The 72089-nt window shown below is 36.4% G+C and overlaps 3 protein-coding genes across 3 annotated transcripts; 2 read left to right on the top strand and 1 right to left on the bottom strand.

The window, feature by feature from the left end:
- Positions 1 to 14879: 14879 nt before the first annotated feature.
- On the top strand, positions 14880 to 23435 carry LOC113062730 (uncharacterized). The gene is made up of 6 exons (XM_026232692.1): positions 14880 to 15355; positions 18021 to 19066; positions 19182 to 19251; positions 19319 to 19493; positions 20602 to 20767; positions 23244 to 23435. Exons 1-5 carry the CDS (start codon positions 15154 to 15156, stop codon positions 20765 to 20767), a joined length of 1659 nt encoding a protein of 552 aa, XP_026088477.1. The 5' UTR covers positions 14880 to 15153; the 3' UTR covers positions 23244 to 23435.
- A 16810-nt stretch (positions 23436 to 40245) lies between these two features.
- spats1 (spermatogenesis associated serine rich 1) lies at positions 40246 to 43358 on the bottom strand. Its single transcript, XM_026232691.1, has 7 exons — positions 43263 to 43358; positions 42606 to 42730; positions 42300 to 42424; positions 41918 to 42085; positions 41587 to 41698; positions 41136 to 41198; positions 40246 to 41027 (listed from the first exon to the last, which is right to left on the bottom strand). The coding sequence occupies exons 2-7, from the start codon at positions 42719 to 42721 to the stop codon at positions 40904 to 40906; spliced, it is 708 nt and encodes a 235-aa protein (XP_026088476.1). The 5' UTR covers positions 42722 to 42730; positions 43263 to 43358; the 3' UTR covers positions 40246 to 40903.
- A 1166-nt stretch (positions 43359 to 44524) lies between these two features.
- cnih3 (cornichon family AMPA receptor auxiliary protein 3) lies at positions 44525 to 64710 on the top strand. Its single transcript, XM_026232690.1, has 6 exons — positions 44525 to 45084; positions 49031 to 49099; positions 53369 to 53416; positions 60858 to 60970; positions 62078 to 62224; positions 64027 to 64710. The coding sequence occupies exons 1-6, from the start codon at positions 45007 to 45009 to the stop codon at positions 64052 to 64054; spliced, it is 483 nt and encodes a 160-aa protein (XP_026088475.1). The 5' UTR covers positions 44525 to 45006; the 3' UTR covers positions 64055 to 64710.
- The last annotated feature ends 7379 nt before the right edge of the window (positions 64711 to 72089 follow it).

Here is a 72089-nt window from a genome sequence, read left to right as displayed (position 1 = left end):
TATTCACAATAGAATATAGATAACATATCAAATGTTGAAAGTGAGACATTTTGAAATGTCATGCCAAATATTGACTCATTTTGGATTTCATGAGAGCTACACATTCCAAAAAAGTTGGGACAGGCAGCAATATTTACGTTTGCATTTATAATTTACATGCGATTTTGAAGTGGAAATGGTTTCTACACCAATTTATTTTGAGTAAATAGAACTTCGTGTTAGGATCAGTGTTCAAATGAACAAAAATTTTATTTTTTTTATTTAGTTTAAATAAACTTAAAAACTTAGAAATGTTTCCTAAATTCCCTGGTAATTAAAATAAAATGTTTAAAATTACTAATATATATATATATATATATATATATATATATATATATATATATATATATATATATATATATATATATATATATATATATATATAATTTTGAAAATAAGTACATGACAAAATTACCAAAACTACAAATTAAATCAAAAACTGAAATCAAAATATTCATAAATATTATAATACTATACAAATAATAACAAAAAAAACTGTAGTTAAGATCTGCTTACTATTATGTTTAACAGTGTTGTTAAAATATATTTGGTGTATTTTTTTAATAACACTACTAATCTTTAAATGTAAACATGCATGGAAATCAGCATGCGCAATATAACATACATCCATAAGTGTGTTTACACATTTACACACAATTTCAACAAATAAACAACAACAACAAGCATAATCAATAATATTAATAATAATAATAATAATAAAATCAACAATATCAAAATCTAACATTAAATATATATACTATGCATCCCTTATCTATGCACATGCTTTTATCTACATGAAGAAAATCCATTGTGATCACTGACTGTCAAGTTCAGCTGCAAGTTTGTTTGATTTGGTTTATGAAACAACAAACCCATTTCCCTTTTATTCTATCAAACAACCACCACTTAACTATACCATTTTAGATGATATAAGCAACTGCTAAATAGTTTTAAAAAAATGCTGTCTTGTTCCATTAGTCATGTCTCATCCCACCTCATCACACCACGTAAGCCAAGACTTCATTACTGCTCTCAAAAAAAAAAAAAAAAAAAAAAAGGTGAATAACACCTCTGAATACAAGAATAACTGTGCCGTATATGTGAATAACTGTGATCTCTGCATTCCATGCAAGGATGTGTGGCATGCATATTTGATATGTTCTCACTCAAACATCCTGTAAATGCAATTGAAGTGTCTGTACAGTTCCACTGGAAAGAAGATCTGGGAAGAAATGGATTTAAACGTCTGGTGAGTCATAGTGCTTAAGTGAATCATCTGAGTGTTTTGAAGCTTAATTTTAGCCTGAATAGTTTAACTTAAAATGATTGGCTGTCTTAGGGGTATTTTAGTGCTATGCTTGCTGTAATATCCTAATGCCTGCAGCTTTAATGATAAAACAGAATGCAGGTGTAAAAATATTAATTGCTATCCAAATGTTAGTGTACAAAAATCGATACATTTCAAAGAAGCTTTCATCTCTGGAAGAGAAAGCACATGAAGAGGATTTCATGTAAAGAGTTATTATGGTAGGCAAGCTTTGTGACCGTGACCAATGTAGATAAATATTGAGCACATTTGTCTCAAACACAAAACGCCCTTATGAATACTGATGATGCCGGCCAAATATGAATTAGTCTTAAACAGAGGGTTTTTCCTCTATTCCAGATAATACGCCTCCGCCACAAAGTCCTAGAGAAAGTGTTGAGTAGCACAATGATGGGCCACCATCTGTCGTTTTCTCATTAAAGTGAGGAATATGTTAATGCATCTTCCCAGTCTTGCAGAGCTGCTAAGTCAAGGACAAAATTAGATCGCATGCAACATTGTTATCCATATGTCAAGTATTTCTCTTTTTATTGGCTGATTGAAACTTTATCTCCTATTCCTTAGTTTGTAAAAAAGGTAAAATGGGGAGTTGGACAATAAAGAATAGCTAATTAGTTAAGTAAAACAGCATAAATTTTACAGAAATGTACATAGATCACACTCTATAAGAATAGCACATTTACTCTCTCACACCACTGATGATTGTTAAGCCTGTAGTGTTCCTGTGTTCTCCTTGTTCCTTGTTTTCTGACCCTGGACTAGTGATGCAAACTCTGATTAATTTCGGAGAACCGGTTCTTTTTTGACAGAAAATTTAAGTTACTTGATGATAGATGATGTCAGGAACCGATGAATCTGCTTTTTGAACCAGTTCAATAAGCCGATTCATCGGTTCCTGACATCAACTATCATCAAGTAACTTAAATTAATGATGTTTGTGGTCACAGTTTAATTTGCGGATCCTTTATATCAGATACAACTGACTGAGCAATATTGACTTGGATAAGATTCCTAAAAGTTTCACTCCAACAGCACACATTACAGACATACAGACGCATAAACGCGGATATGTTCTACATTACTACAGTAAAAAGAATTATTAGACCAGTCTTATGAACTCCTTGATTTTGCTTAAGCAACTTTAAATATAATATGCATGCACAATAAACTATTGTAAAGTTTAATCATCACATTTGACAGAAAGGCTTTTGCAGGTTTTAATAAAAATGTAAATTAATAACCTGGCTTATCATTGCATATATCAGGCTTACACAGTATCATCAACTCACTAATCAGAATCTTCGGTAATCCTCAGCAAACTTCAACACAGCTCAGTAATTTCTTGTTAAGTCCTCTGCAATCATCAGCAAACTTTCAACAGTTGGTTGAACCGGCTCAGTCGGTCCTTTTTAAGTAGGACATGATACTTCGGCTGTGCATCCTGCGTCATCAACCCAGAAATAAAGTTAGATTCAGTTCAATTTGTGAACTGACTCAATCGATTACTTCCTGAGAACATGCTCAAAGGAACAATTTGTTCAAGACACGAACATCACTACCCTGCCGGACTGTTTCCATGTTTTTGGATTGTTTGCTGCCTACCCTGACTATTGCCTGTGTGATTACCCTTCTGCCTGTGCCTTGGATATTACGATTTGCTAGTGTTTGGAGCCTGCCTGTCTGACCACGCTTTTAATAAAGCTTTGCTTTTGGATCCTCTACTCTGTTATATATATTGATTATACTGATTGGACTCGATTAGGAAAGCCACACACCTGTCTATATAAGACCTTACATCTCACAGTGCATGTCAGAGCAAATGAGAATCATGAGGTCAAAGGAACTGCCTGAAGAGCTCAGAGACAGAATTGTGGCAAGGCTTACAAAACTATTTCTGGTTAAGAAAATAGGTTCCTAAGAGCACAGTGGCCTCCATAATCCTTAAATGGAAAACATTTGGGACGACCATAACCCTTCCTAGAGCTGGCTGTCCGGCCAAACTGAGCTATCGGGGGAGAAGAGTCTTGGTGAGAGAGGTAAAGAAGAACCAAAAGATCACTGTGGCTGAGCTCCAGAGATGCTGTCTGGAGGTGGGAGAAAGTTGTAGAAAGACACCCATCACTGCAGCCCTCCACCAGTCAGGCTTTCGTGGCAGAGTGGCCCGATGGAAGCCTCTCCTCAATGCAAGACACATGAAAGCCCCCTTGGAGTTTGCTAAAAAACACCTGAAGGATTCTCTGGTCTGATGAGACCAAGATAGAACTTTTTGGCCTTAATTCTAAGCGGTACGTGTGGAGAAAACCAGGCACTGCTCATCACCTGTCCAATATAGTCCCAACAGTGAAGCATGGTGGTGGCAGCATCATGCTGTGGGGGTGTTTTTCAGCTGCAGGGACAGGACGACTGCTTGCAATTGAGGGAAAGATGAATGGCGCAAAGTACAGGGATATCCTGGATGAAAACCTTCTCCAGAGTGCTCAGGACCTCAGACTGAGCCGAAGGTTCACTTTCCAACAAGACAATGACCATAAGCACACAGCTAAAATAATGAAGGAGTGGCTTTGCAACAACTCTGTGACTGTTCTTGAATGGCCCAGCCAGAGCCCTGACTTAAACCCAATTGAGCAGCTCTGGAGAGACCTGAAAATGGCTGTCCACCAATGATTACCATCCAACCTGACAGAACTGGAGAGGATCTGCAAGGAGGAATGGCAGAGGATCCCCAAATCCAGGTGTGAAAAACTTGCTGCATCTTTCCCAAAAAGACTCATGGCTGTATTCGATCAAATGGGTGCTACTACTAAATATTGAGCAAAGGGTCTGAATACTTAAGACCATGTGATATTTCCGTTTTTCATTTTTTAATAAATGTGCAACAATTCTGTGTTTTTCTGTCAATATGGGGTGCTGTGTGTGCCTTAATGAGGAAAAAAATTAACTTGATGGCTGTAATATAACAAAGAGTGAAACATTTAAGGGGGTCTGAATACCTTCCGTACCCACTGTGTATATGTGTGTATATGTATGTCTTTGTTAATGTTAGTTAATAAAACTTACAACTGTTCAGTGTTAGTTCACGTCAACTGAGGTGCATTAAAGCTTTTTCATTAGAAATTTCTAAGCCATCAGAACCTTCTAGCTCTAAATCTTTGATGATGCTTTGAGAAAAATCTATTCTTCAAATCAGATAAAACAGATAAAAGATTCAAATGTTATTTATTTTATTTTTTAATTGTTACTTTTTTTGGCTAAGTGGCCTCAAATCAACAGCTCTTGAAATCACAGCTTTCCTGAGTGCATCAATAATACAGGACAACCCACTGTTTGGTCTAATATGAAGACATTTGACAACAGAACTATCCTATCAGTTGCTTTACGTCAGGAGTGATTTATTCATTTGGTACTTTGAACTTTACAGTCTATACTGTAGTTTTTTTTTTTTTTTTTTTTAGTTTCTTATTGAACAGGATTATCTGTTTTTCTTTTGCAGACTATTCTTCATAACTTCAGCATGACATTCAACTTATGACATTCAGACATTTTGTTATTTCACAAAGAAAACAGTTCACTGCTTTCATGGGGATCACAAAAATTGTAATTGTACTCATGCAACAGAAGTGCTTATCAGAAGCAGCGCAAGTAAGAAGTCATTTATTACAGCAAAATAAAAACACAGACTAGTGCATTAATTAAGATTATAAATAAACTTCTCTGAATGTCATGAACAAAGATGCTGAAAATGCCATATGTGGGGTTTCGATCATATTTGACTGGTTTTAGTAATAGTTCAATAACCAATCTCAAATGCATACATAATTTTGTCAAGCAAAACATTTGGTGACATGACATACAGCCAAGTATGGTGACACATACTCAGAATTTGTGCTCTGCATTTAACCCATCCAAAGTGCACACACACAGCAGTAAAACAACAGGGAAAGTATATGCAATTAAAATTCAGTATAGTGCCCTGGTATTAAATTTATGTGGCCAATAAAAGTTCATACATGGTATGTTTCTCTCATTTCATTTACTTTTGATTAAAAAAAAGCTTAACAATACCACAAAAATTAGTTAAACATGCATTTTTACTATTAGCAATTTTTAATTGTGTAGGAAAATGCTAAGCACATTAAAGACAGAATCCTTTGTTCTTGTTTAAGTGAAACTGGGCCTAATTGCATTGATGCCATTCTCTCTAAAGGGAAGGGATAAATCAACTGAAGAGTCACATGCTTGTATTTTACGAGACAATTCAGTCCTGCATTATTGCATGCATGGCACCATAAACAGGCCATTATCCCTGCACACATTATGCTCCCTATCGCCCTGTAAATCTAGGAATTAGTGTATGCAAGAAATAATGCATCTAATACCTCCTGCTGCATGCTCTTCATCTCTGGGGAAAATATGAATCTATTTGGGAAGGTGAATTCAAACAGGATGGTTGCTTGAGTACTTAGCAGCCATTTATAGATACACACGTCCATTGGCTCTGACTATAAAACACGTTATGTAAAACTACATTTCAGATGACGTCTCCCTCAAGAAGGAAATCCATGTGTTGGAGAAGATATTACAAAGAGGAAAATCTTGAGGCTGCGGCAAACCTAATCCAGTTTGTTCCACCAGTAAAAGAGAAGCTATTCTGTACCACAGCCATCAGCTAGGGAACTGCTAGATAAACACATGTGTGATGCTTCTCTTTTGCATTGTAAGTAGTGGTCCCATGAGTGTGGCTTTATGGGAAAACGTGGCCAAGTCCCACTTTGGTAACTCACGGTTTTGACAGCGGCTCATTTAAGCTAAATGCATACAGTTAAGATGTTTATGTGGAAATGGAGCTTGACTACAGAAGCTGTGTCTAAATTACCCAAGTGCCACCAAACTATATTTCACAAACGGTACAGTTAGAACAAGTGGCAACCAAATGTCACCATGAAGGTGATCCTACAGTATGTGAGTCGCAAGCTTATTTAATATCCATTTTCAGAAGCTCATATTGTAAACCAAAATCTCTCCTAAACATAATGACAATAATAACAGATCACAAACATTTTAAAATGCATTCAGCCATCGAAAACATATCTTTGCATTTAGAATATGAAAATCTAATTACTAACTACTAAGAATCAATTAACGATGCACAAGCCTGACAAATGTGTGTTTTATTACTGGTCAGGGCAAAATATTAATAAAAAAAGTGACAGCCTGAGCCCTAGCCTGACCTATTTTGGCCTAGTTTTAACAGAAGATGGATTATGTTCTCTGGATTTGTTGATACTGGATTCCCTTGGCCATTTGTTGTTTTGTTTGTCTTGCAGCTTGATGCTTAAAGCTGCGGTAGGGAACTTTTGACGCTCTAGCGGTTAATAAACAGAACTGCTTGCGTCTTGCGGAAGAACATCGTAGCCGGAACTACTTCTCTCTGTTTATGTCTATGAAGAATCACAAAGGTACTGGGTTACTCCGCCGCGGTACCCCCGAAGCAATCTAAAATAGTCCGAATATAAACACTTATTATAGGTGCACCCTAGTGATTCAGGACAAGCCATAAACACGGTTTGGAAAATGGATTCATGGTGTACTCGCTTATTATATACATTTTTCTACATTTTGAACACAAACAAAGCTACGGACCACAGCTCTGATTGGTTGTTTCTTAACGGGAGCGATCTATTTCTGCAAATGGCAATAGGACCACTGGGAGGAGCTTGATTTTTTTCACAGATTATCTATCTCATATTTTACTGTCAGGACATAATGACAGGTTAAACAAATATGTAAAAAATATATTTTTACAAAAGTTACTTACTGCAGCTTTAAGGGTAGTCTAGTACCTGTACTCGGGTGTGAGTTTTAATATGAACAGCAAGCTCATTTGTCCTCCACTGTCTTATCTTGTTGTATCAGACTTTCATACTGTAAAGTGCAATTTGTGCATCAGCCTGTGCAAGATTGAATGGAGACAAGGCATTTCAATACATTACAAAAGTATATATGTAAGACAAATTTTTTCTTTCAGGGGCCAGCTGCATAAACCTACACTGTTAGACTTTGCCGTAATTTTACAGTAACTTACCGCAAAAAAGCCCAGTAAAATACCATTTATATTATTTACGGTAAACTACTGTAATATGCACTGCATTGTGGGTATTTTTTATGAATTTTACAGTAAGTTACTGTATATGGTCATTTACAGTACTTTACTGTTTACGCAAAAGCAGTAGTGCTACTGTAAATGAAGAAGACAGATTTCTATACAATTAAGTTGTAATCATTGCCTTTGTCATTGTGTCCACAACTTGTATTACTCATAGGTATATGCATATTGTATTAATGTTTTAGGCCTATTAAAATGTCATATGATAATGTTTTATAGTTTTTTCCGTCTTGAAAATCATAAAATCATTCTCATTTCACACATTGGATGTTAATTTTAATAGTAGCATTTTCTCCAATAAAGAACAACAACAATACTACTACTACTACTACTACTACTAATAATAATAATAATAATTAAAGCTGCAAGCAGCATTTTACCGGGGCTCAAGCACATTAAGGCCTCTGAGGTGGTCTTGGCCAACCTGGATGCATGGATGACAGTTAAACACATCCAAAATGGAGAACAGGCTAACAGACAGACAGACACACACACTGAAAGTAAATGATTAGACTAATATATTAATACTCTATGAGCATATGCACACACACACACACACACACACAAAGACAAAGACACACATATACATGCACAAACATTTTGTTGCAGATATAGGTATTTGAAATAAGTGATAGGTGACAAACGTATTGCAAGTCTTCTCTTTTTAAGAGAATAGATGTCCTTTTCAGGTTAAACTGTAATCATAATGTGGCAAAATTATAAAAACTGATACATCTGTATAAACAAAATGGAAAACATCAATTCAATGAGATTTAAAATGTTATAACAGTTAATTTATTAATGTTTTGGCATGAATTCATGAAAACAGTACTGTTTAACTTATCTGAATGAGCCCATTAGTGGTCTTCCGCTGCCATCTAGTGGTTATAAATTGCATTTACTCAAACAACACTGTGTTTTTAAACATAACTGTTATAGTGTTATACTACTACCATCTGACCAAGTTTCCAGCTCTCTAGGCCTTATGGTTTGGGCTGCACGTTCAGTTTTAAGGCGGAATAATAATAATAATAATAATAATAATAATAATAATAATCCTAACAATTACAATAGGGTTTCAGCACTGCGTGCTTGAACCCCTAATAAACGGAGCAGAAACAATAGGGTCCTCTCACCATTGGTGCTAGGGCCCTAATAATAATAGTAATCGACAACTAGTTCCCATACAGGCAAATTAGGCATTTTTTGTTTTATTTTTATGCCAGGTAAAAGAACACAGGTGTGGTGATATTTAAATAATAATAATAATAATAATAATAATAATAATAATAATAATAATAATTTTGCTTAGACCTCACAAATTTTAAATTGTTGCTCACGTGCAAAGCCCGCGCAACAACCTGGCAGAATGTAAACTGTTGTTTGTGTGACGTGTCCAGTGCGCGCAAAACTGACGTCTCTCAGAGTGGATCGTTATCTCTTAGACACCAACTGCGAGTTTTTCTGAGGTAAGTACTTTTTACTTGACAAATGTATTTTATAAGTTACTTTTACAACGTAAACCATTACAAATATCAATTAAATATAGCTAAATTTATGAAGAAAGTAAATAATACAATATAATAGGCTATTATTAACAGGGCAGTCTGGAGGAATTTTTAGTTTTCCTCAAAAACTGCCGCTTTCATATCCCATTATGTCATACAGTTGACTGACATACTTTTCCAGATGGACCCAATGTAGTATTTACACAAACAATGGTTTTCCGTATTTTTTACGACCAGTTATGGTATATTTTACTCGTAATTTAAATGAATGCCGTTAAATGTGTGTGACGTTAGACTATTTAAAGTAACGTTGGCGCGAATTCTCAAACGCACTCTCTCGCAGTCTCTCTCCCCCAGTCCACCGCAAGCAAGAGCACACTCAATTGACATAATGTATTAGCGCAACAGATTTGGCAAACGCTCCAATGTAACGTTATATTAGTACTTATTTGTGTTCACTCTCTGGACAATGGCAAATTAATCTTACGACGCGTTTTGCAGCGGTGAGCATCAATGTAGCCATTCGCAGACATAAGGCTTTAGTTGTCTCGTCTCTTGAACGCAGTGATCTATCAAAGGTGTTCACGTTAGTCAGAATCTACTCACTGCTCATAACGCCATTTTCATTCAGTGCCGAATTATGCCGGCTTGCGAATGATCTCATCAACAAAGTCCAGTCACGATGTAAGAGGTTTATTGTACCGACAGCCAATTGAATGCTGCAAACTGTCTGGTTCACCATGCGATTCACTCTGCACGTGACAGAAATATGACATGTTAAAATAGTAACGCTTTTAAAGCAATGTAAAGGCAGACCAATAGATTAATTGAAAAATATTAATTGCAAAATATTTTAGATATTCTATGCTTATTATTGGTAAAACTGATTTTCTTCTCCCTTTTTTCAGTGTTGATTGTCATCTGATTGTGTAAGTGATCCCAGATCTGTGATTTAACATGTTCATATATTCATTAGCCAATAATCATTGACGAAAAATAATGTTTCTTCTTTTTCTCTTTTCCCTGTGTCAACAGGAGCTAACTACAGCCCAAAGGCTCTTTTAAGAGCCACAAGCTCTGAGGATCTTTGGCTTTGTAAGTATATGTTTTGACTATGAGATGCATTACGTGATTAACATATTGTAATGCATAACTTGCAGGGCTTTACACTTACATTTCTTTTTAGGAGCACTTAGGTAATTTTTTTATTTATTTAACCTTAACAAAAATTAAATAAAAAATAAAGTAAAACCCTGCCCTCTATTTAATATTCAGTTTCACATGGAAATACTTCACAACACTGGAGAAAAGTTGTTTGCAACTTTCTGTTCATTGGGACTTTAATGAGGCTCTGAAGGGGCAGTAATGCATTTAAATTCATGATAACAATATGTTATGAGATTAATGTTTTAAATAGAAGGTTTTGAATATAGAAATATTAAATGATTTAAATAACTGAAAGAATTAAACTAAAACTGCCAGTAGGGGATGGCAAGTCACTGTCTTTGTCACTGAATGATTCATTCAGTCAGTTCGTTCAAATGGCAGATTTATTCAGGAAGCAAGCGACTGTCTTTTTGAATGGGTCATTGACTGACTAGATTTGTTTGAAAATGTAGATTCATTCATAAACGAAAAACCGCTGTGTAGTAGTGGGAAGTTCGGATCATTTTACTGACTCGGATATTTGAGTTTCGTTCAGCAAAATTAAAGAATCTTTTTCGAGTCATTTCGTTCATTTCAGAATAATATAAATAAAATGGCATGTTAAATATCCCAACACATCTAGAACTTACGAAAATGTAAAATTTGTAAAAAGAATAAAAATAAACTATAGGGTAATGCAGCCAAAGCCAAATTATAAGAAACCAAAATGTTTTATTAATTGATTAGTTGTTGGGTCTTAAGTTCAGGCTATTGCAGTCTGACTCTGTTAGTTCATTTCACCTCCTGATCCGAGACGTTCTTTCCTTTGCAACTTCATATTTATCACGTTTGTTCTAGTTTGTTTAGTTGTCTGCTCGTCAATGTCTGACTCTGATCTGTCTGTTGGACTGTGCCGTGTGTGATACAGCAGGGCCAGAAACAGAAACGATTAGTTAATCTTTCGAGTCTCGGGTTCGGGTCAGAGTCTTTCGTTTTTCCTCAGTCCCATAGAAGATATGCTGTCAGTACCGGAAAGAGAAATGATTCATTCATCTCTCGAGACTTCGGGTCCGAGTCGTTCGTTCTTCAAGCCAGAAACTCATAGCACTCTGCAGAAACAGAAATGATTAGTAAATTTTTTTCGAGTCTTCGGGTTTGAGTCCTTCGTTCTTTTGTCAAGTGACCGCTTGTATCTCGCATCACAACATTAGATTTGTATTATTGACTGAGTCTGAATGTATATTGTTTTATATATAGGAATTAAAATACAAAATATGTGCAATAAACATTATCTGAAAAAATAAAAGTTCCATCTATATATATTATAGAAAATAATCTTCATGACAGAAATTCAAAAATACAGTGTATATACATTTGAGAACAGAAACGCATCATGTAACTACACACTTGTTTGTAAAAAGGTTGTGAATTAGTTTTCAATACAGTGACAAGTCAAGTGACAAAAGAACGAAGGACTCAAACCCGAAGACTCGAGAGATTAACTAATCATTTCTCTTTCTTACAGACAGCATAGCCTCTATGGAACTGACAGGAAGAACGAAAAACTCGGACCCAAATCCGAACTCGAGACTCGAAAGATGAACTAATCATTTCTGTTTCTGCTACTGACAGCATAGTTTCTATGGGACTGACAGGAAGAACGAGAGCTTCGACCCGAACCCGAAGACTCGATAGATGAACTAATCATTTCTGTTGTTTCCAGTACAGATTCAGAACCCATATGTTGCGTAATGCGCATGCGCGGTCAACACAAAATGTATCTATACTTTGTTATAATGAGAGGATTTGCGAGCTTGCATAACTCAGCACTGAACAAACCCCAGCGTTTTTAGCGGTGAGTGGATTTAAACTCAAACATCTCTGATTGGCCGTTGCGCTCAAGAAATCAACAGATTAATTAGATTTGCTACATTGCTCACCGCTGCAAAAACACGTTCCCTCTCTACAAAAATAAGCAATTTGGTGTGTTTGCAAAATCTGTTTGGCCAATATGCTGTTATTAGTTATACTAACTAGAACCAGGCCTGATTGGGTCAGCTGACTGGTGCTCCTAAATACTTTTTCACAGTCGCACACAGTAATTTTCAATCGCAGATGTTTTAAAAGTGAAACAATATAAGACTGAAATGGTTGCACTATAGAGCCCTGAGTTGGCATCTAATTTTTATCTTGTGATTGTTTTATAGTCTCATGTGGGATATGCCACTGCATAAAATGACAAAGTAATTATAAATGATTAATTGCATGCACTTAAAAATATGTATTCATTATTTTTTATACAGATCATATGCAGCCAGAAAGAGAGAGAGACCTGAACAAGTATGTACAAGTGCAAGGTTTGCAGTTTGTGTTTTTCACATTTAAGAACATTCTGCAGTCATGTAAAAATACACCAACACACATCAAACCATGGGTTTGCTTGTGGAGATGAGCAATGTCCTGCTTCCTTTAAAAAATTTGTGACATTTAGATCCCACATGCACAGGAAGCACAAGCGTTGTAAGCCATATAATAAAAAAACTCAGTTCAGAGGTACTCTTGATTGCAAAGTTGCTGGATGTCCATTTGTGGCAGAAAACTTCTCATCTTTGTGTACTCATTTGAGAATTCACATCAAAGATGGAAAGAAAGTGTACTGCCCCTACGATAACTGCTGCAAATATTTCAGAGTCAGATCATCCTTTTCTGCACATATTTCAAGGAAACATACACAGGTTGCCACTGCTCAGATGTCAAGTCCCTCAGAAGTGATCAGTGGTACTCCTGAGTTCAATCTTTTTCTTTCATCAATAGCTGATTATGAAGAGGAGGAATGTGTTGTGCATGAATCATTTTTACATCATTTGGCCCAGTTCTATCTGAAAATGCATGCAAAAATGCAGTTGCCAGCTAGCACTACACAGTGCATTATTGAAGGGTTTCAGCATATTCATACCTCTAGTTTTGCAAACTTCTTTGACAAGTTGAAAGAAAAACTTTTAGAACTGAATATTCCACAAACTAAGATAGATCAAATACTTCATAGTCTCAGTAAAGAGGATCTCTTCACTCTATACAATGAAGGACCACTGAGATCAGACAAAACAAGAAAAACATTCTACAAGCAGCATTTTGATTACACTGAGCCAATACCAATTTATCTGGGAACTGATACTGCTGGCAAGGAGCGCTTTTGCCAGTATGTGCCTATCAAGGAGACATTGCAAACCCTCTTCAGACAATCGAGTGTTAAAGTACAGTGCAGCCAAGCAAGATGCCAGAACAGAGATGACATGGTTTTGGAGGATGTATTTGATGGAAAACATGTAAAAGAAAATTCTCTTTTAAAAAGCACTTCTTCATTGTCTCTCATTCTTTACCAGGATGCATTTGAAGTTGCAAATCCACTCGGCTCAGGAAAAAAAAAACACAAGATCTTAGCAGTGTACATGAGCCTTGGTGAGTTAGAGCCACAAAACCGTACCCTAGTAGATCCGATGCAGTTGGTCCTGCTCTGCAGAGAGAATGACTTGAAGACTTTTGGAATTGAAAAGGTGTTTTCAAGTATTATCACAGACCTTAAAGATTTGGAAGATGCAGGAATTGATACAGAAGATGGCAATAGAAAAGCATCTGTAATTTCCATTTGTGGTGATAATCTTGGCTCCCACTGTATTGGAGGCTTCTGTGAAAATTTTAGTAGCAGTATACATTTTTGCAGATACTGCTCGATTAACAGAAGTGATTTTCAGAAGACCCCTCTGAAGTTAGGCCCCAAAAGAACAGTTGAAGGTCACAAAGAGAATGTGAAACAGCTTTCCACCACTGGTCAAGATGTAGTACAGGGAGTCAAGTTTAACTCGCCTTTCAATTCATTGAAGCATTTTCATGTTTGTACTGGGCTACCTCCATGTTTGGGCCATGATCTTTTTGAAGGAGTCGTTTCCTATGACTTGGCATTGTATATTGATCATCTGGTGAAACAAGAAAAGCAGTTCACATATGCTCAACTAAATAGATGCATCACACAATTTAAATACTTAGGAAGTGATGGTCTCAACAAACCTTGTGAGGTGAAGGCTGATGGCAAAAGGCTTTGTGGCTCTGCAGCACAGAACTGGTGTCTGTTACGAATGTTGCCATTGTTAGTTGGCAATAGGATACATAATCCAATGGATAGTCAAGTCTGGCAGTTGTGTCTTCAACTAAAGGAGATGGTTGAACTAATTTGTGCTCCCAAAATTCACCATAATCAGATTGCTTACCTGAAGACAATCACAGAAGATTATGTCCACTTGAGATGCAGCCTCTTTCCTAACCATCCACTGAAGCCAAAACATCACTTTTTACTCCATTACAGTGACCTTATTCTGCACTTTGGGCCTCTTATTCGTTTGTGGACCCTCAGATTTGAGAGTAAACATTCATATTTTAAGGAATGTGCTAGAAAACTCCACAACTTCGTTCATCTATGCAAAACTCTGGCAGAAAGGCATCAGTTGCTTCAAGCCTACCTTTGCAGTGGCTCAGTGTTTCCCCCTACAGTTCAAGCTGTTGGTGAAATCAATGAATATGATGAGCAGCTTTATTGTGGTCATATTCAAGAGGCTGTAAGGGCAGCTGGCTTTTCAAAAGAAACCATGTCTGAAGTTTCAGCAGTGGTGTACAAAGGCACAAAGTACAGAAAAGGGTTTGTTGTTGCATTGAACGCCAAAGATCAGGACTTCATTTTTGGAAAAATATCAATGATTTTTATCAGTCATACACAAGTGCACTTTGTGGTTGACATGCTTCAGTCAGTGCTTTTGATTGATCTTGGACTTCATTGCCTAGGAAATTCAGAAGAAAAATTCATGTGTGTCCATGCTGACAGTTTGTGCGATTACTATCCTCTTCCAATATATCAAGCTTCAGGACTAAATGTTGTCTCCCTGCATCATGCAATATGCTTTGTCTAAATCACTACAGATATGGATACTGAAAGCTTTCGATGTGAAATTAAAAAGACATTACCTGAACTGGAGGATGAGACGTTGAGGACACTTGTTGCACACCTGATAGATGTTATTGGTGTCAGAAAAAGAGAAGACCTTATATTTGTTGGATCCGATGACATTACACTTTTTCTGACTCCAATACAGAGCCGAAAACTCATCCAAGCTTTCAAAAATGGTAAGTGCATATTATCAATCCTATTCACAGCAGAATGTTTTTAAATAGATAGTAACCCCTGAAAAAAGTCTGTTATCATTTAACTCAAGTCACTTACTCACCCTGAAGTTGTTCCAAACATATATCAATGTATTTCTTTTTTTTTTCATATTCTGGAAGCCAACAATTCTTCAAAATCTAATAATTTTATGTTCGACAGAAGAAAAAAATCATACACATTTGGAACAACTTAAGGGCGATGGCTTTTTTTTTTTTGTGGGCGTACTACTGTCTTTTTAAATAGTTCATCCCAAAATTAAAAATTGTCTCCACACCATCAGCACCAGGACCTTCAGCTCCACCCACTCATACCCAGTCACCAGAATATTAATGCCCCTCACCTGTCACACCCTCAACAAGCATGGATGACATGGATGACCCACCTTCCTATGCCTACCTTCTTTGTCCTCTTCCAGAGATTAAATTCCTCGGACCAGTTATCTTGTGGGAAGTCATGGCCTAATGGTTAGAGAGTCAGACTCCCAATCGAAAGGTTGTGAGTTTGAGTCCTGGGCCAGCAGGAATTGTGGGTGGGGGGAGTGCATGTACAGTTCTCTCTCCACCTTCAATACCATGACTTAGGTGCCCTTGAGCAAGGCATCGAACCCCCAACTGCTCCCCGGGCGCCGCAGCATAAATGGCTGCCCACTGCTCCGGGTGTGTGCTCACAGTGTGTGTGTGTGTGTTCACTGCTCTGTGTGTGTGCACTTCGGATGGGTTAAATGCAGAGCACAAATTCTGAGTATGGGTCACTGTCACTTTCACTCACTTTCACTTTCTTCATTGTGCTTGTCCTCAACTGCTTATGCCTTTCACTCACCTGTCTGTAGATCTTCCAAATCACCTCCAACTTTTTAATAAAGAACTGTTAACTGTTCTGTGTCTCCTGAAAATTCTTCATCTGGCTTCTCACATGGACACAGACTACTTACCCACTATATTCACTGTTGTGGATATACTTTGTTTATGCGAAGATACCTTTGTTGAACTCCTGCAATCTCCTTCATTGAACATCCCTTTGATCTCCTTTGTTGAACATCCCACATCCCTTTGGTCTCCTTTGTTGAACTTCTGCAGTCTCCTTTGTTGAACTCCTGCAACCTCCATCATCGAATTCCTTCAACCTCCATCCCTAAACTTTCACTTTCACTTTCTTCATTGTGCTTGTCCTCAACTGCTTATGCCTTTCACTCACCTGTCTGTAGATCTTCCAAATCACCTCCAACTTTTTAATAAAGAACTGTTAAGTTTACCTCTGTGTCTCCTGAAAATTCTTCATCTGGCTTCTCACATGGACACAGACTACTTACCCACTATATTCACTGTTGTGGATATACTTTGTTTATGCGAAGATACCTTTGTTGAACTCCTGCAATCTCCTTCATTGAACATCCCTTTGATCTCCTTTGTTGAACATCCCACATCCCTTTGGTCTCCTTTGTTGAACTTCTGCAACCTCCATCATCGAATTCCTTCAACCTCCATCCCTAAACTTCTGAGTCCTCCATCATCAAACTCCTGAGTCCTCCATCTCCAAACTCCTGCGACCTCCATCGCCAAACTCCTGAGTCCTCCATCGCCAAACTCATGCGACCTCCATCGTCAAACCCCTGAGTCCTCCATCGCCAAACTCCTGAGTCCTCCATCGCCAAACTCCTGCGACCTCCATCGCCAAACTCCTGAGTCCTCATCGCCAAACTCCTGAGTCCTCCATCGCCACACTCCTGAGTCCTCATCGCCAAACTCCTGAGTCCTCCATCGCCAAACTCCTGAGTCCTCCATCGCCAAACTCCTGAGTCCTCCATCGCCAAACTCCTGCGACCTCCATCGCCAAACTCCTGAGTCCTCCATCGAAAAAACTCCTGCGACCTCCATCTCCAAACTCCTGCGACCTCCATCGCCAAACTCCTGAGTCCTCATCGCCAAACTCCTGAGTCCTCCATCGCCACACTCCTGAGTCCTCATCGCCAAACTCCTGAGTCCTCCATCGCCAAACTCCTGAGTCCTCCATCGCCAAACTCCTGAGTCCTCCATCGCCAAACTCCTGCGACCTCCATCGCCAAACTCCTGAGTCCTCCATCGAAAAAACTCCTGCGACCTCCATCTCCAAACTCCTGGGACCTCCATTGCCAAACACCTGAGTCCTCCATCGCCGAACTCCTGCGATCTCCTTTGTCGAACTCCGTCCCTCATGGTAACAAAACCCTATATACTTAACCTGAATATTACTGGTGTCCTCCAACATATATTCAGTGTGGAATTCTCCCATTCATCTTCAACAAAGAAAACCAGCCACATCATCTCATCACTTGAAGTATCAGTAATCTTTTAGTACTCAATACTCAATCTCTCAATACTACTTGCATAGAGTTTACATTTTGGGGTGAACTAATCCTTTAATTAAAGCCTATTTTAATTGTCTTCATTTAAAGGGGTATGATGGCCACAAGCATTGTGTACTTTATAAAGTAATCAAATAAGGACTGCATGATGCCAGTGGGAAAGACACTAGGTCCAGTTGATGGAACTGGCAATGTTAAAGTTGAGCCCTGCTGCAATTTATTATGTGTGAATATTGTATCTGTGTATGTGGAATTCATGTGGAACTCTTTCATTCTCTTTGTAGAAGCAAATGGGCAAGTGGCCTCAACTTCTTCAGAGGGTCAGGAACCTCGTGTTTCACTCCCCGTACTTATACTGCCAGATGGATTTTCACCCAGTGCCACACAAATTTCTCCACTCCCTTCTGAACGACAAACTTCCTCAAACCAAAACAAGTCCTGGATCAGCAGCTTCCAAGTTCCATGGGACAAAATGCCAGCACGACTGTTACAGGCAATGGAAAAAGGTTGCTTGGCTCACCCAGAGGACAGAAGGGTACTGATTAGAGTTGTTGTTGAAGCAATGCAAGCACACTGCAAAAACCCCAGTAAAGCAATTTGTACAGAAGTGGCCAGATTAATTGTATGCAAGTACCCTGGGACTTTTGCTGATAAGACTGGAGAAGGTGAGCAGCTGGGGTGTGGTTATTATTCACTGTTCAGACAGCTTAAAACCAGAGTTGAGCACATAAATAGAGACAATGTCAGTAATCGAATCCGACAGCCTAGGAAAAGGTCCAGTGATGACAGCAGTGGTAATGATGCTGCCATAAAAAGAAGCAGAACAGATGTGGATAGTTATGGGTGTACAAAATGGCAACCCACTAATCTTCCACAAGGAGAAACGGCAGAATCATTGGAAGACAAGAGAAAGATCTTGATAACCATCTTCAAGTCAGAAGGACCTACAGCTGTTGAGGCAATGGACGTAGAGAGGAATATGGAATTGACCTATATATATCAGAGGCACATGATAAATACATGGCCCCCTCCCAGTCTGTGTGAAGTTGAGGAGCAATGGCCATTTCTCTTCACTAAAAGAGGTCTCTGCAGTCATTTTCATATGCTCATTGATATTGATACACGCCTCCATGAAGCTTTCCTCACCAAGGGCAGGAGGATTATTAACTTTTTCCTAAATCAAAGACTAAAATGGAGCCAGGACATCCAGGCTTTGCTACGAGAGATGGAGCATGAAAGCATGAACAACCATCAGGTCCCTATCGCTGCCATTCTTCTTTTAATGAAATACTTTCAAGAGAAAGAGGACCACATCTTCATCTTGAGAGATGTAAAAGTTCTTTCTTTATATTTTTTATACCATCACTCTAAGTTGAAATCTTTTTTTTTCTTAAATAGAAATTATTTTCAATATCTGAGAATCTTTTCCTTTTTTTTTCTTTCAGCCAACCTCGACCAAGATGTCGGTTGAGCAGGAGATGACATTGCCTACCACACCACGGGTGATCATGCTAGGTATGAGAAGTAATTGTTGAGAATTCTATTACAAGAAACAATTTAGCTGAGGATGCCTTTGTTTTAGGGAGTAGTCTGCTGTTTGCAACCCACTGGATGGTCAGCATTGAGGGGAAGGTATTCTATGAAGCTAACCAACTTCATAACTTTGCCAGTGCTTTCGCTGTCTTTTTCGGCTCCTTTTATGTGTTCAATCTGGAGTATCAGGAGTCAGCATCCACTACGCTGGAGATGGTACAGAGGTGAGTAATTCACCACAAAATGTGTTACTTATGGATTAGTTAACCCAAAATTAAAATTCATGTATATCATGTATTCACACCCCATGTATATATATATATATATACACAAATAATAGAAGTAATTCTCTTTCATGACTCCCTGCACTTAAACAGAACAATTCACAGAAATTTATCTTAAAATGCAAAAAGGAGATTAAAATGTAAACATAGTCGGTTATGGCTTAAGTAAACAGTAGAGAAATAATGCATGTGTGTCATTATATTGGATCCATGCATCCGCACTCTTAAAGTGACACCAGCCTAATAGTCCTGCTGCTTTCTGTGTTAGTAATTGTCAATCAAACTACAAAAGACAAAAAAAAAAATCACTCACTGCTCTTCACTGAATAACATTTTTGTAACTTTAATAAGGATTAACCTTTATTTAGATAATTTGCAGTGTTATTTTATATTTGATTACTTTATTTAATTTCTGGACCTGAGAACTACTGATTGACCTACCTGAAAACCCTTAAAAGCGTTATTTAATTTGTATCTTCGTTCTATTGTATATATCTATTTGTGTTATTGATGAAAATACCGAACTTGTCCTTTAATGACTGTTAACTTGTTTTTAATTTATATTAGTTAGTAGTTTTAGTTGTGGTATCGAAATTGTAATTGAGAATTTCACTGGTATCTAAAATGTTGGTGTCATAACCTTGTTAATTACAATACAAATTTTTTTGTTATCAAAAACAATAACTATTCCATTAATTTATTACCTAAATAAAGTGTTACGCACTACTTTATCTCTGTGTATGATTTAAAGTGGGCAGAATGCTGGATCTAACGTAACTGTCGAAAGTAACCGTCATTTTGTCCCTTCCGGTCAAATATTGCAAACTTTCTGCAAACAGCAACAGTTTTAAGGTTTCAGTGCTGGCAAATGACCATGGTATAAGCGGGATTATCCATGGCTAGCTGTGCATTAAATGATTTAGGGTCATTTCGTTTTGGGTGGTTCTTTGCCTCCATGTCATTAAAATCGATAAATGCACAGGGCCGCTTTTAAAGATGACTACTGTATGTGTTAATATGAACATTTAAGACCTGTGTTTGTTTTTAGATTCTTTGTCAGGATCAATCCTGAAGAGGGCACAAAGTGCACTGCAAAATTTGGTACAAGCCGAAAGACGGGTGGAACTGTACAAAGAAAAGTTGCCGCCATCAACTCCCGGGTAGCAACATTCCTGCAGAGGCTTACGGAATTTGAATGGAAGACTGCAAATTAGGTAAGTTTCTAATGCAGGGCTGGACTGGGACAAAAATTTGGCCCAGACAGGCCACCACAATCAGTCAAACACCAAACACCAGTACACAATCTTTGCAGTTCCATTAAATATTTGTCCCTACTGTACTCAGGGTGTCCGTGGATCCTTTAAAAGTCTTATTGCCTAAAATTTGTTAATGAAAAGATAAGGCCTTAATCAGCGTTAAAATGTCTTAAATCCAGGTTTCAAAGTAAAATGCAACCACAGAGAAGATTAACATTTTATTTGCACTTGTTGCATGTTATGACTGCTTAAAGTTATTGATGCATTAGAGCGATAAAGAAATGTGGGTAAATGAGAAAAAGGCAAAATGCCAAAATGTGTGTAAGTTATTAAAATTGCAATAAACCATGCAAGATATCTGAATTTAGCACTCGCATACTGGCAGGCAGCACTTTGTGCACACTCATTCGAAGAGTGAGCACACAGTCTGTCAGCACTCGAGCACCTATTTCAGTTCTGTGCTTTTACCGATCAAATACACATATGTATGTGTCAAAATGCATGACTTGACTAGCATTCACGTAAGCCCAGAAATTGAATAGTGTACAATCATGTCTTAAGTGTACGTAAATAATAGGGAAAAAATTGGATGCATATCAGTAATTATTTTGGATATGTGCATTCGGTCTTAAAGTAACGGTAGCCTATATACTAGTGCTGCAACGACTCGTCGACGTCATCGATTACGTCGACTACAAAAATACGTCAACGTGTGTGAAATGCGTCGACGCGTCACACTGTTTGTTTATATCTTGCGTAATGGCATACTGGGAATGGAGAAAGTTGCATTCTATCACAAAAACAGAGACCACTGTTATCAAAAGTATGGGAATACTTTAAACAGAGGACAAATAAAATGGCCCTTTGTTCCCTTTGCATAACCGATATGGTGTACCACGGCAGCACAACTGCGATGAGTGAGCACCTCAGAGTAGAAAACATCTTGGCGCTCTCCGGTGTTACGGTTTAACTGGTTACCGTGTGATCTGGTGACCAACTGCCTGGTTCAGGTCTGATATTCTTGCGCTTGCGGCGTTCTGAAAAGTTTAGATGTTTTTAACTCGATGCGGTATGGACGCGCATGGAAAAAACGAGCGCGTCTCACCGCGTGCGCTTCGTGACAGCGTCGCTTCCATTATGAGCGCGCATACATTAGAAATAACGAACTTGGGCACGCAAAAGACGCGATATATATGTGAACGGCCCCTTAAAAGACCGCCCGCCGCAAGACAACAGTCACAAACCACCGAGTTACCCCGAATCAGCTCCAGATCTCTGCCTCTTTATTATTTTATACTGTAAAACTTAAACCACATAGGTTGAAATGATTAAAGGTTGAAATATTATATTAGAAGTTGTTCTTATATATTTTTTGTAAAGTTATCCAAAGGATTCATTAGCTAATTTAAAAAAAGAACATTAGATTAATTATTTATTGTAATAAAAAATAATCATTAGATTAGTCGACTAATCGAAAAAATAATCGTTAGATTAGTCGACAGAAAAAATAATTGTTAGTTGCAGCTCTACTATATACAGTATACTGATGCTGTTTGCCATTGCAGTCAAACAACAAAAGACAAAGAGAATCACTCACTGCTCTTGAGCCGATAGCTTTACTATCCCATTAAATCTCTACAAAGCTTAGTAGTAAGTCCTCTGGACAAGTGGACTTGTTGACTGGCACTCTTGGGATAATAGGTGGCAGTGGACTACTAAATCTCCATAAGTAGAAGTACAAGTAATATTTAAAGAAAAAGCTCTGTTAAGAAATAAAATCAAGGTAAAAAGATAACTGTGAACTACACACCAATAGAAAAGCAAATGATATAACCTTTTAAAGTGAAAGGTGGAGACAGATTGAGAAAGATGAGAATGATAATTAGGTGAAAGGATCACAGTTCTGCTATTTTTAATATAGGAAAATGTAAAGCGATAAATAAATATTGCATAGTGTACACTTACTTATTATCTATTATGCGCATTTAAAAAACTCGACAATATTTCCAAATTTTTATGAGAATCGTGTAATTCCTTTGCCAAAAAGAAGAGAAAGCTTTAAAGAAATAAAAATTCTGTAATTTACTCACTCTCATGTTGTTCCAAACCTGAATGAATTTATTTATTCTGTTGAACATAAAAGATTATATTTTGAACAATGTTGGTAACCAAATAGTCCTTTGAATTCTATGGTATGAAAAAAATAAATACTATGGAAGTCAATGGGGACCTGTGAATGTCTTAGAGACAAAGCATTTTATAAGATTTATATCACATGTGCGGTGCTACCAAATCTGGTGCTGGTGCTACAATCTGTAGAACTTGCTGTGTGAGTGTGTTACTCCAAGGATGTAATTGTTTTGTTTTGTTTTGTTTTCTTTATTTATTTATTTTCCCCTTTCTCCCTATTTCTCTCTCTACTTCTCATATGCAGAAAGGAATTGATGCCACCTGACCAGTGATCTGCCGTGATTGGTGGAGTGGAAGTTTGGAACTGTTTTGAAGTGCATTTTTATTGTGATTTTTATTTTATTTTATTTGTTTTGTAACTTAGTTTTGTTTTAATATTAGATGATTTGTTTAAAATAAAATATTTGTTTGACAAAGAAGCACAATAAACAATATGTTGATGTACATGGACTCAAGTCATTTTTTTTTGGAATTTGTTAAATTCAATAGCATTCATGTTAAATATAAATACTGAATCATACTGTAAAATTAAATCACGGTAAGGGCATCTTACTGTAAAAATAAATTGCGGTAAGGGTATCTTACTGTAAAATTAAATTGCGGTAAGAGCATCTTACTGTAAAATTAAATTGCGGTAAGAGCATCTTACTGTAAAATTAAATTAAAACACATTTACAGGTAAGCTACTGTAAAGGGGAAATTACAGTAACTTACTGGCAATAGTGCTGCCAGTAAGTTACCGCAAAAATACGATAAAAAGTCTAACAGTGTAGCCACTATGTTGAGACTGTGCCTTAAGAACTAGTTTGACCAATTAGCATTAGACAGGAGGTCACCAGTTTTACTTTTCCATTCAAATTAAACCAATCTACATTTTTGTAACTGATATAAAAAATTTAAGAGCAAACTAGAAGTAAAAAATTATATAACTATCTTTTAAAGACTAGTCTAAGCAGTTTATGTAACCAGCCCCAGTATTCACATTAAATGAGCATATAAATAGAGAGATTTTATTAATGACAGAATATTTATTTTTGGGTAAACCATGCATTTAAACCAAGATAATTTATTAAATGTAAAAATTTATGACATTAATTACTTATGCAAAAACATTTTTCTATTTATTAACAATCAGTTCATACAATCAATCTAATTTTCAGAATCTAAATGTAATATCTTAATGTAATATAAGTATTTGATAATTCATGTATGTATTTTATACTGTTTTGGTGAGTTTTTCTTTCCCGCCCGATGTGAGCTGCACATTGCAGTTTCATCCTTCAGACAGCGAGCATCATGGAGCCAGTGGAGGATGGCTGACTTATTAGCCTCAGTGTGGAATGGTCCTCCTAACAGCACATGGGCTTATCATTTTCCATTACATGGTACAGGATCTACCTGTTCTCCCTTCAATGAAGAGGTCATTAAAGTATTCCTATTAATCTGTTCCCCCATGAGGCCTTACCAATGTGCTCATATTTCATAAAGTCTCAGATGATACTGCTAAAGCATAATAATAAGCAGACCTAAGAGAAGAAACTAGGAGTTACAGTATGTAGCTACAGCAAGCAGCACGTGGACAACCAGGTTTATAATGATAGAGTCACAGTACAAAACTGCAACTGCATTTATAAAATCATGACCAGAATTTGGCTCAAGTCTAAAGTTGTTTTCAACATGTTATTTGAGCACCAAATCAGACTATTGGAATGACTTCTGAAGAATCGTGTGACACTGAAGACTGGAATAATAGCCGTTGAAAAAATAAATAACATTTTAACATATATTAAAACAGAAAACAGACTCTTTAATATTACTTTTTTGATCAAAATACATCCAGCCTCGGTGAGCATAAGAGACTTTCAAAAACATATAAAATAAAATCTTACCAACCCTACATTTTGGAATCTGTCAATGTTAGTAACTGTTTCACAGTTAAAAAGCTTAGTACAAAACCACACTCTTGATTTGTGTGTTATAGTAATTGCATTTTATAGCACATTTTACTAGAAACTATTAACAGAACATTGTGTTGTATACATACTCATACCCATGCTGGTGAATAACTGTGTGTAAAACAAATGAAGAATATGGTTGCATTAAAAAAAAGCATTTTATCTGACATTAGGCAATATATCTTTCTTTGCAATTCAATGCTAAACTCCCAGAAATGCACTGATGACTCTGTGGACTACCAGGGGGTAGTATCATGTAAGACACTGTACAACAGAAGAATATACAGTATATATCCAACAATCAAGCTCCAAAGCAAGTGTTCTTAAGCAAATGCCAGGGTCCTCTAGGAACGTTTCTTCACCTCAGTTTTTCTCTTTGTGTAACAGTGGAACTCGTATTCTCTTTTTTGCGCCACAATAGAATACATGTTCCAGCCGAGCAATTTATCAAGCCACAACATCAATTCAAGCTCCCTTTGTATAGTGAGTGCTTTTAGAGAGGTGGTTACGATAATGGGAAAACATTGTGAAGCAGTGTGAAGTCAAGTTTAGACGTTGTCAGAATGCATAATCACAATACTGAAAATAAGGAAACCCTCTGACACAAAACCTCTTTGGAACATCATTATATATTTCAAACAATATCAAATATATCGGTCTAGGGCATTTTCATTGAGGGCATATTTATAAATGCAGCGATATCCAATGTTCATTGACATACTCTGCAATTTATCTCAGCTTCATCATTTAAAGACACATCCATTAAATCTTCAGACTATCTATTGAAATGTTGTCTTTTTAATCCTTTATCTCAAACCTAAGAATTAAGAGCTTTCTTGAGGTATTAAAAATATAGACAACCTGACAGTAAAGGCCAAGGATGATCTCTGATTCTTTGACTTTTATTCTAGCAATATGTCACAGCATTTTAATGATTTATTGTCCTCTACGAATGCATGAAAGAATCTGTACATTTGTCTGCTCTTTATGTCAGTTCAAACACATCACAAAATGAGAATTAAAATTAACTGAGTATTATAACCATTAGATTAGAAAACGTTATTCTTTCTTAAATATTTATTATCCTAGCAAGCAATTTAATTTATTTTAGTCTAAATGGTATTTTAGTTTACTATCTATTTTTTACACATGCATGTAGTCATTGGTTTACTATGACAGCGTCAAGTGCAAATATTAATGCGCCTTTAAACATCCAAATAAATACATATCAAACTAGCTTTTGGATTTCTTGATGCTAAACTTCACACAGTCATGGGATGCTTCCAAAAAAAGAGACACATAGTATCTATGAAATATTTCAAAACTGTTGACAAACTGTCTGTCAAGACTAGAAAAAAAAAATGGTGGGATACCGAGTACAGTTTCTCACCGCTGTTCTCTTAAATTCTAGCGGGGATCAACCTTCTAGAACGTTCCCGTAGGCTAAGATTATATGAATAGAAAACAATCTTTCACTTGTGTCATATATACAGCAACAGAGTGTGACAGATGCCTGGAGCACAGGTCTGGCAGTGTCTGCGGTGACAGCTGCGCATCAAGGTCACATCAAATGATGCTGCTGCTTCATATTTCAAAGAAATGGAACTTTTGGCCCATAAAACTTAATAACACATTTGAATGGGTTCATTATCCTGATGCATTTGTAAATTGTGATTTTGTGAAAATTGTGACTGGGTTAAAAGCAAAACATGTCATATGGGGTACAAAAGCTGTTGAAGTGGAAATAAAGTCTCTCTCTCTCTCTCTCTCTCTCTCTCTCTCTCTCTGTCTGTGTGTGTGTGTGTGTGTGTTGCAAACTATTATTTTAATTCAAATTATAACAACTAATATTAAATTATAAGAAATCCCCCTAAACCTGGGACAAGAAACCCAAGTGTCAATAATGTAAAAAAAAAAAAAGAAATAATAATTAATTAATTAATTATTCTATTTAAAATTGTATTTTTATGATTTAGTGGAATCACTGAAGGACAATGACAGACAAAGTTAAATCTATTATACAAATTATATACAAGCGTATATTTACATATTTCATTGAAGTATTTATATTGTAATAATTGCAACATCATGAATACAAATTGAATTATTTCATTCAATAGAAGCCTTTAGGTTTTAATGGAAAACTAATATGTCCTAAATGTACATCTAATCCATGGAAATAGTGAATAATAACACCATTAATTACAATACGTGTTACATTTAACAGGCCTTCTGTGCCACAAATCCCTCGCAAATAGACCAAGAAAGAACATTCAAACCAACATTCATGATATTATGATATTCAACATAATATTTTCGGGAGAAACTAATTTTGATAAATCTTACCATGTGTGACAATACACTATCAATATTAATTATAATTGTAATAACAAAAAATGTAATTATTATAAAAAAAAAATGAAACCAAGAGAATAAAAGTACACACACACAGACAGATATACACATATGATAAAAAATTATTCCAGAAATTATAACAACAAAATATTATATTATAACAAATTGCAAATGAATGAATGAATGAAATATTCTTCTGTGGTCTCACTTTTTTTTTCTTTTTTTTCCCCACCTGAATAACTTTCAACACATTCAACATGAAATATCGCTTGTGACACTTCTTTGTTAGTATGTTCACTCGTGAGAGAGAAGACCTCTCTAAGCATGTATTTGCAAAGATTTGCTGACCTGGCTTAAGCCAGACTCCTGGGTTGTGTATTTTTAAAGGCTTTCAGCTGATGAAACAACAAAGAAAAGTGTTACAACTGCTCATCAGTGTTGCTGAGAGCAGGGAATGCCCACTGGAAGATTCCCAGGTTGCTCGGTATAGCACTGGATGAATACTCTGCATTTATATATATATATTATTGAGAGAACTCAAACTCAAAAACAATTCCCTGAGCTAATTTAGTTGATTGTCTGCTACATGAAGTGTGTCTTGTGCTATACATTAAAGAACACAAGTCCCATTTCAGTAGATTAACAAAAATATTTAAAACAGCACAAATCATCACATTAATATTTTTATTTAATATGTAAAATGCCGGTCTGAATCTGAATCATAAATGGACAAACTCATCTCAAATGACTCACAAAATTGTTATCAAAGCCACTGCTTTCAATTAAATATTAAATAGCACTTTCTGTATTATTGTCTGCTGGCAGGAAAATAAAGTGCTGCGTATTTAATGGAAATCAAGTGTAATATTGCCTTCACTCATCCTCAGATTATGGATCAAGACTGTGACTCCAAACACAAGAGACTCGGAAAGAGACAGATGCACGCATGAAGCGTTAAGGGACTGTGACAGGCCACTATTACATATTGAAATATTGCTCCATTCATCCACAGGCTTTATAAGCTCGATGGTTTTCTATTCTGCCTGTTCATACATCACTGTCAGCTGTAGTCTCGATCACAACCTCAATGACTGCTTTTGAAATCTCAACTGAATTGTCCCGCATTCTGCATTCTGCATTCTGTTGGGTGGTCATGCTACAGTACATGTTCTTATAAATGATCGAGCTTTTACAAGAAGGACAGCTCTAATTTTCAACCAGACGGCAAGTATGTCACAAAACATGAGTCTTTTTATGCTGTGGCCTTGGTAACAGTGCATTTGTGCAACAGAGTAAGATACATAAAATGATAGCTAGCCCTAGCTCTAGACAAAGGAGCCAGCCCTTTTATAATAATAAAAAAAAAATGTATACATGTTTGTAGCATAACTTACACCACTGAATTTATTATTGTTATTTTATTTATTTATTAAAAAGATATATGTATTTGTTCAGGCAAACATTTCAAAAGTGACAGAATAACCCTGTGATACTGTTACTAAACAGATTGAATAAACTAGTGAGAAAAAATCCATTATTGTTGTACACATCGTACTAGTGAGCATGTGATGTTTATTTTCAAGGAGTGTTCAAAAAGTCCACAGAATTAAAAGTGCTTATTGTTCAAAACTTCACGAATGAGAGCACTGCAGCTTTTGCAAGAGGAATTTAGCCTTCGATTCAGCAGAGCAAGAGGTTGCGCTGGAGAAAACGGCATGCTAAATAATTGATTATGTACATAAAAGAATGCAGGAGGAACCAAGGGCAGGAAAGAACCCCAGAAGCCTGTAAATAAATCCACAGCACCCGAGCAGCAGCACGACACTCTAGAATCTGTTTTGTTATCTAGTATAATCCGCAAAATGAGCCCACGAGTGACTGTGGCTTATATAAATCTATTGAGAAAACTGTCAGTCTTCCATGATTGTGGCTATTAAGAATTGTATTAGCTGTGGCACAGCATCTTCATGTGAGATCTCACACGGGTCTTTGGGGACTAAATACAAATACACCACAAACTGCACAGGGAGAGGGGAATTTTATTTTTGTATTATTCATAAAGGATGGCTTCAGAAATTACAGCACACTAAAGCATGCTGTGACAAGTATGTCCTTTGACACAGAGTGTACAAAAAAATATGCATTATGAACTAACTAAACTTAATTTTTCTGCAATTTGTTGCAACAGACAAAAGAGTAAAATATATATTCAAATATATTCAAATTAAGCAATTCATTTCTACGGCGGCCGAGAGAGCTCAACACGCTGCAACTTAAGAAAACACATGCAAATTGAAAAAAACTTCAGCAAATGAAGAAAACATCTTCATCAGTTTGACACCACAAGTGTTGCAAATCATCACAACACATGCATATAATGAAACGCGCTGCAAATCATCACTACACATGCATATAACGAAACACGCTGCAAATACTTCACAACACATGCATATAACGAAACACGCTGCAAATACTTCACAACACATGCATATAATGAAATGTGCTGCAAATCCTCACAGCACATGCACGTTAAGAAACAATTAATGAAGCATTGCAAATTTATTTTCATTAACCTTGAAATTATATTTAGCTGAGGATATTAAAGTTAGCCATCTTAAGTAACGCTTTACATTTAATCATGTCATTATTCAGCTTATTTAAGCTAATAATATCCAAAAAAAAAAAAAAAAACACCTTTCAGTTCACCAACAACTCCACTGACCACTAGCCACTGCATGATAAGCAGGATTTGCAGCACGCTTCGTTATATGCAAGTATTGTGAGATTTTGCAGAGCGTTTCGTTATATGCATGTGTTGTGAGGATTTGCAGCACGCTTCGTTATATGCATGTGTTGTGAAGGATTTGCAGCATGTTTTGTTATATGCATGTGTTGTGATGGATTTGCAGTGCGTTTCTTATAATGTTTTGTGAGATTTTGCAGCGTGTTTCGTTATATGCATGTTTTGTGATGATTTGCAGTGCGTTTCATTATATGCATGTGTTGTGAAGGATTTGCAGTGCGTTTCGTTATATGCATGTGTTGTGAAGGATTTGCAGTGCGTTTCGTTATATGCATGTGTTGTGAAGGATTTGCAGTGCGTTTCGTTATATGCATGTGTTGTGAAGGATTTGCAGTGCGTTTCATTATATGCATGTGTTGTGAAGGATTTGCAGTGCGTTTCGTTATATGCATGTGTTGTGAAGGATTTGCAGCGCGTTTCGTTATACAGTATGCATGTGTTGTGAAGAATTTGCAGCGCGTTTTGTTATATGCATGTGTTGTGAAGGATTTGCAGCATGTTTCGTTATATGCATGTGTTGTGAAGGATTTGCAGCACGTTTTGTTATATGCATGTGTTGTGAAGGATTTGCAGCATGTTTCGTTATATGCATGTGTTGTGAGATTTTGCAGCGCGTTTCGTTATATGCATGTTTTGTGGTGATTTGCAGTGCGTTTCATTATATGCATGTGTTGTGAAGGATTTGCAGTGCGTTTCATTATATGCATGTGTTGTGAAGGATTTGCAGTGCATTTCGTTATATGCATGTGTTGTGAAGGATTTGCAGCGCGTTTCGTTATACAGTATGCATGTGTTGTGAAGGATTTGCAGCGCGTTTTGTTATATGCATGTGTTGTCAAGGATTTGCGGCGCGTTTTGTTATATGCATGTGTTGTGAAGGATTTGCAGCACTTGTGTTGTCAAACTGATGAAGATGTTTTTTTTTATTTGCTTGTGTTTTTTCAATTTGCATGTATTTTCTTAAGTTGCAGCGTGTTGAGCTCTCTCGGCCACCGTACATTTCACATAAACATATAAAATGATCTGATTAATTTGTAAAACCGTAATATTGTACAGTAAAAAGAAAATGTGTAAAAGTCACCTAATAAATTCTGAAATGAATATTTATATTAAGAACACCTACATTTTGTGTTTTGTATATGAATAAGTTCAGAAGGCTATTTGAAATTTCATTTCATTGGCTGGAAATATTTAAAATTGCCCTTCCACAAGTCCCATCTACATCTTCTGAAATGTGAAGTGTCAAGACCAATCAAGTTAATAACGGTGAATTGTTTCCTTTCCTTTTCTTTAACATCATGTTGTCAGAAGAAATTGTATTTCAAAATACTGAGATATCAACAAAGTAGGAGATTTTTCCCCCCAGGAAAAATGTTAGACAGATCACAAAATTACCTCTTTCCACTGAGTGATATATAGTGGCTTGATTTCATTGCCTAAATTCCCAAAGCCAATGATGATGACAGTCATTACTCACAAGCATTGTAAAGGCTTTAATATTCCAAAGAGCGACTCAAACTATAGCTCCATGTTGCAGTGTTAACTCGACAGATGGTTGTGCCAGCATGAGTATAATAGTAAATAAATGTATCAGAGAAGGCATGAGCTGCTTCTTATCCATCCAGGTGGACATGGGTATGAAAGTGCACGATTGCATGGATGGGTTATGGGTAACAGACTAGCTTAAATTATGAAGTACAATTGGTGTCTGCAGCAATTAGCTGGCTGTTATCATTTGTAGAACTTCTATACATGGAATAACTTCAACTTAAAGTGTTTCACTTAAGGCTGGATTTTTCCTATTCAAGTTTAATGCGCAGAGATAATTACAAGTAATTATTCATAGGTTGACTTATAGATGAGGTTTATCACTGTGGTGCTTTCCCAGTATTGCTGCCATGAGGTGTAAAACTACCCGTTTGCAACAAGTATGTAACACTGGTTTGTTTTTCTCCAAAATTAATCTGATCACTTGAAAAATGATCAGCGAGCAGCATGTACTGTACTTTCTTCTGACACTCATGGGTACTTTCTTAAGCATTAAAACAAATCATGACATACAGCCATTGTACTGAATTTACCCAATTGGACATCAAATCAGTTATCTTATTTTACATTCTGTAGAAGCAAGAAAATACAAAAAATGTCCTTGGCACATGATGGTGAGTAAACACATCAGCTACGGTGTGATTGCAGCTCTCCAGCAGACATCCACTCCCACACTTGCCCCAGCCCAGAAATAGATCAAAGAGAATCCAGAAAGTCTTGATTTCCTCTGTGGATGTCCTTATTTACCAGAACAGCAATGAGGAATCAGACTGGAACACCCTGCAGCTCTGATGCATCAAAACTAAATTAACATTTGCTGAGAAACCGTTGAGTGAGGTTAAAGAAACAGAGGCAACTTTTCACTGTGTTCGCCAAAGCACTAAAAGTAAATTGTTGCTCTTCATGTTACTAAAATCATCTTTTCAGTTTTCAGTAATAAATCGCATTTGTTCTTCACAAGGTGGACTAATACTAATTTTTTTTTTAATCTATTAAGTTTGTACCCAATTCATATTTGTAGACAATAGCGGTCTCACCAGCTATATTTGTTTTCCCTCAGCAATCCTTCAAAGAAAAGACAGTCCATTTTTATCACTCAGGCATGTCATACATAATGAAGTATAGTAAGAGTGTGTGAAATAGGATTTCTGACACTCTGAGGAAGAATCGGTGCTGAGCAGATGTCCACAGAGCATGTCATCTGGGGATTAGCAACTCAACGGTGGAAATGAGAACAGATTCCTCAATCTTTCCCACTTAATTCCTCCCTACAACCATATATCATGGTGTCCTGACAGCGTGAGAGGACAAAAGACAACTAAACAGACATGGAATATAAAATCCCTGGGATGATCGAATACTGAAATGGGAATAAAATAAGAAACGTGAAGTATTAACACCTTATGCATCTAATGCTATACAGCAGTCAGATCATCTGGATCTTAGTCCCATACAGTTCGACCACAACAGCTGATACTTTGCCCTGTCTTCTGCTTTAACATGCAAGCCTGTCCCTATATCATTCAGCAAGGAAAGCCTACTGCGCATCTCAGACATCCGCTCTCAAAACCTATTACCAGAGGAGAGGAGAGCAGGTGCGCGAGCCAATAAGCGAGGAGACCCCACAGCAAGGCGGAGGCTCTGTAATTCACTTTTTCCATCTCCATGAACTTATGCGATTATGATAAACGTGGTATTTTTCTGCAAGGGGGCCGTTTGCAGAGAAGCATTTACAAAACAAAAACGGAGTAGGGCAATGAAAGCCAGACCCAAAGCCAGGCAGCCAGTGCCTTTCTCTTGATTTTCTCATTTGCTTTTATCACTGCTGTCACATCTCCATGGGCTATTCTTTATATCTGGGTAGAAAACAGGCCTGTTTTTAGATTAGCCTCGATTCCATTGCATTAGTGGGGCGTTTTGATTAAGACACCTAACCTGAGGGTGCTGCTGTCTGATAATGAGGTGAAGGGGAGACAAGTGAACTGGCTAGAACAATGCTAGTAACTAGTGATAGAAGAAGCCTTTCTTGACATTCTGCTTATTGTTTTCCAAGAGCTGTAAGCCAAATGTATTTTTTGGAGCTGAAAGATGAGGAGGATTTGAATAATGAAAGCGCAGTCATGACTACAAAAGAGAGCTTGTTATTTTTTGCCTCTTTGCTGGCGGTTGCTATTTGGCAAAACAAGAACTCTGGATGTAAACTCTATAGTGGAGACTCAAATACACCTCTCTTTGAAAATACACTTCAAAAAGAACAATCTTTCTCAACTCCGGATCTTGAAAATCTTTAGAGTTAATAGAATGAACATAAGAACAAATATAGAACAATTTATACAACTGTGAAATTCATACACACACACACACACACACACACACAATATGGTGCCTAACTGGGATGTCACACGTACATGTACCAACTGTTTTGGTTTTGTTTTGAAGTCTCTCTTTTCTCTGGATCTGGCACTTTAGAACTGCGGTCCAAGATTAAACGACTCCCTTGACATTTCTCTTATTCCCTTCGATGGATTAACAAAATAAGAAAAGGAGCTCTGTGAGAAACAATAACAGACTGAATTAGGATGCAATTTGTAGAGGGATTTTAAACTTGTCTTTTTACTTCGGGCCTTGTCATACAGAGTATTTCAGTAGATTTCAATGAATGCAGACTATCTTCACTTTCTTATTTATTGAAGTGTGTGTAAACCTAAAACATCTGTGGCCTGCTGCATGAAGCTAGCTGAACAAATTTTCAGAGTAGGTTTGGAGTTGACAAAACCAAAAACAATCCAACCTGGTTTAGATCAGGTTCAGGGGTCTCACAGAGCTTGGTCTAAACGTTCACTGTCAACTCAGAGTTAGATCCAGAGTTCGTGATTAACTCTAGATCATGTGCACCAGAAAGTGTGACACGTGCAGCAAAAAGTTTGTGAATATTTTAAATAAAAAAAGGAAAAACTAAATAAAAGCAATCCATCTGTACTACAGTGTTATTGGAGACGCGGTGTGTCACGTGACAAGCCTGACACGTCACCATGGAAACAGTAAGGGGAAAGTTCGAAAATAACGGTCGTATTAAAAAAAACTCACTCTGGGGGGACCGCTGAAGTATTTTAAACTCACCACTGAAAAGGTTAAATAGATGAGTTTTACCCTTTTTGAATCCATTCAGCCGATTTCAGGTGCGGCGGAAGCACTTTTAGCTTAGCATACAACATTGAATCTAATTAGACTGTTAATGAGAGTATAGTTCCTAGCCATATTGGCCTAGAAAATCACAACTTTTCATTGCCATGGTAAGTTACCATGGCAACAAACCCCACTCAAAACCAATCCACCTTCTTGAGTTTGCTCAAATTAAATGCAAACTTACCTTGGTAAAAAAAAAAAAATAGAACAGGCAACAGGCCTGCTGCTGAGGAAGATGTTTTGATCCGAAAATAGAAGCAGTAATATTGTGAAATATTATTACAATTTAATACAACTGTTTACTGAATATTTCAGCATTGAAGGATTTGCCCTATTTAAATCCATTGTAAAGTGCCCCATTGTAATTCTAATTTTGTATTTATTTTTTTAAAGAAAATAATGATCAATTGAATATTCCCATGACCTGCTAAGAGACATGCCCACCCACACTGAAGATGGAAAATTGGCTACTTGGGCTAGTTACATTTTTGTGTAATCTGCAAATGATTTTATCCAAAGTGGCACAAAGTGAAAGATAAAAAGACTGATACATTTTATCAGTTCATGCATTCTCTAGGAATCAAACCCATCACCTTGGCGTTGCTACCACCATGCTACACTGTTTCCAGATCAGGAACAGTATTGGACATACATGAAAGTGAAAGTGACGTGACATTCAGCCAAGTATGGTGACCCATACTCAGAATTCGTGCTCTGCATTTAACCCATCCAAAGTGCACACACACAGAGCAGTGAACACACACACAAACACTGTGAACACACACCCGGAGCAGTGGGCAGCCATTTATGCTGCGGCGCCCAGGGAGCAGTTGGGGGTTCGATGCCTTGCTCAAGGTGGAGAGAGAACTGTACATGCACTCCCCCCACCTGCAATTCCTGAGACTCGAACTCACAACCTTTCGATTGCCAGTCCGTCTCTCTAACCATTAGGCCACGACTTCCCATACATCATTGGTATGCAGCTGCTCATAAGCTTTAAGCATAGAGTATTAAGTTTAAAAGTGCTACGGAAAAGGGTTACACAGTCTAGAAGAGATAAACTGGTGTTTGGGAAGGAAAGTAGCTCCTCTGGGCATTTTCATTAGGCCTCCTCTCAGCTCAAGCCAGCCCAGACACGGGTTAGTACTTCTTCCATGTCCTCACACATCCAGTTGGGCTTGCGGAAACACAGTTAATGTGCTACCTTCGGGGAGTTCTGGAAGTGCAGTGAGTAAAAGATGAAGGTGGAAGCAGGAATGGCCTGATGCAACCAGCCACTGTACGCTGATGACAATGCAGCTCCCGATGTAGCACCAGCGATGCAGAGTGGTGATTCAAAATGTGCTAACAGCTTGATGGAGGCCCAGAGAGAAGTCAAATCTTGTTCTCACACTTGTGCACTCACACTGTGCTCATTATCACCCATAGCACAGGAGGAGGAGCAACTAAATGACAGAGGTTACACATGCACCTAATAAGCAGATTTGTAAATGTCCGTTTCATAAACACGAGTAAGAAGTCATGCAATCTGCAAAGTAATTTGTTCTTTATGCATGCAATGGCAATAATAAATCCAATGTAAAAGCTTTGGATAAAAGCTTCTGCCTAATGTATAAAATGCCTAATGCACAAAATATGCTCAAATGCCTGTTTAATATAATATAATTCAACACAAAAAAAAACACCTACTGTACATATTACATGAGAGGTTGAGTTAGTTAAAATATTTCCATGATTTACCAAACTCATAATCAGATCATTCAAACTGCTTTATCGTTATTATTTTATTTGTATTTCCTTTCTTTATGCACCCCTCTATGATGTGAGCATTGCACTCAAAGTGTAGAGTAAAAGTGTTTATAAATGCAAAAAAAAAAGAAATGTAATTGAAATGAGTATGAGTAGTATATACACATTCACAGCATTCATAAGACTTTAGGCAGACAAGAAGTCTGTTGTTTCATTGGAAGAGCAAGTTATTATATTTAGATTAAAGACTACAAGGTAATTATCATTTGTATTAAAACATATGCATATATGAATTGTTTGCTATAAGAAAATACCATGGATTGAGATAATAGAAAGATTAAAATTTCACTACTTTTGGATTGAAATAAAGTGCAGAAACAAGATTCCAGGAGAAATAATGCAGTGATGTAATTTCATAACTGTCTATAACAGCATATTATTGGTTGAATCAGGAAAAGAAAAAGCAAAGGATATCTCTACACTACAAGACCAGAGTAACATCAACCACCAGAGAAAGAATGACTCAAGCGATTTACTGTATATTATTTGCAGCATAACCTCATTGCTTATCTACACATAAGCATTAACCTTCATTAAATGTGGTCCTAGTCCTAGACCACCGTTAAATGTACAGTATTTTCAGTCATCCACGCATTATCACAATGCACTGTGTCAATGTGACCAAGTGCAACTGTGATTTACTCAAACATACTCGATTCAACTTCTTACTTCTGAAGAAATTACTGCATTTTATGGCTTCTTTGTAGTATTGATTATCAGTGCATTTCTATCAAGGTGAACTTGCAGCATGTCTAAGGACTCTATTTAATTGTCTACAGTAGCTGTATATTCAGAAGGCTGACTGCTGGCTTCACTTACCACTAAAGCTAAATTAAAAAGCACAGGCCATAAGTGAATGCAGGGGAATGGAGCGAAATAACAAAAGACACCAAGAGTGGATCGCCGGAGAAGAGGAGGCATGAGCTCTGCGAGCATTGCGGGCTGAAGATAAAGTGCTGATCCAGCAGACAGTGTCCTGCACAGATTGGCTCATGCGATGGACAAATTAAAGCAGTGCCCAGACACATGGTGCAGCTCCAGCTGGGTTTGACTTTCGCAAGGCCTGTGGCGCATTCAATTTAAACACTCAGTTAAATAAACTGAAATTAAGATTCTGATCTTCTGAAAGGCCTCTTGGGTTCGTGTGGAACACAAAAGGAGATTTAGCAGAATGTCTAATTCTAAAGTCAGAATTATTATAAACACAATTCTGAAAACAAAACAAAAAACATGATTACTATTTTTATTGCATGGCAGAGAGAGAGAGAGAGAAAAAAAAACAAGAGAAATTGCAGAGTTTATACAGTATACAGTATTCAGAATTGCGAGAAACAAAGTCCAAATTGTGAGTTAAAATGGCAGAATAACCTTTTTAATTAATTTATTTATTTATTTAAATCGTGGTGGGAAAAAACCTTCCATTTCTCAGACATTATGCAATTTCTAACAGTTCCACAAGAATCAATGCAAAAGGGGTTTAGATAATTATATGTATGAAGTAAATGATGAATGAATTTTCTTAATATCTTATTCAACTTTGCTTAAATGCATTTTGTTTTAAGGATGTTCCAATAGATTCTGATTCTCAAATGCAAACAGAAATTGAACACTGTCATCTAGTGGTTGCATCTATAAAAATAACTTTTCACTTGTTCATTGCCTCCACTGATCAAATCAATGTACAAATCAGAGAATAAAAACAGCTGTCAGGTTGATATGTTAATTTATGACCTTTTGCATTAAAGTGCATTAGAGTTTGCACTGACCTCACTAACATGTGAACAAATTAAGCTTAAGACTTTTGGTGACCCATGCTAATGACAATTAACCATCTAAATTAAATGTAAAATTATATTTACTGAACACAGGTCAGGAGACCACGATCATGCATTGGTACATTTCCTTGGCTTTATTTAATCCATACAATAGCCTTGTTTAGAAAGTGCTGATAGTTAATCAGGAGGCACTCTACTTTTGTCAGTATACAGCAGTACCACTGTCAGAAACAAATCCTTACAGAATGCTGTGTAGGCAGTTTTCTCTGATGGCAAAGGATCAATGAGTGATCATGAGTAAATCAATACACACTGAGGATGGTCCAATGAAAAAGTGTACTCTACGTCTGTGGTCTGGAATAGAAATCACCTAAATTCAACAAACAGCCAATCAGAAAATCTCTAAATTAGTCTTTAAAGATGTATTAAAAGAAATATATAAAGAAATACATGTATTGGTGGCATTACACCAACTGCAAATTAACATCTCCCACTGTATGCTCAACTGCTCCTCTCGTATTCTGAATGCTTTTACTCCAAAAAAGTATATCAAATTAGTATGCTATAAGTGATGCAAGATCTCTGATGCGCTCTGTGCACTTTTGTACCAGGGATTTGTCTTCCTCTTTTCAACATAAATGCGTTCAGAATCTGATCTGTAGAGTTTAGAAACTCTCAAAGGAGCTTGTCACCGGCTTTAAAGATTGTCACGTTAAAAGTGTTACTAGGCGAAAAGCCATTCTTGAAATGTCATGAGGCTCTAGCCCGTCAGAAAAAAATTTAATAATTTCTTCACATAATATCAAAAAGTCAGTTTGAACATGTGAAAAATGTTTCATGGGCTCCACCAATGGCATTCTTGATCTACCCTCAATTCAACTTAAAATCTACAATTCAAATCTTAAGACGAGACAAAATGGTAAACAAATATCTAGAGAAATGAACGTCATTGCCTTTAAATGGCCTACAAATGGACACAAATAGTCATTCTTGTTGTTTTTAACCACTGTGTTCTGTTGTCTTGTTACCAAAGAAATTGCATACTGACTCGTTCATGCATACTAAATTGGGTTACCCTGAAGGCCCAGGTCTGGTGCTCAAATGCTCAAATTTCCACAAAACAACACTTTACTTATCTTCACAGAACTGTTTTCCACTTTCTGAGTACAGGAACTAAAACTCTGGAAACGGCTCCCTCTGGTGACTGTGGTGTGAATACAGAGGGAAAACAATTCTAAGCAACACCCAAAGTATGCAAGACAAGGTAATACCTGCATGGTGTTATGCAAGGTTCAGGATGCCAAATTGCTTCAGGTGGTCCCCGAACCCCCAAATGTATATGCACAAGGCTGGAGTAAATATACACAGCATTCAACCTGTCTCACTTTCTCATTCATTACTTTCATTGTCCTTAATGCAAAAAAATGACATACACTAAAAAAAGGTTTTACTGAGGTTTCCAACACATTAATGAAATGATTTAACATCTTCCCTAATGGCCCCCAAATTTGTGGTCTATCTAAATATGAAAGACACTGTGGGCTGGTATAACCCTGTGGGTAGATTTAATGGACATTTTATAGCGTTATCAGAGAGAAAAAATAGAATCTATCTCTACTACAGAACCATGATACAAGTTAAGACTAATATATACAAATTATCAAAGTGTGCTGTGTGTGTTCAGAGAAAGTATGCAAACAAATGCTGACATACAGTCTGTACATTGTTGATAAGCTCATATTAATGTTTTATTCATCTGCCCTTTGAATGAATCATATGGACAATGAATATTCAGCAAACGACCCTAAATAAAAACACAACAGATGGTCCACCACAGAAATTCTTGCAAAAGCAAATAAGCCCAATATAAAATATTATTTAAAATGCTTTCAAGCAAGTTAAGCTTGATCCTCATTTTATGAAATAACAGTTTGTGAACAGTTATTTTGCTATTAGATTGCATGGTTCAGTGCAAGAACGAACTGACTATAATACAACTTGCTAATTATATTTTACTGGGTATGAATGATACAATACTGTGAATTCAGATTGTGATGAAACGAGAAGAGTGAAAGAGATTCTGTTCCTCTTTTATTAACAATTATAAACATCTTGCCCACACAATCATTTTAACTGTTTCCTATTCTGTCCAGCAATTACATTTTGGCACAGTGAAAAGACATGCATTTGTCTTTGTCAGGGAATTAAGGAAAATCTCCAACTAATAAGGCAAAAAAAAAAGAAAAGAAGTAATTGTTCTCTCTGTCTAAAGCCCAAAACAAATTTAACCTGATTCAACCCTTTCCAATATGAAGTTCTTGGGCTAGACCATAAAGATCTAAATATTGTAAGATATAATCAATGGAAAACCATGAGGTATAGTGTTGAAGGAAAGAAAAGACAAAAATATGTCTAATAAAATAGCAAAGAATAACAACAATAAATATGTAAGCATGGTTTGACACCTTCCAAATTAGGTGTCCAGCAAAACTGTCCTGTCATAGATGTCTGGTGCTGGTCTCCAGCTGCTCAACCTCTTGACTTCAAGAATGTCCTCCTCTCGAGCAAGACTTTCATGTTTCTCTGCATACGGTGGACTGAAAAAAAACATACAGTACATGCACCTTAAGAAACTCTGAAGATATTTCATATCAGCGATGAAGTTGTATGGTGCAGGCCACCATAATAATATTTCTTTTACCTACCTGATGTGTTTTGTGCTGGGTTTTAGGTCAGTAAATGGTTTAAATGTGGCAAAAGGCTTGGACCTGAAGTAATATACAAGTAAATATGTTAGAAAAAATATCTGTTTGTGCTCTTATTTTGAAGTTGTTTTCTCCTCGCTCTTGTCTTGCAGATGTTTCTAGTTAATTAGTCTTGTTAAATCATTTGTTTCTTGTGTATTTATAGCCTTTGTGTTTTTCTTTTCTTTGAACATTGCCCTACAGTGTGCTGTGAAAGTCTAAGTTGTTGGCTGTGTGTATACTCAGTTTCAGTGGGGAGTTTTTAAACATTCTAGGCCTACTTTGATATATCCCTTCACAGAAAGTGGAACAAAGGGTGTTTTTATGTTCATTAATTTGCAATAAAACATGGCTACAGTCCCATCCTTTTGGTCTATCTTACTGCATCTGCCGTAAGCATGTTGGTACTTACCCAAAAGTGGCTGTGCGCAGTGATGATTCATATTTATGAAAGTCAGAGCTGTACTCAGGGACTAGAAATGGTCTGACCTTTGTTGAAGGGTAGATGCTGCATTTGTCTGTGGCTGAAAAACAAGAAGATATGGTTTATTAAAGTTTAAAGTACCTCAGACTACAAATGTTTCGAACAATGTGCTGCACTGAAAAAAATGATAAATTACCCATGACCTAAAACAATAAGGGCTGCACTGACTACACATTACTAAATACAATTTATCTTTATGTGAGTGGTTAAGAACAATAGCAGCAAGTAACGTTATTAGCATTGATAAATTAGCTCTTACCCTGCTTTTTCCTCCCTATGAATGATTCCAGGGAATTTTCTGAAATGCATCCCGTGCTTCTTTTATGAATAATGCCATCCATAAAACATCTCTTTCCAGTGTGATAGGTCTTGGGCTGTCCAATGTTTGGATAAAAGCTCCACTCCGATAAAGTAACTCTATTAGCCTCTAAATGGACATGCCAATAAACATAAAAAATTCTGAAAAATTATCTCAGAATCTAGCAGCAAATTCCAGTAAAAATAGTTAAAAGTGTCTTAGATGTTACAGCCGTAGTGATTACTCTAATGAAGTCATAGGAAAGTTTTCATGTGCAGCTGCCACTAGAGATATTTTATTAATACTTGAACAGATAGACTTTGCTGATCAAAGCCTGACTCACGTGGGAAGGATCTCATCAGTTTCCTTTCATTGAGAAACTTTATGTCTTTGATGTGTGGAAATGGGGCATCACTGTATCGTGGTTCAGGTATCCAGCGCAAATGGGATTTCCAGTCAAGGTCACATCTAAAACCACTGATAACATATTAATATAGTGTATTGACTCAAGTTAAGCAATAAAAATTTGACACTTTGCTTCTACAGCTTCAAACACTGAAGGAAAAGTTGAAAAGCTGTCATTCAAGTAACTGCAGTTGAATCCGTTTTAATACTTTAGGGGATAGAAACTGATTCATGAAATAGTTACTCAGTGAGAACAGGCTCAATGTGTCTAATGTGAGGCTTGAAGTCCTGCTCTTTTCCAAAACTCCAGAATGAGCCACCGAAGTCTGTGTGTTTCTTCATATCTGTGTATGTGACCATCACATTTCACTATAAGTGATGAGAAAAGAAAAATAATTAATTAAATGTAATTTTTTTAACTTAAATGTAGGTCTAAGGCTTGTGTTGTAAATAAGTATTTCTATGAAAAGGACACACAAGATTTTCAGAAATAGTGCTAATTTAAAGCAAAAAATTAAAATAATTATAATATTCTGCTACCACTGCTTTCTTCTTCTCATAAAATAAATCGGATTTAGGCTAGCATCGACTATTGGATACGCAGTTTTGATATCGTGTAGCCTATATGATTTAAAAAATATTTTGTTTTTTATTCTCTAAAACAGAATTCACTTCGTAAGGCGTGAAACATTTTGAGTGAATAAATGACTGAATTCAGTTTAGACAGTTAAGGGTTATTTCATGCGATTGTAAGCAAGTGTTGCAATGAGACTCATTTTTAAAAGGTTTTCTCCTTATGCCCATCGCAACGCGAAGACTATACATATTTGTAGTAAATAAAAGATACATTTAGGCTGTATATCTGTATAACTGTATATCAAATACTTTCTGGAAACCTTACCTCTTGTCCCTTTTGTAGTACAGATGATCCGTTCATAGAGAGTGATGGTCTTTGTACAGAGAGTTAGGCTTTAAGACAAAACTATTGTAAAAATCCGTTGCCGGGAGAACATAAACACAACTGACAATAGCCTATAGCCAATAGACTAGAGTCTGATACAAATGCACTATAAATTGATCGTAGCCTATTAATTTGTTCAGTTATTCACTTAGGCTACTTACTTGCTGATATGCATTATTTATTTATATAGTAATGTTGTTGGTCTCTTTGTTTGTAACATTACAAAAATTAATGAAACATTTTAATTTGAACTGATTTTAGCGTGTCGAAACGCAAGATGGCGCAAGAATATTCTAATTATTAGAAGTTATAGGCCTATATATAAACGTCTTAATAATATAATATTAAGACATATGATATTTTACATAATAATGTGTGTTAAGCCTATATATATATATATATATATATATATATATATATATATATATATATATATATATATATACATAGCCTATATATATATATATATATATATATATATATATATATATATATATATATATATATATATATACGAGATATATAGGCCTAGATACAGTAGATAGATAGATAAATAGATGGATACTTTTATATATTTTGTAAATTAAATAGGCTACTGTTGGAACGGATACTCAAACTGATTATTGAGTATGCCACTGGAACATAACAGGCTAGAGGAAGTGGATTTAAAAATTGTAAATATATATTTAAAAAAAAGACTATAAAATTACTAGAACCAGAGTGAGGTTTCTGAACTCAATGCAGACGAAATATAGAAAGTGGCTTGTCACGATGAGGACTGACTTTGAAATTAAAACATTTTATAAATATCTGACTGAGTTATTTATAGTTGAGAAAACTTATAAAAGAGGAATATTTTTAAAATGAGCCTCTTCTTTCAGTCAGGGCATAGCTAGTTGTTATTGCTTAAAACATACATCATAGGCCATATATTTCTGTTTATAATGCAGTCTATAAGAAATACATGAGTTATGGTTTAAGAACAACTGGTTTTAGGGGTAGTGAGTGATTAACTACATGAAATGGTAGGCCTACCTTTGTATTTAATTTAATCTAATTTAATTTCAAAGCGTATATGTCGTTGTTTTTAAAAAGTAGTGGGAGGTAATGTTTAGGACATGCTTTGACCTAGTGTCTGATCTGAGAGAGAGAGAGAGAGAGAGAGAGAGAGAGAGAGAGAGCTCTTTAAATCCACCTGTTAGCCGGCACACATTCTTGCACCTTCTGTTTGAGAAGGTGAACTGATCGCCAGGACCGTGTGTTAGTGCATTAACTCAAAGTTCTGCATTTCCAAAGTCGTCACCGTTTACAGTCTCCATCTTTAATGGACTATCACTGCCGACGACACCATACGGGACGATGTTAATGCATCATTTGCTTAACCGTCCACAAATGGCTTGATCTCGCGGGGATTTCGCCACACAGTGCTGCAACTCGCTCAAAATCGACAAACCACTGGACTTTTTTTTAAATCTTTTTTTTTTATTGATTCGTGAATATGGCAAAGCGTCTGCACTGAACTAGACTCGAGGTTTGCAACACATTTGTTGCAAATATTTTGATGAAGAACACGATGCGCTCCCTCTCGCGTGCCCCGTAACTGCTTCCATTCATTCATTCAGTCCAGTTTGGCTCGAGCACCGTCTTCTCTCCTGGAGATTTTCCTTCCAGTTTCCTCTCAATTATGTTCACTTTCGCTGCCTTTTGCTATATGCTTTCCCTTGTCCTCTGTGCTTCTCTCATCTTCTTCGCAATCTGGCATGTAAGTGTTTGCATCTTTGGCGTGCTTTGTGAAAATATAGACTACTGCTGCAGAATGGCATATGCATGTGTTAGAGCAGAGATTGCTGCATCAGAACAAACTGTTCATCACCAGATCAAAGCCTTCTTGATATTATCAATGTCTCTTTCATGTCTTACATAACCAAACTAAATCACTGATTATCATTTGAGTGTAAATTGATTGTGAAATTAGACTTGGGTGACAGGCGTATATCCTGATTTGGTGGCACCAGCTTGTGTCAGGGAAGTCTTTTGCACACCTTTTTTGGTTTTCCCACAGCTCTAGTGGCCAAAACACCTTTTCTGGGTTGTTTCAGATTCTTTTTTTATCCACACATACCTGCATTAAACCCCATTTACAGTTCAACTGAATGAACAACGGTCAATGTTATTTTCCAGTAGCAGTTTGTGCCTGACCTGTTTTGATGTTATGCTGTCCTTTATGCCTGTGCACTTTATGCAAGGTGTAACACTGTTTTGTTTTTTTTCCTTGAGGACAGCTGCATTAAAAGCACTCGCTCACATTCACAGCACTGCAAGACTGCTCTAGATTTGGGTCAGCACAGTCGTTTGCCCTAGGCTTGCTTCTGCATAGCAACAGACATTAGCCTCAAGGGTTAAATAAGGGGTAATTATGAGGACATCACATTTGACCCAGACCTGTTAGTAAGACATCTTTCAACTCAATCTATTTCCAATATCCCTAAAACTGTCTTTCAGGTATTTTAAAAGAAGTTCCTTGTATTTGTCAGTTATTGTGTGAGGAAGGCAGAAATGCTGTCCTCAGCAGTTTCAGCTTTTTGAAGCTTTAGACTTAATTCGATCGGCTCACAATGGGAAAATCCTGACATGTCGACCCCCTTTTAGGTTAGCAAATTGAATACATTTTAGGATTTGAGTGTAGGTTCAGCATGGTGTTAAATATAGTGTACAGTACATTTTTATGTTTTTTGTTGTTGTTGTTATTGTTGTTGTTGTTTGCACTGAATATAGAGTGTGGATTATGAGACCGCTTCCACACTGTCATTTTAAGCCATTCTTGAAAACAGTATGTCACCCAGACATGTCAAAAAGAGCAGCACCTGTTTTAAAATGGATCTGTTTTATATAATTCTGAATATCAGCAGACTTTTAGTTGATTAGTGCCTTTCAGCCAACATCCTAAAGTGTTGGAAGTTAATTTGTTTTTAGTAACACACATAAATTCTTATTTATGTATTCAAGCTGACAGTACTTATTGGCTGATGGCACAACACAAATGTGCACGATCCCAAGGGATCTTGAGCTGTGGTGTGAAAAGCAGCAGACAGGGACAATGTCCTATGAAAGCACATTTCATGCTTTTAAAAGCCCTCCACAAAGATACTGGCAAAGCATCTACTATTATGCAATATTTGATTTATTATTGTTATATAAAAAATGGGGTTTGTAAATATATATATATATATATATATATATATATATATATATATATATATACATTGCAAGAACACACAATTGATTCCATTTGTCAAAGAGTCCTGAAAAATGTACCACAAAAATATTAGAATGTTTTAGGATAAGAAATGTTTCTTGAGCACTGGTTCAGTAACCAATTCCACAATGAAAACTGGAGTAATGGCTGGTGAAAAGTATTGTTCATGCTTAGTTTATGTTAACTAAAGTAGTTAACTAATGTTCACTAATGAACCTAATAGTAAAGTTTTACTGACCCCAAACCTTTGGAAAGGAATAGCGTAATATGTTGTGCTTTTTGCCCCAGAATGGGGTAATTACAATATCTACCTGCAAGTTTAGTAATGAAAGTTAGCTAAATCCTTGAGATCTTACAGATCTCTCTCAATGTTGAGATTTGAAAAAGTAACATGTTTTCAATGTTTTCCAGCACTGTCAAATGTATCTTTCTTTATCTCAGATTATGAGCACGGCAGAATCTATCTGCCATCCTTTTCAAAGGGATGCCTATCTGCATATTTCCCCTTGTGTGTCATTCTGCTTCTGAGGGGAAATTATCCCCACATTAGCGTAACGAAAACATTGAGAGTCAAAAGCTTCCTCAGCAGATGTTTCAAGTCCACTTTCACAGCCAGTGGAAACTAACACATTAGTGCAAAGATGCACGGTTTAGAACAGTATTTAACATATTATCTGTGAATGCAGTGGTGCGTTCATCTGTGGAAGTTTGAATGGATTATTGAGATGTGTAGCGGCTGTCCTTAATTGTGGCACGTTTAATTCAGGAATTCTACAAGCTACTGTATTTCTAAGAGCTCTTGTTAAACATCGGATGGCAACCTGATTAAGCTACAAGGGGTACTGTTTTAAAAAGGCTTGCACATTCTAGCATGACTTGAATAATGTCAGTATATGAACCACAGTCCTTTTCACTAGAATAAAACAGCTTTGCTATACAGATTAGATTTTCAGTTATGTCTATGTTCACAAAAACAGGTTAATGCTCTATTGCACCTAATGCACCACCTACATTAAACTCTACCTTAACCAAACCGATAGTGTAAACAAAAGCTTGCTTCTACAAGTTTTTTATCATGAGTCACGATTCACAGGATTCAGTTGTGCCTGAAGCACTCTGCCTCACACGTTCTTACTGTGGGTGCTACTGAGCAAGTTTACTACATAAGAAAAGCCATACATATGAAACTGGCTGTGGTGCAAACATCAAAATGTATTTGTTTACAAATGATACACTATGGTAAAGGTGTTTTGAGGTCATAACATAGTATTGTAACTGATATCTTAATTTGTGTGTAAAGAAATAAAAGTTGTTGGTGTTTTACTGCTACTGTGGGTTAGTTTAACTGGAATCTGAGTGAACTGTATGTATAGGTTGAATTTCCATTGAGCCTATGTTGGTTTTGTCATTTGCCTTACGCAAGCGAGTATTAGGAAGGTCTCTAATGCAAAATCAGGGGAAATACCACTAAAAGGATTAATATTAACAAAATTCTAGAAATAACAGGTACTGGGTCAATATATTATAGAATGATGAGATGGATGAGGTCAAGTATGATATAATTTGTAGACAGTACAGCAGGCAATCAAGCAGCAATCTATAATTTCTCACAGCCTGTTTCACTCTTTCTGAAAACACAATGAGTTATAATCATGGAAAATATGAGAATGTTTGAGGAAATCACTTGTAATCATTTTCCTAAGCAACAATTATTGTTCTGTGCATTAACAAGTATATTTCTCTAAAGTCCCGTTCTCCAGTCAGCTCAGCTTTTTCAATAAAACATAATCCTCAGATGGGTAAACTGATGTCACATGGGTTACAAAACAGCAATGTTTCCACATGGATGCAATGTGCACGTTTCATTGTTTGTTGATTGTCTTTCTAGAAGGCATATAACATATGCAAGAACAATTTCTTACAACTATTCATATGCTGCTGTCAGATTTAAACCTGGCCGTTTTAAATGAACCCTGGCAGCCAAGCAGAAAAGCAGTCAAAACCAAACATTTTTACTGCTTGTGTCGCCTACAGAATTGAGAGAGCATTGATATACTACAGGAGAGGTAGTGTAGGAAGAGAGTGCAGATTGGTCTGTAACAGGGGAAATAAGCTTGTCTAATTTGATCTAACTTTAATTTTGGCTTCTCTTGCCTTGTGCATGAGCTATAGCCATGAGGCACCATAAGACCCTATTTGCTCAAATGCACTTACTAAAGGGGATAATTTAATATGCCTTTACAATCTGAATAATTTTTGTCACATCAAGCAGTACATACACAAGTGGATATTCACAATATATTCAAGATTTCAAGATATTGTCAACTGAAGAAAGATCATGAATATGAAAGTTTATTGCATTTTAAGTGGTTTTTATGTATCCCATTAGATTAAATCCATGTGTCTATGTGATAATGATCATGTTATCTTTTTTTTTTCTCTGGGTTTTCAGATAACAGCCTTTGATGAGCTACAGGCAGACTTCAAGGTGCCGATCGATCAGGGCAATCCACTTCATGCGGTAAGTCATGCAAATAATGGACTTGAACGTCTGATTCATTGCCCTTTCCTGCACTTCCATGGAAATGAATGAGTTTGTATCTGTGTGTGTGTGTGTTTATTTGTTTATGGTGGGAATATATTTAAGCAAGCCCTGTGATCTTTTGCAGGCACCAGGTGTGTTGCCTATACCCCAAACTCTGAAACATTTCCTGTCATCCGCAGCATTGAATGAATAAACCATAGAGCAGCTGTCTATGTGTTGTATTTCCTCTGCTGGAGGTCCTGCCAGCTTTAATCTCACTAATTAATTCAAATTCAGGCAACTTTTCCAGCTTTTTGGATACACCAACTGTTATCCAAAAGTTTTGAACAACATTATCATTTTAGATGCCAGAATTGCAGAATAATTGACATGTGTGTGCTTGATATCTCGCAAGGCTACTTTGCAAACAAAGCAAGAGTCACAGGCTATATAAGTCTCACTCACAAAGTGACACTGACAAAATATAGCCACGTATCTGCTCCACACAAAACTTCTGTAACTGTAATTTATTACTGTCTTCCCAGCAAAGTGTCAAAGTAAGAGATACATGCTCTATATGTCACCCACCCCTCTGTGAGACTGGAGGGAACTATAGAGGATGTGGAAGGTGGGGGTGCTAAAAGATTGATGGCTTCCTAGCTGATCTCACCACCCAGTCAAGTCAATCTCACACCCTGCCTGGCTAATTGGTGTCTTCTGTCAGTCTTCAGCTGAGAGAAAGTCAGGACTTCATCCTGTGATTCTCATTGGAGCTCCGCTTATGACTCTAGTCTGCACAGCAGTGCTGCAGTCACTGTGTTCTTTCCCTCAGGCATGTTCATGCCACATGGCATTAACGTGTGTTCCATAAACAGACAGTAAATTCATTTTTTTGTCAGTAGTTTTTAGGCCTAATAATTAATTTATGCAATTAATATAGACACAATAATTTACACAGTTAATGCAGCATTGTTTTTCCATTTCTGAGGGTAATGCTAATGTTTTATTATGCTTATGTTTTTTGTGTCGAAACAGGGCCGACTGAATGTACTCAGTGATTGGCCATGTTTGCATGGATGTTAAAATTAAATTCTTCCTTTAAAAACAAAAATGGCAGTATTGGTATCACTAGTTGTATTTGGTATAAATTACTGTGTGAGACTGGCCTTGATATTACTTGATAGTAAACAGATATTAGCATAAGATAAGACAGAATAGAGAAGCTTGAATTACATTCATTTTTCACACCGCATTAGCAAATTGTTTTTCCCCTGGTTATAAGCATAAATTATCATACAGTATATATGTATAAAAGCAGTATTGATATCAATATTGGTACTGGTATTGGGTGAGACTGGCCTTAATAGTACTTGGTAGTGAAAAAGATGTCAGTGAACAAATGCCAGTGCAAACTATAATTTCTTTATGTTAAATATACATTGTAATTATTACTAATATAAAATAATTTAATATATTAATAATGCAATTGAGATGAATTGTGAACAGAAAACGGAAATTATTCACTTACAAACTATTACTCCGTTCGCAAACCTAGTTTTGTCTTGTTTTCCAGCAAATAATATCTAAATATTATTTATAATAAACATCATTGAAACAGGATATACTTTCTTGCAAAACAAAATTGCTAAAGATATTATCATTAGATAACACAGAATAAATACATCTTGAGTTTTTCTTACACCGTTTGGAAAACAGGGTTTATTTTGTTTTAAGCATAAATCCTACAAAATTTGGGAGGTTTAAACATTTTAAACTTTAATATGTCTGATAAATCAGAAAGCAAGAGCTAGCAGAACCTCACATTTAGCGGCCCTTGACTGCCACATGCCCGGCTAGTTCTGTGAAGCCATTCAAGACATAATTCTCCAGCAATTAAAGACTTCTGATGCTATTCTTTTACAGGATTCTCAAAACTAGTTGAAACTAGGCATCTTTCATGTTAACGTTATGAGCACATTAGATGGAATTAGTATCTGCTGCGCTGCCTGATGCGCGCACGTTTTTAATATTTTATTATGCTAATGTTCTAGACAGACATTACGATGCATGTGACTGATTTCAATGAAAAACAACATTAAATTAGAAGGATCATTATGTTGCTTGCATGACGGCAAGAGTTTTATGATCCAGATGTTTGTCAGCATGCGAAATATAAACAATCCAACACATTAATTTTGGCAGAGACGCAAGTAACATTCAGTGAATCAAACCCATAACTTTGTCTTTAACTGTGCCTATACCAGTTGAGTATAAGTTTTTATATATATATATATATATATATATATATATATATATATTTTTTTTTTTTTTTTTTTTTTTTTTTTACATTATATGCTTTGTTTATGATATGAGGGGATGCCAAAAAGCATAAATACAGGTAAATCACAGCTATTTTGACAAGTTTCTAAAGTGACCAAAATAGTAAGCTTGTTGAGAGGTTTAGCTTTGATCAGATCTGTTGATGCTCTTATTATGCCATCATTAGAAGTTATGCTGAATATCATTTGCTCTACAGAGATGATAGGCTCAGTTTAGCTAAATGTGTTTGCATTAATATTTCTGTCAAGGACTACCCATTTGTATGTTGCAGAATCCATAGCTCAAGAACATAATATTCTGGCTGCTGTATTGACTCTTTTTCCTGTATTAAATATATTGTTTACACTGAACGCCAGCACTTGTCAAGCAGAATTTGTGCTGATGAATATTTCAAAGGGAGCTGAGTCTAATCGCCTGCTAATTAAAAATGCTGATATGGCTGCAGTTATCTCCAGTCACTGTGGCTGCCAGTGGAATATTTTTGCATGCTGCTGTTGAGGAGGTTGGCAATTGTGAAAAAAAAATGTCTTCAGCAAATTTGGATGAACTAAAATGAAGTGTGCCCCAAGAAATAGTGCAGGAGTTGAGTGTAACTTTCATAGATGTTTGGTGTAATCTCTGAAATACAGCTGTGAGCTGGAACAAGAGTGGGAGGTTGTCAATCAAACCCTGGAAAAAACTGTTTAAAAAATACAGAAACTTTGGGAAATAGATGCATGTCAATTATATTTCACAAATTCAGAAAACAAGCATAATGCTCGTGGAATTATCTGTATCTTTGATATTGTAGTTAAAACTGTTTGTTTAAATTTATTAATCAAATGTATAATATATTATAATATATTAATATATAATATAATCAAATAATTATTATATTACAAAGGAAAATGTGTATTATATTATACAAACGTACTTAAATTCAATTAAACTGACCAACAAGGCCATTTCTGGTAAAGAGAGCATTCTTGCTGAACAGGAGTGTTGTAGATGTCACTATGGGTGGTTCTGTGGATTAGTGAATAACAGCACAAATTATTTAATTATTTACATGTGCAGGCTAGTAGTGTAAATAATGTATTGAGTTGAATGAAGTTAATGTGAATTTTAAAAATAGCAGTCAAATATGTATGTTTAGACTTATGCATGTTAGAAAACAGCATGACTCCTCCTGCCAAGTGGCATATGAACAGTGCTCTGTTAGGCCTCCATATAGTGCAGCCATATTTTTTTCTGTGTTACTCATGTAAGATTTATCTCTGCTTTAACATGTAACTATACATGCCCCCTATTAAGTTCTGCTGCTCTTTGTGCCTTGTATATGTAAAACGATTCCATAGTGCAAATATGACAAAAATTACATGCAAAAAAAATTAATTCAGGATGCAAAAAAAAAATCTCTGTTGAATTAGATTTAATCCACTGCACACGTGATTAAAACACAAAATATACTATATCTGGGATTGTATATAAAAAATACATTGTCCCCTGAGAGAACCGCTACATTTCCTGCCCCCCAAAAGATATATGTTTGGATGAAATTGCCATATGCCTTTTTTACATGCCATTCAACAACCTCCCTGCTGTTTTTTCCACCTCTTGGCAGTTGTCTCAATGCAAGTCTCTTGATGTTTTTGCCAGTGTATAGTGCTCTGATTCTGCAAGGGAACAGGGGCCAGGAGCTGGGGAAGACAAGAGCCTTAGGCAGCATTGCATGTCAAAACCATAACCTCTGTTCCACAAACACCTATGAATGCATATACACTTTTAATCCTAGTTTAAATCTACTCCCCCTGCTCCTGCTTACTTTGATGCATCATATCAACTTTTTAGCAGCTGAAGAATGTGGCCTTCATACTAGTTTTTTTCCTTGAGACTGGCATTTTAGGTGTTACGGGAAATGTAACATTATTTTATTTCTCTTAACAGCGTGAAAGACTGCGAAATATTGAGAGGATTTGCTGCCTGCTGAGAAAGGTATGTAATGTTTAAAGAAGTTTTTTTTTTTTTTTTTTTTTTTGGATGATCATCTGTTTTTACATAAACATATTGCAGCCAGTTTAAGTGTTTTTGCTAACATTATGCTGAAACTATTTGAGTTTGTGTTTATTATTTGGAGTTTTATTAATATAAGTAGAAGCATTTTCATTTGTGCTCTCAGTTCGCAAATGATGACTTACCAATCAAAGGTATTAGAAAGTATTTTCCACACCTTTATAATGTGAAACTATACATATTGTGGGTGTTTGAACATTTCAATCCAAGCACTGTTACAGGGGGCCAGAACCTGTTATGTTCCATATATATATTTTGCCAACATCAGCAGAACGCATTCATGAGTAATATGTCTGGTTGCATGAGGCTCTCTATTGTCCCAGCTGCTCTGTGTGCATGTGCACCTAGCAGAAAAGTTTTCTGCTGTCACTCAGTTACACATGAATGCAAATGTAAAAGAAAACACTGCCTGACAAAGAACATGTATCCAAACAGTGTTCACAAGAGCTTCATATGCACTTGAGCTGAATTGCCTGTAATTTTACAGATACACCATTTATTAAATGGTTTACAACTTTAAATTGTGATTGGACAAGCTTCGTTTAAAGCCACTGAATGGTTTTAAAGCCATCTCTGTTTTCCCCCTCCCTCTTTGTTTATCAGTGGGGGTCTTTATGTACAGAGGGCATGTGATTTGTAGTTTTTTATCATTATTAATTATCTTGGTTGTTATTATTAGCATAAGGCTCCTATCACATCCCAATGGGCGACAGTGTCTTTGCTTTGACTGACATGAGCACAGTGATAATTTGTGAGAATCAAGCCAGAGAGTAAATAAACAAAAGTGAATTTTCATTCTGAAAAGGTAGGCTTAACAGATGGTATGTCTTTACTCAGCAAAAAATGAGAGTTTAATACATTTATGCATGGGAGAATAAACATTTACCTACCAGAGTTTTCTGTTAGTGAGACAATTTTACTGCTGAGTGAATCTGTGGATTGTGCATCTTTCCAGAATGACTTCCAGTTATGCTCGCTGGTATTCAGCACTAGACTGAAAAAGTAAACATGAGATCACTTATTTCCCCACACTAGACAAACAAACATGAATGTATTCTCATTTTTGTTAGGCAGTTTTTGACATCTGTGTGTATTCACAAAAACGTCTGGAGCTAACAAGAAAGGAATGGTGGTTTGTTTGACTGACTTCGGCTCAGTCAGACTCAGACAAACTTATACTGAGTCACGCTGAGCTTCTTTGCAAAGTGCCAGCATATTTTTAGACAACTGCTAGCACATCCTCTCACTCTCAGGATCCATAATTCAGATACCTCACACTAGAAATGTATACATATTCATATCTAGTGTATTTGTTTGTCACACACACACACACACACACACAGTTAGGGGTCAGTAAGATTTTTTCTTGTAAGAGTTTTTTAAATAAGCCTCTTATTTTACCAAGGCTGCATTGTTTTTGAATGATAGTAAAACATTTAAAAAAAAAAATGTTTTATTAGGTTTATTTATTAAAAACATTATTTGTTAAACTGCTGAACATAGGTTGTTACTATAAGTAAAAAAAAAATCTTAAAAAAAAGATTTGTGCTCTCAAAAATATTGCTCTGAATACATTATAAATGAAATCATCACCACATAATTCAACAGTTCTGGTCTGTGATTTTGTTTCTATTTATAACAATAGTTTCATTTTGCTTTGAAGATCTGTGCCTGCAGTTTACAATCATTATTTTGACCCTGTCTTTCTCTTAAGCTAAGCTTTTTCCTCTAACTCTGAAGGTCAAGGTCAATATTCCATCAGCCAATCAGATGCGTCCGCTGGGGGAGTGCAGTGTAGTCCCCTATGGTTGCCAACGCTGTGTGTTTGTTCTTCAAACGAGAAGCTACTTTTTGATGTTGCAGTACAAACGTTTCTGTCCTCTCATCATTCCACTTCACACTTACATTCATCACCAAAGTCATTTGCGCAGAATTTGACATAAATGGAAATGACAAGGTGGAACTGAAAGGCAGAGGATCGTTCATAAAAGACCTGTATGATATGCATATCTCTTTGGAAAATTCTTAATGAAGCTTTGGGTACATGATGATGCATCTAATTCTGAACAATGTATTAGTGTTTTGTTTTTAAACTTGTTGCCTGAACGTTTTTATTAACCCTAACCCTAACCCTAATATATATATAAAATTTAGATTCATTTTTTTAATAGATTCTAGATATCTAATAGTGGGCAGAAGAAGAAAAAAACTGATACAGCTTAACACTAAATAAATATATTCCAGATATCAATGTAATCATTTGTTTTACCTTTAGTACAATGTCAATATAAAGGCCAAATATTTCATTTTGGAAACAAGTTTTTTCTTTTAATATAATGCTTACAGGGTTCATTCAAAAATGAAAGTTCTTTCATTATTTACTCACCCTCATATTTTTCTAAATCTGCTATGAAAATATGGTGACACTTTACTTGAAGCCTTTATGTATAATGCATCAGGGTATTCATATCATTGTAATGCATTATATCTTTTCAGAAATAATTTTAACCAAGTTAAAATAAGTTTTTATATTTGCATTTTCATTGTTTTTCATGTATTTAAGTGCATTATACTGAAAAAAAATAGATACATATTAGAATGCATTATCACTGCGGTTTCTTTACGTTACAAATGTCAGATAACCGATTTTAATTGATTACTTGCAAACAGTACTTATTTACAGCAGAGAAATATATAAATAAATAATACATCTATATATATGTATTTTTAAATAAACATAGATAGAAAAAATATATTTATATTATGGTGACAACACAGCCCTCATTAAGAGAATCAGATGCAACCCTCATTTCATATTTGTAGACTGCTGTGTTTCACCCACTGATCTATATATATCTATATTAAAGATCAGTGGTTTCACCCCAAACATATGTAGTCTTTTCCTCTTATGACTTTTCCAAGCAATCCTTATCTCATTAGAGCAGGGAATGTGATTTTTCTTTTTCACACCCTACACTGATATACTTGGGGGCGCAGTAAGAAATCCTGCCTCTGTCTGGAGAAAAGCTCCATTTGATTTCAAAGGGCTCAAGTCAGAGCACAGTGAGGGGGCATTGTTGTACTGTTCTGAGTCTCTTACCCAGCCAAAAGCATCAAACAGTTCAGTGCAGAGACTAAACTACCGCTGCCGAGGCGTAGCCCGCAAATGAATTTGCAAGAGCTGCCTAGACTGGTCGTGTACAATGAAAAATAGAAACTTGCTTGAGAAATTTATCAGCTTGTGATGTATATGCTAAACTCTTTCGGAAAGAAAACGACTGTTAAAAATAAACCTTTGTTATCAAGCCTCTTGTAGCCGGCCCCTCACTGTTGGAGAAAAGAGCAATCTCCTTTGTGGCTTTTAAAAATAGCAACATCTGGCTGGTAATCAGACAGTATCTTGTCTCTGTATGCATCTAGGTCTGAGCCATGGGTGTGCAGGGGGCAGCAGGGGCCTATTAGCCTGTCACCATCTTCCACCATAACTTTCAATTAGTGTAGCCCTTCCAGCTTGACGTCACTCTCTCCTACCAAATTATGACTTAGGTTTGCATGTTTATATATATTTATTTAGCATCTGATTGTTGTTAAGTTTGTTACATTTCCTACTGCACTGAATATTTGACCAATTAGATTATTCATTGAATTATATATTGCATGCAGAAAGGATCTTGATAATGTACTAAAATATATTTCAATAACTTTTTATGTTCAGTAAAAAATTAAAATTTCTGATTCATCACTGGAAATGTTTTATTTTTTTAGTTAAGGTTATTATTTATTATTTGATTCATTTATATTTTTTATGTATTGTTTTATTCTAACAGAAAGGATATTACAGGGTTGTAGAAACACAGCATAATGTTTTACTACAAAGTAGATATTATTTGTTGATAATAGATATTATTCATGTAAACTTTTGACTAACATTATATTTTAAGTAACCATTCTCTTTCGCATTCATTACTATGATAATTTGAATACGTTTCATAAGTTTACTATTTATTATTCAATACATTTATAGTATGTATTGTTTTATTCGGACAGAAATGGCAGATATTGCAGGTTTGTAGAAACAGCATTGTACTACACTGTGTAAATATATATACACATAAAACCTAAAAAAAAAAAAAAAAAACCGAAGTACATTTACTAGCAATTTGATAAATTTACTAGGAATTTGAGTGAAAGTGGTTTCTGCACAAATTTTCTAATATTTATGAAAAATGTATGTTTATTATTAATTGTTCTGCTATTTAATATATAACAAAGGATTTTTGTAAAGCCTGGAAGAGTGGATCTGCTGTGGCATACAAATACAAAATTCAAAATGGTGATAATCACAGTCTGAACAGTTAAATGGAGAGCCAGGTCATATGCTATCCATTGTCTTGGGGACAGGTGTTCTTTAAAGAGAAAATATGTATAATTCTTTGCTGCAGTTAATTATTGGCTGCTGTTGAAAGAGAAAAACAGTAATTGGAGACTAGCGGCTCTTCTGATCTGCTAAAGATGAACATTTTGCTGCTACTACTCTGAGAGGGCAGTCAGATTTGTCATTGTAATAAGTCAATTTGAAATGGATGGTTCCTGAACATGTATTCATTTATTTATAGTTACTGTATGTCAACCCTCTATATTTTTGTGGTCAGTTCTCTCCCTTTTAATCTCCATTCTTGTCCAGACACTCTGCCTCATTAAAGCGATATCTACAGGTCTGGTGCTCATTCTATTCTGCTCTAATGGTGGGACATGTAATTAGTAGTAAGTAAGTGTTAATTGGAGAGACCTGCAGTGGCAGGCTGGTGAGAGTTGATAGGAACATAGGGTTACAGAGTGAATGAGGAAGGGAGACTGTTAAAGATACTCCACAGTCAAAAGCACTCAGCCACAGTAGACCTCTCATTAGGTGGCATGACACTGAACAAGCTCTTGTGATTCCCATAGGAAGGCAACTTTAAAAGTTACACTTAAAGCTCTTGGACTTTTGGTTGAGTGGTCCTCGACCACAGCGTCATAATTAACATACAGCTACAGCAGCGATGTAGAAACTATGTGCATCAGTGGCTTCAAGTGTATGGAGTCAACAAAATGCAGGAAATGGTTGATATACAACATATTTCTAATCTTAACAGGACATCTGCAATATTACAGACAGCAATTCCTTTACTTTCATTTCAAATTGATCACAGAATATGGCTTTATTTATGCAGTTTTATATTTAATGCTGGCTTACGTGTTGCAGCCGACCTGCTGATTAAAAGTTATTGTCACATAAATTTTCTAACATAAAATCCCTCAAAAATTGGATGTTTTTGTTTATGTGTGCCATTGGGAATGAAGGACAAATATTGTGCCTAAAGTTGTTCAGATATTCAGAAGCCCTGAAGCCTAACAGATAAAGACTGATCTTCCAGATGAGCCCATACTAACCCAGCTGCCAGTCCATATTTACTTGATTATGCAGCATTCATCACTGCCCTCAGTTGCTCTGCTCCAAAATCTGTACTGTGGCAGAATTTGAAAGCATCATAGGAGCAAAAAAGCTGTTTCAAAAGGTGGGCAACTTTATTATGCTGCCTTATAAGATAAATAGCCAAATTTGAAGCCAAATTTGAAGCAGATTTACAAATATAACTAATGCAGAATAATAATCCCTGAATGCACTGCAGCAAATTCAGTGGGAAAGAAATAAAACTATAATGAAAAGGTGAGAGAATTGTTCAAGACTGAAACTGATTTACACTAATTAGAATACTGATTAGCATAGCAACATGCTACTGTAACAACAAACTCTCTGATGTTTGAGTAATAGCTAGAATCTATGCTAAAGTCTTTCATTTCTGTACAGGTTTTTTTTTTATAATTATGATTCATTATTAACATTTCTCTTGTTATGAAAATAAGAATGTGGCACACACATAGGAATTACTCTGGACAAGACATTTTTGTCTAAAGCATTTAAAAATTTCCTTTTGTATCCAGGGTATTTTTGTATTGGTGATGGAATATTTTGCGCTATGTTGCGCCAATATGGTTAAATAGCTAGGACAGGTCAAACTTTAATGAGCCCTCTTTTGTAAAGGTTGGACTGAACCACATTTCCTTTAGCCTGCTGTGAAAGGACTCCACATTAAAGTTTTGTGCCTTAGGATGCTGTGTCTTAAATGATGAACGATTCACTAAAGCCAGCCCTCAGTCTGTGTCAGGTATAAACTGGAGTTAATGGCTACAATATTACAGGCCTAGATACTGCAAATATATATACAGTGTACTGTACTTGGTGATCGATTGCTATACAGTCTGAGGTTTATTTGATGTTAACTGAGGCTATTGTTTTTTTATTCATTTTTCAGTGCTGGGATTTTGTTACAATGAAATCCCACTGGGAATTTGAAACACATCTGAAGTAGTTTGAGTATCAGACATACTTTGTAAAAAGAAAAAGAAAAAAAAAAGTACTGCCCAAAGTAACTGCCCTAAGAGTCCCCTTTCTTGTCCATTTACAGCAAACTGGCACAGCAGTGCTGCCAAAAATTGTCCTGTTCTTCCTCAGCTGAAGGTGAACTAACATAACCTAGAAACCATGTCCTAAAATTCGCAAAGATTATTCTAGAGATCACATAATATTTTCTATTGTTTTATTTTATTTCATCAAGTACTTTTTCCATGAAAAAACTGTTGTATAACTCTTTCTTATATAAAATCCAATGCATATTTTACAATTTTTCCAGAGCAACAGATGTGAATAAAATACAGTTCTTTCTTAAAGAGATAGTTTACCCAAAATGACAACAAACCTTTATTTAGATTGGATGCCATATTGAAATTAACAGGTTGTGAGGGACAGACTTGTCTTTACAATGGCACTAGATCACAATTTTTACTAACTCAAAATTACAATATACTAACAATTTTCAAAACTGTTTTTGTCTACTGAAATGTTTTTCTAAAATACATTTCATTAACTGGATCATTGGTATGTTGTTAACAGTACAATTCCTTGAACGCACTGTACTTGCATCCCTCACATCTTCGTTTTCATTTCTGTCAAAAATTTAAATATGGAGCTACCATGATTTAAGGGCTTTTCAGGATATTCTGCCTTTCCACTATAATTTAATCATGGCACAATATCCTAGTCACTCTTAAAAACAGAGTGGAAGGATGAACAAGAACAAATAAGTTAGTTTGGAGTGACATGAGAGTGAGTAAATAATGACAGAATTTCATTTTTGGGCAAGCTGTCCCTTTAAGACTGAATCATAGACGAATCCACAGATCTACCTGCAATAATCAGACCTATCAGAGCATTGTCTTCTGCCCAGTTGTACCCATAGTTATTTATCTGTGTTCTCTTTAGTTGGTCCTTCCAGAGTACTCTATCCATGGGCTCTTCTGTATCATGTTCCTGTGTGCTCAGGAGTGGCTTACTGTCGGCCTGAATATCCCTCTGCTCTTCTACAACACATGGAGGTGAGCACCTGAACCGGTCTTTACTCCTCTTAAACAAGTCGTGCCTGCTATCTGTCAGATTTCACTAAAATATGTGTCCTGAGAAATCAAGCCTGTCCCTGCTATAGCCCTTGACTGTATATTAAGTGGAAACTTAATATTAATTTTCATTCAAAATAAATAATTAAAAATTAATAATTATTCATTTATTATTTAAATGTGAATCTTTTGAGGATTGATCTTCTTGATACAGTTTCACTATTATCAATGTTCAGATCAATCCCATTCCTAATTTCCTTATATTAAAGATCCTTGCCACGGTGTCTTTTTAATCGTGTCACTGCGCATTGGTCTGAGACATTTTTCTAGATGATTTATAGCAGACTGAATGTTTCATCACACAATGAAGCAACTAGGGAAATCCTAACTGGGATAAAATGAGTTCCAGTCATTTTCCAGTGGAGCTCTAAATCTTTCTTCGGGGTTTGTTGAATGTTCAGAGCTGTTGTCAATTACTGCCATCATCTTCAGAATATGAGAGATAGATGTGCTGTGCCTTTTTTTTTTTTTTTTTTTTTTTTTGCAGAATGATGAAAACTTAATCAGTACAATAGTAATGGCTGATTTGGATTATTATGAAGTAATGTTTGATTAGCTGCTTGAACTCACTATAAATATTTTTTTTACCAGATTTATTGCTTTTCTTGCAATAAATCTACTTTTTTCCACAGATCCAGTGATGCTGCTTTAATGCACTGTCACTCTGTTCTTCCCTCTGTTTTGCTCCAATTCTTTCACGTTTTTCCTCCTAATGCGCTTAAAGCCCCCACTCCTTGTTTTCGATTTCCCTAATAGAATTATTGCACCAGGGATGAGGTTTTTCCATGTCTTACAATTACAGACTATATTTAAGTCATCCATCTCCAAGGACTGCCTAGATTGACAGAAATATTTAGTATAAAGGGGCTTAGACTAGCTACACTTTTCATTAGATCAAATTAAATTGTTGAAATTAAATCAATAATAAAAATAAATGAATTGAAATGACAGCCAAACAAAAATCTAAAACAAAGGTGCACATAATCATTCAAGAAATGCTACCCGGCTCATGTTTTTTCACATTTTCAGCAGGTACTTTCATAGCCCCACAGACACTAAGGAGCTTCTCTACGATCCAGCGTCGGTCATGAATGGAGACACACTCAAATTCTGCCAAAAAGAGGCCTGGTGTAAGATGTCCTTCTTCGTCCTCTCATTCTTCTACTATCTCTACTGGTGAGTAGAGATTGAGAGAGTAACTCAATTGCCTACTAATGGGATTCTGGGTAACACGTTCACTGTTTTTTATATCTTTATAGCCAAATATGCTGTTTAAAGTGTCCCCTGGCTATAGTATAAGCTGCCTGAAGCCTATAGCATAGCAGAGATGTATTCTTAAACAAGCATTTGAACTGACAAGGACTCTGTGCACTTGGATGGCGCCAACAACTCGGCCTTTGGGTAGAATTCCTGAGTTTCCTTTTTAGCTCTACACTATATAACGTCACATTAAATGTTAATATACATATATTAAAAACGCACATATTCTGTAAAGGTTCACCCTTCGAGCGAAAAGGCCTTATGACATTACATCATATCAAAGGCGATTGTTGTGCATCAGTCATGTTGTGTTATTAAAGGCTATTTGCTTCTGGAATTGAAATTTAAGGACAAATACAGACTTTTTTCAGCATCTTTTGACCACTACCACTTTTTGAGAAGAATGTGGATAACCAAACAGTTGATATAGCCATATAGCCATTATTTTTTTATACATCTGTCATAGTTTTTATTTTTATTTAACCAATGGACAAGTTTTAATTATTTTCTGTAGTGATCAACATTATGTTTAACTTGAGCTTAACTTGGACCATTCAGTAAAACTCAGCTTCTTAATAAAGGTTAGGCTGAGCCTTCTTATAAATTCTTATATAATGTCTGATTTGATGAATGCTTTTATTTGCCTGCCTTGCCTAGTTTAACTCCTGTGGCTTGATCTTCAAACGTAGTTTGTACTCTAACCCTTCGTAATAACCACAATGTTGTTCTCCCTCTTACTAATCAGTCTTACAAATCAATTGCAAATCCAATATCAGCGCACCAGGCCATCACGCATCCAATTACAATAGTAGGTTTGCCGTTCCTTTTTTCTAAACACCATTCAAACCTAATGACTCAAGAAAGGAGTGTGCCACTCTGATAGAAGTGGAAGAGAGATTTGGGAAAACATCACACTAGTTCTCACAAAGATTGCAAATGCATGAGGAACATTTTTCGCCTCAGGCTCCATCAGGATCATATCTAGGATCATAGCTGAAATACATCTTCCACTTTCAACACGAACACTAAAAACATGTTTTTAGGACACAGATAAGCCACAGTCCTTAATAATACAGCAGTTCCCCATTAAAACATCTTTAGATTTGAGACCAGCCTTAGCTGTGTGCATGGAATACAATCATGATACTTAACATTCAACAACATTTTCTGATTAAGTTAAATATATATGCTTCATATGCCGCAGTGATATAATTTCAAAGAGCATAAATAGTTCTGCTTTCTTTTTTGAAAAGATTAGGAATATAAAAGGATCCACGCCGCTACTTTTCCGACCTCCACATACTGAAGATAATAAGACAGAGCGAGCCAAGAAATGCTTATGCAGTTTTTATCAGGGCAACCCCTTATTATGTATTAATGCCTGTGGACAGCATTCTGGCATGGCATCCATGGCCCCTAGTGTGAAGTCAGCACAGAAATTCAACACACATCAACATATGGCAGTACATTCTAAATAAATACAATCCATATCATCCACAACCTGCCCGGAGTGATCCTCGAGCTGGTGAAGCTGTCATTTTCCATAGCGTCAGCTGCTCTGTATTTCCATGCCTCCTCTAGCTGAGGATGAATACTGTGGTTTCAGATGGATAATTTGGGGACAAAATGCATCTTTGTGTTTGTTGTTAGCTAAGAAATAAACTAATTAATGGGAGGGATGTTTGGTGTTAGTAATGCCTGTTTGTTCTGTCTTCCAGTATGATCTACTCCTTGGTGACCTCATAACAGAGTTCTCAACACTGCTCATAAGACACTGTTTTCCAAAAGCTCTAAACTAGATTTGGATGAAACAAGAGCACCGCTAGACACAAGTGCAACACACTGCAGTGTCTGAACCTACAGAGAAGACTTGACCCCATCTTCCCAGAGTATCAGAAGAAGCCAGTGTCGTTTACAGATCTGACTCAACGCCCTAGATGTCTCATGGACCTGGTGTGATGCGCTTTTCACAAGCTCACAGTAACATTTGCACAGATTGTCTCAGGCATAGCACAACATGTCCTTTACCACTTTGAGGCACAAAACCTGCCAACCTTTACACTCACTATATGTAGCTTATTAGGTTAAAACAAATGAAAGGAATCTATGGCTAACTTGATCAGAGAATGTTTCATTTTTACCAGTCACACACTAGGCCACTGAGTTTGATTACATGTGAGAAGCTTTTGTGATATATTTTATGTGTATCTGTGCACTCCTAAAATAAGCATTTTTTTATATGGGATACATATCTGTTGCATTACTTGTGTACATAGAGTACTTTGTGTAATGCTTTTATGTGTTAGTGTCAGTTGGTTGAGATGTTTTGGGACTTTATATTTACAGTTGCTGATATTGAGGATTTATTTGAGAAAACAAGAGCCACTTTTCCACAATTTTGCACAGAGTTGTTATGAGTTGCACAGTAGATACAGTTATTGGTTGTGGTGGGAAAAAAAGTCATATTTATATACCCAGTACGAGTCTTCCAATATATTACAGTGCATCAAACAAGATTTGAATTTTAGGGAAGAAATCAAAACCACAGCTCATGATCTATGAATTTCACTTTCTCATTTTGTATTATTATTATTATATTAACTGTATTATTGTTATACGACAAGGTCAGCTGAAACAATACTGAAACAAGATATTTAAGGAACCATCGACAGTTTCTTCAATCTTTTTCTCTTACTCTATCATGTATCCGATTTCTTTTTTCTTCTTAATAAGTGTTTCTGACTACTTTCTACAGCTATTACTCTAACAATGTTGTTGGATCAGTCAGGTTTTAACTGCCGGAGTAACTACACAATGCATATAAGCGTAAACCCCTCAAGACTGCGTGATGCTTTGGATGAGCACTATATATAATGCCAGAGTACTGAAAATAGCAGTAGACACACTACATAATTTTCATTGCCGTGTAGGGGATAATAATACCAGTCCCCAGCAGTTCTATATTCTGCTGCTGTCATGTAGCCTGCTGTCTTTTGTATGCCTTACGTAGGTACACATATGATGACCAAACATTTTCTATATCCTTATTGTGGACGTGTTCACCCATCCAAATATCAGTAAAGAAATTTGTATATGAAATAAAACAGACTATTTTTAAAACTGTTAAAGGTGCTTTCTTATGCATGCATCACATGTATGCTTTTGTTCTCTTCATAATCATTAGTTTCATCGGTCATGATCCATATGTGGTTATTTCACACAATTACCCACAGAGCATTTCTCACATCTCCTCATTTGAATCCTCACCCCAGAGTGACTCTCTGAAAAACATTCACCTCAGACTGATGCCATGCCCCCATCTCTCAAATGTCTCCTCTTCAGGGAATGTTGCCTCCTGCTCGTAAGTCAACTATTATCTGCGTTTTCCAGAGCCAAGCCCTGTGTGGCAGTGACTGGACGACAGATCGGTGACAGGCTGTCCTCCTGCTCCACCTGCTATCTGTCCAAATCACTGCCACATGCTCTCTAATTACAATTTGTAAAGGATGCAGCTCCCTTTGCCAATGATCTAACGCTTTGCCACTTAATAGCTGTGAAATGAACGTCATCAGATGTTTGCAAAACTGCAGGTTTTGGCGCTCAAAGAGCTTTCTGCCACCCTTTCGAAGCCCATCTCTGACCCCGGTCAGCATGTTGTGGCATCAGATAAGTGATGTTTTTTGGCTCTGGTTTCAAGAGACTCATGGGACTTGAGATGTATCATTCAAACTACAGTACAGCGTATTTTCTGTTATGAAAAAAGTTTTGTGAGTTCCTCTCTCAGAAAATATCCCTGCCCTCAAGCGAAGAGCTTTGCACATTATATGCTTTTGATGAGTGTGTTTGTTCCCCACACAGTGCTGGATGGGCAACCTGTCAGCTTGGCAGGTTTTCTCAGATGCCCAGCCTGTCAGCACAGATTACCCAGAAGACCAGTTGAGCATGGATTTGACCTGACTTGTCTTTCTAGTATTGGATGACTTTTTCACCTTGTTTCCTGGCCACACAAACAAGCGGTTAGAATACGACTTGAATACGTTTTTTTTATTCAAAACTTTTTACAAACTACTTTTGCTGTCACATTTAGCCAGCATTCTGGCAACAAATCTTAAACCCTAACAGTTACCCAAGAGAAGACAGTCACCAAGGTACTGGTGTTTTTAATCTAGCAGCTATTCACAAAGATTTTGTTTTTGATTTACTAATACATAGTACTCTTAATTACCAGTTAATCCTTAAAAATATGATAAAGAATCCAATAAAGCTTATTGCTGTCCCATGTTCTGTTTAATAATAGCAAGTAACAATAACATCTGTAAAGTTTAATAATATTCTTTCTGTTTTTTTGACACTCTTTTGAACGATTTAGTTTTGTATGGAAGTCCTTGACAACTTCCACAACTTTATTTTCTTGTTATCTTTACATATCAAAAGTTTGTTTTCTAGATGCATGACTCATCACAGTTTCACTACTGCAATAATATGTCATGTGATAAACTAACTGCTTGTTAAAACCAAGGTTGAGCCACTGTATAGTATTCTGTTCTCACCTATCTTTATTCGTGCATATGTATATAGACATGGGCAACATGGACACCGCCTAGGAGTGCATTTCCCAAAAGCATAGCTAACTTTGGTTGTTTGTTCCATCGAACTCTATAGGTAACGATGGAACTTACAACCATTGTTGCTTTTGGGAAATGCACCCCAGGGTGGTATCTTGTGAGCTCATTTTGCATGACACATCAATATCTTGTCACCATGTGACATATGAAGGGTGAACCACACATACTCACCAAAAAGTCAGTTCTGAATAAAAAGAGGACTTTGGACCACTGGGCAACAGTCCAGTTCTTCTTCTCCTTAGCCCAGGTAAGATGCCTCTGATGTTGTCTGTAGTTCAGGAGTGGCTTAACAAGAGGAATACGACAACTGTGGCCAAATTAATTGACATTTCTGTGTGTGGTGGCTCTTAATGCCTTGACCCCAGGCTCAGTTTCTTGTAGAGTGCAATCTAATTCTTGAATCGATTTTGCTTGAAAATCTTCATAATATTTTTCCTTCCACTCAACTTTCTGTTAACATGCTTGGATACAGCACTCTGTGAACAGCCAACTTTGGCAATGAATGTTTGTGGCTTACCCTCCTTGTGAAGGGTGTCAATGATTGTCTTCTGGACAGCTGTCAGATCAGCAGTCTTCCCCATGATTGTGTTGCCTAGTGAACCAAACTGAGAGACCTTTTTTAAGGATCAGGAAACCTTTGCAGGTGTTTTGAGTTGATTAGCTGATTGGCATGTCACCATATTCTAATTTGTTGAGAATTGGTGGGTTTTTGTTAAATGTTTGTTAAATGTTGGTGGGTTTTTGGTAAATGTTTGTTCCAGGAATTGTGTACAGATCCATGCAACATGGAGCTGTGCATTATCATGCTGCAACATGAGGTGATGGTCATGGATGGTAATGCATTCAAAATGCCATCAATAAAATGTACCTGTGTTCGTTGTACATAACATATGCCTGCCCATACCATAACCCTACCACCACCATGGGACACTCAATCCACAACGTTGACACACAACACCATACACGCTGTCAGCCATCTGCCCTGTACAGTGAAAACCAGGATTCATCCGTGAAGAGAACACCTCTCCAAAGTGCCAGACGCCATCGAATGTGAGCATTTTCTCACTTAAGTCGGTTATGACGACGAACTGCAGTCAGGTCGAGACCCCGATAAGGATGACAAGCATGCACATGAGCTTCCCTGAGACAGTTTCTGACAGTTTGTGCAGAAATTATTTAGTTAGGCACAACGATCGTTGCAGCAGCTGTCTGGGTGGCTGGTCTTAGATGATCTTGGAGGTGAAGATGTCTGTGGAGGTCCTGAGCTGCTGTGGTTACACGTGGTCTGTGGTTGTGAGACTGAAACGCCTTTGGAGACGTAGGTAGAGAAATGAACATTCAATTCACAGCTTACAGCTCTGGTGGACATTCCTGCAGTCAGCATGCCAAGTGCACGCTCCCTCAAACTTGCAACATCTGTGGCATTGAGCTGTGTGATAAAACTGCACATTTTAGAGTGGCCTTTTATTGTGGCCAGCCTAAGGCACACCAGGCAATAATCATGCTGTCTAGTCAGCATCTTGATATGCCACACTTGTGAGGTGGATGGATTATCTCTGCAAAGGAGAAGTGCTCACTAAAACAGATTTAGACAGATTTGTGAACAATATTTGAGAGAAATAGGCCTTTTGTGTACATAGATAAAGTATTAGATCTTTGAGTTCAGCTCATGAAAAATGGGGGCAAAAACAAAAGTGTTGCATTTATAATTTTGTTCAGTGTATATGCAGATTTGTTGTTTTTTGCTTCTTGGGAAATTAAAAAGGTTCTAACTGATCTCGCATTTCCTTTTTAACTGAAACTTTTTTTTAAAGTCAATTATAAAAATCCATAGGGTTCTTCTTGTGTTATCATTGGGTATATTTTCATATCAACTAACAGTGCTGACTGTCAACAATCTTCAGCTACGGCTGTCTGTGAATCATGCAGGTTAAAGACAGATGAGCATCATTTGAGAGGAATGCAAGAAAATAAAAGCTGATCCTTGCAAATGAGACCTAACTCTCATCCTTTCTAGTTAGATAACTCCCATGCCTGTAAATGATGCATAAATTGGTCCACTGGGTAAACTAAAAAAGATGCTGAGAGTGCTGAGCAGACATCAGAGGATGTTGTCCTCTGCGATGATTCCCAAGCTCTCAGTGTCTGAATCTAAATCCATTTCAAAACATGCCAGTAGGGATGTAGAAATGCCAGCAGGTGAAAAGCGCAGTGTTAGCCTCTCTATTGTTTGCACAGAACATTTATTTCCTCCCACAACTAAAACCAAGATGCCAACCCTGAGATCTCAAAAATCTAACCCATTTAGCACAGTACAATGGCACTCACTCCTGTATATCTGCTAACCTGACAGAAGATAAAACAACTCTCTCTGCACTTTGTGTTCATATACCCCCCAGTATTGTCCTTTGGCTGAATAGTTTTTAAAAGATATATATATATATACATACATTTATTAATGTAATTCTTATTGCAATAAAATGTTATTCATTGTTTACAGACTGTGATGCCTCCGATTTTCTTACATGATATACAGTATACCCTAATTCATATGCCCACATATTGTTCCAGTGGAATGCGAAAGGGCAGAGTAGGCCATCTGACTTTATTAAATGCATGTGGGTGCATGGGATTATTCAGTGACCTAAAGCAAAAAACTAGTGACGTCTGACTCATGAGGAGGTGCATATTAAAATATAGGAAAAGTCAGTGCATTAAGTCAAAAAAGCAAATACATCCACAAAAAAGAAATAGTGATAAATGTTTAAAATTACTTTTCAAGTAAAACACAGGCAAACATGGAGCTCTGCATATATTTATGTTTGTTTATTAAATTAAATAGTTTGTCTTTTGACTAATTTGTAGTACTCTGGACTTTGTTGTTGTTATTGTTGTTATTAATATGACATATTAAAAAAGAATCCAGCTTACAAACTGTGTCTTTAATTTGGATACATGATAAACCTATAATAAAGATTTATAGCCAAACTGCTGAACTGCCAAAAGTTACATAGTCTGCTCTTCACTGTAAAAACTTGTAATTTTAACTGTAAAATTCTCCAGTAAAAACCTGTTATTGAGTTAACTGTAAATCCCTTCTTTATATATTTTGGAAAAACTGCAATAAATGTAACAAAAATCTTAAATGTACTGTTCATGGAAGTGAAATAATAACAAGTCAACATGTCATTATAATTTACAGTTGATTAAACTGATATTCCCTGATTTATATATTATTTATTTGTTTGTAAATTAAAATATTAAACTGTGAAAAGGCTGTTTAATAAATGTTTATTTAAAACTGTCATTTTGCATTTTCACCCCCCCCCCCCCCACACACACACACAAAAAAAGAAGATTATTTATGAACCTGTAAATGACATACAATTTCTAATAAATGAGCAGTTCATATAAAATTCCACTGTCATGAGAAGTAAAACGATAAAATGTTCTCATGAGGATTAAATCTCAGCACAGTCTTCTCAGCTATTAATAACAATTAGCAGAGTTAACAGACACGCTTCTCTATAACGAGGGTGGCTGTTTGCATTAATCTTAGGCTCCTGGCTCTGGCTCTGGCTCCTGCGTGGATACACATCAGTGAATCTGGTTGAGGACAGCACAGATGCATGAGTCTCCATGAGTCTGTTAATTATGGTCAATTCCTGCTGCCTCTTCACTCTGTTTTAACCTTCAGCCTCATCCTTTGACTGCCTCAGTCATATCTCTCGCACCTGCACATCATGTGAGAGGACGATGGAGAGTAAAGCACTTAGCAGACTGTACCAATGTCCTGTTGCTATAGGAAACAGCATGCTACCTTTCATTCATGCTGAAGTGGAGATGTGTATTGATTGGATTTACTGTAACAGCTTTGTTCAGATAGATTTATTTTTTACTAAAAGATGGCATATAGGCTTGTGTGTGTGTTGTGTTTTGGTTTGTGCCCTTCTAAGAGTCTGCCAGTCTGATCTCTTGGCTGCCATACTCTTGGAATGCTCTAGCTCACACCTGTGCATGGATTATAAATGATTTTTGTGCCTTCTGTCATGCTATAAACAAGCATGTTAAAGAAAAATATAGACCAGAACAGGCTAGTGTGTGTTTCTATACAGATGCTTGTCATATAATTAGAATATCATCAAAAAGTTGATTTATTCCACTAATTCCATTCAGAAAAGTGAAACTTTTATATTATATTCAGTCATTACACACAAACTGGTATATTTCAAATGTTTATTTCTTTTAATTTTGAGGATTATAACTGACAACTAAGGGAAATCCTAAATTCAGTATCTCAGAAAATGTGAATAATGTGAAAAGGTTCAATATTGAAGACACCTGGCTCTTTTGTTACAGAATATATATATATATATATATATATATATATATATATATATATATTATTTATTTATTTATTTATTTATTTTTTTCAATTATTTTATTATACAAGTTTTATTGAGAAAGCACTGCCTCCCTTGCCTCCTCTGAGAAGGCGCATCAAATGTTCTTGAGTTAGACCTCTGTCCTCATAACCATGCTGATTCAGGGATGTTGTACTCATAAACAAATATAATATAAAATAGACAGCCGGAGAGAGCCTAGAAGAGTTCCGGAAATAGCTGTAAGCATGTAAAGGCTATAGGGGATCTGCAGATGGCCCTCATGTCCACACCAAAACCCAGCACAGAAAACTCATCTGAGCAACAAACCAAGAGCAGGATTTGGATTCCCTTGGTCCAAACCATCATCTACGGAGCTCTATTTCTTTTTCGTTTTCACGACCCTCTGCAGTATGGTCAGTTCTTGTATCATCCTGAAAGAGATGTATTTCAATTTAACCCAACAGTTTGGCTAGCCAATATATTACCTTGTGTTAAGTTTATCAGTTATGATTCAAGTTCAGTTCAGCTATAAGTAGGCCTACAGAATTCAATAGTGTTGTTATTCATCTCAAGTCTGTTCAGGGTTGATTCAGCTCAGTACTCAATGTTGCAGAAGTCATCAGTTATAAAGCAAATGTAATCTAAAGCTGCTCTATAGAAGATATTAGTGCCAACATCCCATTCAATTCTGTTGTTGTGTCTAGTGTTTTAACTAAGTAGACCAAAAACAAAAATGTCAAGAAAGCCCATTTCCACCAGGTGACAGAAATG

Source organism: Carassius auratus, chromosome 45 (genome assembly GCF_003368295.1).
Source record: "Carassius auratus strain Wakin chromosome 45, ASM336829v1, whole genome shotgun sequence".
NCBI lineage: Eukaryota > Metazoa > Chordata > Actinopteri > Cypriniformes > Cyprinidae > Carassius > Carassius auratus.
Note: the sequence above shows the minus strand (reverse complement) of the source record. Positions and strands in the feature narration are given on the sequence as shown.

Coding starts and splice junctions, on each gene's coding strand:
- LOC113062730 (XM_026232692.1), top strand. CDS start 15,154: ATGGATACTGAAAGCTTTCGATGTGAAATTAAAAAGACATTACCTGAA. Junction 19,067..19,181: donor ACATCTTCATCTTGAGAGAT/GTAAAAGTTCTT, acceptor TTTTTCTTTCAG/CCAACCTCGACCAAGATGTC. Junction 19,252..19,318: donor ACCACGGGTGATCATGCTAG/GTATGAGAAGTA, acceptor CCTTTGTTTTAG/GGAGTAGTCTGCTGTTTGCA.
- spats1 (XM_026232691.1), bottom strand. CDS start 42,721: ATGGTCACATACACAGATATGAAGAAACACACAGACTTCGGTGGCTCA. Junction 42,086..42,299: donor ACTGATGAGATCCTTCCCAC/GTGAGTCAGGCT, acceptor ATGTCCATTTAG/AGGCTAATAGAGTTACTTTA. Junction 41,199..41,586: donor CTGCGCACAGCCACTTTTGG/GTAAGTACCAAC, acceptor ATATTACTTCAG/GTCCAAGCCTTTTGCCACAT.
- cnih3 (XM_026232690.1), top strand. CDS start 45,007: ATGTTCACTTTCGCTGCCTTTTGCTATATGCTTTCCCTTGTCCTCTGT. Junction 49,100..53,368: donor AGGGCAATCCACTTCATGCG/GTAAGTCATGCA, acceptor TTCTCTTAACAG/CGTGAAAGACTGCGAAATAT. Junction 62,225..64,026: donor TTCTTCTACTATCTCTACTG/GTGAGTAGAGAT, acceptor TCTGTCTTCCAG/TATGATCTACTCCTTGGTGA.